Source organism: Ranitomeya variabilis, chromosome 1 (genome assembly GCF_051348905.1).
Source record: "Ranitomeya variabilis isolate aRanVar5 chromosome 1, aRanVar5.hap1, whole genome shotgun sequence".
Classification (NCBI taxonomy): domain Eukaryota; kingdom Metazoa; phylum Chordata; class Amphibia; order Anura; family Dendrobatidae; genus Ranitomeya; species Ranitomeya variabilis.
This window is the reverse complement of record NC_135232.1, coordinates 727,121,681-727,193,769: the sequence shown is the minus strand read 5'-3', so window position 1 is coordinate 727,193,769 and position 72,089 is coordinate 727,121,681. Positions and strand designations below refer to the sequence as shown.

The window sequence follows — 72,089 nt, the reverse complement described above, 5'->3', positions numbered from 1 at the left end:
GTGGTGGACAGATTACAGCAGATTTGGACTCATGTGGTGGACAATTTGACGTTGTCTCAGGAAAAGGCTCAACGTTTTGCTAACCGTCGTCGGTGTGTTGGTCCCCGGCTTCGTGTTGGGGATTTAGTCTGGTTATCTTCTCGTCATGTTCCTATGAAGGTTTCTTCCCCTAAGTTCAAGCCTCCCTTTATTGGTCCTTATAAGATTTCGGAAATTATCAATCCGGTATCTTTTTGTTTGGCCCTTCCAGCTTCTTTTTCCATCCATAATGTTTTCCATAGATCTTTGTTGCAGAGATATGTGGTGCCCATGGTTCCCTCTGTTGATCCTCCTGCTCCGGTGTTGGTTGAGGGGGAGTTGGAATATGTGGTGGAGAAGATTCTGGATTCTCGTTTTTCGAGGCGGAAGCTTCAGTATCTGGTCAAGTGGAAGGGTTATGGCCAGGAGGATAATTCTTGGGTTGTTGCCTCCGATGTCCATGCTGCCGATTTGGTTCGTGCTTCTCACTTGGCTCGTCCTGGGGGCTCTGGTGAGGGTTCGGTGACCCCTCCTCAAGGGGGGGTACTGTTATGAATTCCGTTCTTGGGCTCCCTCTGGTGGTTGTGAATGGCACTTTTGTAAATTCTTCCCTTGGACTCCCTCCGGTGGTTTTAAGTGGAACTGCTGCTCCTTGGGTTTAGCATTACCAGCTGCTTCCACTGATCGTCTCACCTGGCTCTGCTATTTAACCTGGCTCTGGTCTTCAGTCCTTGCCAGCTGTCAATGTTTCTGGGTTGGATTCAGATCTCTCCTTGGATTTCGCTGATGGCCTGTCCATTTCAGCAAAAGATAAGTTCTTGCTAGTTCTTTTGGTTGTCCATTTGCTGTGGACTTAATTGCTCAGCTCATGTTTGGTTTTTTTTGTCCAGCTTGTCAGTATGATATATTCAGTCTAGCTGGTAGCTCTGGGGAAGCAGATTTGCCCTCCACACCGTGAGTCGGTGTGGAGACTGTTTTTGTAAACTCTGCGTGGACTTTTAGTTTTTAATACTGACCGCACAGTATACTTTCCTATTCTGTCTATCTAGATTAGTAGTGGCCTCCTTTGCTAAAATCTGTTTTCATTTCTGTGTATGTCATTTCCCTCTCCATTCACAGTCAATATTTGTGGGGGGCTATCTTTCCTTTTGGGGAATTTCTCTGAGGCAAGATAGCTTTCTGTTTCCATCTTCAGGGGTAGTTAGTTCTCAGGCTGTGACGAGGTGTCTAGGGAGTGACAGGAACATCCCATGGCTACTTCTATTGTTGGTGTTAGGATTAGGAACTGCGGTCTGTACAGATACCACCTCCTCAGAGCTCGTCCCATGTTGCTCCTTAACCACCAGCAAACTCAGCCAAAGGAAGGAACGTCGACCACTCCTCCTGGTTATCAGAAACAAAGCAGCGTAAGTACTGCTCCAAATTTTGGTTCATACGCTTGGTCTGACCATTCGACTGAGGATGAAACGCCGAAGAATGAGACAACTTGATCCCCAGCCGTGAGCAAAACGCTTTCCAAAACTTTGCCACAAACTGAGCACCTCTATCGGAAACGATGTCAGACGGAACCCCATGAAGTCTGACCACCTCCTGCACAAATACCTAAGCCAGAGTCTTAGCATTAGGCAATGAAGGCAAAGACACAAAGTGCGACATTTTTGAGAACCGATCAACAATCACCAAAATGACCGTGTTCCCAGCTGAGGAGGGCAAGTCAGTGATAAAATCCATGGAGATCTCCGTCCATGGCTTACTAGGTACCTCGAGAGGAAGTAGTGTGCCAACAGGACGGGAACGGGGCACCTTAGCCCTAGCGCACGTGGTGCAAGCTGACACGTATGAGACCACGTCCTGTCGGATTTTGGGCCACCAAATCCAACGTGACACCAACTCCAAAGTACCCCTGACCCCTGGGTGGCCAGCCAGGACAGCATCATGATGCTCCGCCAAAAACTTTAAGTGGAGATGAAGCGGTACAAACGATTTGTTGATGGGAAGCTCAGATGGTACCTCCTCCTGAGCCTCGGCAATCTCAGCCTCAACCTCGGTTGTGAGAGCCGAAACCACAACACCCTTTTGGAGGATGGGTACCGGATCTTCCCGAGGTTCTCCCCCCAGAAAACACCTGGACAGAGCATCCGCCTTAGTATTTTTAGACCCAGGTCTGTAAGTAACAACAAAGTTGAACCGAGCCTGCCTGGGAGATAGACGCTTGGCAGACTCCGAATAAAGCAAATTCTTATGGTCGGTAATTACAGTAACCTGATGAACCGACCCCTCCAAGAAGTGTCGTCATTCCTCAAAGGCCAACTTGATTGCCAACAACTACCTGTTGCCGATATCGTAGTTATGTTCGGCAGAAGACAGTTTCTTGGAGAAATAGGTGCAAGAATGCAAATTGCTCAAGGATGAGCCTTGTGACAACACTGCCCCCACACCAACCTCAGACGCATCGACTTCCACAAACAAAAGGTTTCGATACGTCTGGCTGCACAAGAATAGGGGCCGAAACAAAACTGTTCTTAAGAAATTCAAATGCGCTCACAGCGGCCTCAGGCCAAATGGAGAAATTGGTACCCTTTTTAGTCATGTCTGTTAGTGGTTTAGCAATGATAGAAAAATCTTTGATAAACTTCCTATAGTAGTTAGAAAACCCAAGGAACCGCTGAAGTGCTTTTAGGTTATCAGGCCGTTCCCTTCGCTTGCACCTTAGCGGTGTCCATTTTAAACCCAGAAGCAGACACAATATAACCCAAGAAAGGCAACTCCTGAACCGAAAATACACATTTCTCAAGTTTTGCATAGAGTTTATTCTCTCTGAGAAGCTGTAACACCTGCCTGACATGATCTAAATGAGTATCACGGTCGCTAGAATATATGAGAATGTCATCTAGGTACACAATAACGAATTTCCCCAAAACATGCGAGAACACATCATTTATGAAATGTTGGAACACTGCAGGTGCGTTTGTCAACCCAAATGGCATCACCAAATTTTCAAAATGACACTCAGGGGTATTAAAAGCCGTCTTCCACTCATCACCTTGACGGACTCTTATGAGGTTATACACCCCCCTGAGGTCAAGCTTGGTAAACCTGCCACCTGGTTGAACAAATCTGGTATCAGTGGCATAGGGTATGGATCCCGAACTGTAATCTGGTTTAACTCCCTGAAATCCAGACACGGGCGTGGTCCGCCATCTTTCTTCTTTACGAAGAAGAAACCCGCTGCCACAGGCGAGGATGAAGGCCTGATGTGCCCTTTGCTCAAACTTTTGGCAATGTAATCCTTTAACGCTTGTCTCTCCAGACTGGAGATGTTAAACATCCTTGCTTTAGGCAATTTGGCCCCTGGTTTAAACCTGATAGTACAGTCATAGGAGCGATGTGGTCGCAACTCTGAACAACCCTTCTCAGAGAACACATCCGCAAAATCCAGAAGTGACTCAGGAACGCTTGAAGTCACAGCAGACACACATGTGGCCAGACAATTCTCCTGGCAGAATTCGCTCCACTGAATTATGTCCTGAGTTTTCCAGTCAATAACCGGGTTGTGCATAGACAACCATGGGAAACCCAAAACCACCTGTGCAGGAAGATTCCTGTGCACCTTACATGTAACCTGCTCGAAATGTAGAACCCCAATGTGGAGTTTCACCTCAGCCACAAACTCAGTAATCTCCCCCTGTGTGAGAGGAGCTGCATTGATGGTGACCACGTGGATAGGATGAGGCAGTTTTTCGATCCTAAAACCTGCTGTGCGCACAAACTCCTCATCAATTAGATTTTTGGCAGAACCACTATCCACAAAAACAGTGATTGGCAGCTCTCTGCCAGTGATAATAACTTTAGCAGGGAGCATGCATTGAGAAACCACCATGGAGGATATGCATAAGCTCAGATTGGTCTCCTCTGCACCCTCTGAGCTTAGAAGTTTTCCGCCGTTGCATTTTTCTTAGACAGCAGAGGGCAAATGTTAACAAAATGACCAGTTTTACCACAGTAAAAACAGGCTCCCTGCTTCTTGAGCACAGGGGCTTGATGCTTAACATGTGACACCCCTGCGATTTGCATAGGCTCCGTGGGCTCACCTGCAGCAACCTCACGTGAACCTACACCTTCTCCCATAGGTGGCGTCTCATGCTCCCCCTGAGGCAAACGGCTATCAATGCGGACAACAAGACTCATAGCGGAATCTAGAGAAGCAGGAGTCTCGTACATCAGGAGGGCTTTTTTTTAACTCTTCCAGAAACCCCATGAATAAAATGACTCCGCAGTGCGGGATCATTCCACTGTGTGTCGACCGCCCAGCGGCGAAATTCAGAACAGTAATCCTCTGCAACACGCTCCCCCTGTCGAATAGCGCGTATCCTAGATTCTGCTAGAGCCATTCTGTCAGGATCATCGTAAATGTGTCCAAGAGCAGAAAAAAACTCTCCACTGAGTTAAATGCAGCAGAATCAGAAGGCAAAGAAAATGCCCATGCTTGAGGATCCCCGTTTAGCAATGACAACACCAGGCCCACACGCTGAGCCTCATTACCTGAGGAGATCAGGCGCATACGAAAATAAAGTTTGCAAGCTTCACGAAAAGTAACAAATTTACTGCGTTCCCCAGCAAACCCTTCAGGCAACGGAAACTTATGCTCAGCAACTCTACCTGCTGCTCCAGTTTGCACATTAGATACTGCTAGTCCCTGTTGCTGCACTGCCCCCCTCAACTCAGTGACCTGTAGGGACAGCGCCTCCAACTGGCGGGTTACAGAAGTCATGGGATCCATGGAATTCAAATAATGTTGGCCGATTATAATGTCACGGGAAGCCTAGGTAGGCAAGAGCTAGTAACCGGGGCCCCTGATATTTCCCTCAACTCTGGGAAACCCTGACTGACCCTCTCCCAGAGTTTACACTGATGGTGTGCATGTCTGGGCCTCCACCCTCACCCTGTCTCCTGTTTCAACCCCTGGCTGAAACCACAACCCACCACCCAGTGAAGAGACCACTAACCAATACCCACAGTTAGCACAGACAAGGATAACGGAAAATATACACCACGCCGCAGTCACACAGGAATACACTAAAAGTGCACAGGGCAAAAGAAATACAAATATAGGAAGGAGGAAAATATGACAAAGGGAAATATACACCACCAGATACGATACTCCTTCTCCTAGACCACCACTCCAGACCGAGATAACCAAGCACAAGACAGAAGCTATAATCGGCGACGCCCAATGTTCAGAAGAACAATTTAAAGGCAATGGGCGTGACCCAGCTTCCAATCCGAGCACCAGCTAAATTAACCCCGGACCAGCTAGATAAAATCTAGCCGACGCCACTGAGCGCATAGTGGACAAAAGCGGAATTACCGCTGTCTGTCGAACGCCCTAGTATGAACAGCATCCGACATGACAGTATTATAGTAGTTATATTCTTGTACATAGGAACAGTATTATAGTAGTTATAGTCTTGTACATAGGGGCAGTATTATAGTAGTTATAGTCTTGTACATAGGGGACAGCATTATAGTAGTTCTATTCTTGTGCATAGTAGCAGTATTAAAGTAGCTATATTCTTGTACATCGGAGCAGTGTTATAGTAGTAATATTCTTGCACAAAGGGGAGAGTATTATAGTAGTTATATTCTTGTACAAAGGAGGCAGTATTATGGTAGTTATATTCCTGTACATATGGGCAGTACTATAGCAGTTATATTCTTTTACATAAGGAGCATTATTATAGTAGTTACTAGATGGTGTCCAGATTCTAACGCATTGGGTATTCTAGAATATGCATGTCCACGTAGTATATTGCACAGCCCACATAGTATATTGCCCAGCCACGTAGTATATTGCCCAGTTACGTAGTATATTGCCCAGTGACGTAGTATATTGCCCAGCCACGTAGTATATTGCCCAGTTACGTAGTATCTTGCCCAGTGACTTAGTATATTGCCCAGCCACATAGTATATTGTGCAGTTACGTAGTATATTGCCCAGTGACATAGTATACAGCACAGAGCCATGTAGTATATTGCACAGCGACGTAGTATACAGCACAGAGCCACGTAGTATATTGACCAGCCACGTAGTATATTGGCCAGTCACGTAGTACATTGGCCAGTCACGTAGTATATTGACCAGCTACGTAGTATATTGCCCAGCCACGTATGTCACAGGTTAAAAAATTAAAAATAAACATATACTCACCTTCCGAGGGCCCCTTGTAGTTGTTTCGGCTGTGTGCGGTGTACGGGGCAGCTTTCGGTCCCAGGGTGTGATGACGTCGCGGTCACATGTCTGTTGTGAATTCTGTTCTTGGGCTCCCTCCGGTGGTTGTAAATGGCACTTTTGTGAATTCTGCCCTTGGGCTCCCTCCGGTGGTTTTAAGTGGAACTGCTGCTCCTTGGGTTTAGCATTAGCAGCTGCTTCCACTGATCGTCTCTCCTGGCTCTGCTATTTAGCCTGGCTCTAGTCTTCAGCCAGTGCCAGCTGTCAATGTTTCTTGGTTGGATTCAGATCTCTCCTTGGATTTCTCTGATAGCCTGTCCATTTCTGCAAAAGATAAGTCCTTGCTTGTTCTTTTGGTTGTTCACTTGCTGTGGACTTAATCGTTCAGCTCATGTTATGTTTTTTCTTGTCCAGCTTGTCAGTATGATACACTCAGCTTAGCTGGAAGCTCTGGGGAAGCAGATTTGCCCTCCACAGCGTGAGTCGGTGTGGAGATTTTTTGTAAACTCTGTGTGGATTTTTTTTAGCTTTTAATACTGACCGCACAGTATTCTTTCCTGTTCTGTCTATCTAGATAGAAGTGGCCTCCTTTGCTAAATCCTGTTTTCATTCTGTGTATGTCATTTCCCTCTCCACTCACAGTCAATATCTGTGGGGGGCTATCTTTCCTTTGGGGATTTTCTCTGAGGCAAGATAGCTTTCTGTTTCCATCTTTAGGGGTAGTAGTTAGTTCTCAGGCTGTGACGAGGTGTCTAGGGAGTGACAGGAACAACCCACGGCTACTTCTAGTGTTGGTGTTAGGATCAGGAACTGCGGTCAGTACAGATACCACCTCCTCAGAGCTCGTCCCATGTTGCTCTTTAACCACCAGGTCATAACACATGTCCGTGACATCATTGAAGGTCCTTCCCGCGCAGGCGTGCAGGACCTGTGATGACGTTGCGGTCACATGACCGTGACGTCATGGCAGGTCCTTCTCGCACACATCCTTGCCACCGGAACCTGCCACTTGCATGGAGCGGTCACGGGAGCGTCGCAAGGAGTGGGAAAGGCAGCATAAGGTGAGTATATAATGGTTTTTTTTAACATTAGATGTTTTTACTATTGACGCTGCATAGGCAGCATCAATAGTAAATTCTTGGTCACACAGGGATAATGGCGGCGGTAACGGAGTGAATGTCAGGACTCTGAACATTTTTTATTACCTTTTGTGCATTACTGCCCTTTTCTAAGATGGCGTCTTTGGTCTCATGTGCACTGTGTCTTCCTGCTATAAAACTCCACCCCAGCCTTCAGTTTGTGCTAGAGTATTCTGCCTTGCATCCAGCTCCTGATCCTGGTGACTCCCTGGCTATATACCTGCTCCTGTGAACCTGTGTGGTGATCCTGCTACTCTGCTCTGAGTTCCTGCTGCATACACCAGTTTCCAGTAATCCTCCTGCATCTGCTACTCGTGTTTACTTCAATCTGCATTTGCTGGACATGTAAGCTGTTGCTGCTCTGCAAAGACCTGAGACTATTACCCAGGCCTCCCTGGTTGAGCTAAGATATTATTTGAACTGGCTTATAAGCATATCTATCTGTGTTTGGACTGAAACAAGGACTTATTCGTGTCAAGTATCCTCAAGAATAATTGTGCTTCATAGACTTTCTGCATGATTGCATTTTCCTCTGAAGTTCCCTATAGACTGCTAAGCTGCGTTTAATATTTACACCAAGTGTTGTGGACTTGAGTTTCTCTCTGCACCTGTTTGAATCACTGTGTGATAATATAGACTTTACCACTTATAAAACTGTGTCCTGTAGTTGTCTTGTTCCATGCAAAGAGCCTCCAGAGTTATCCCCTATAATTACCGTATATACTCGAGTATAAGCCGACCCGAGTATAAGCCGACCCCCCTAATTTTGCCACAAAAAACTGGGAAAACTTATTGACTCGAGTATAAGCCTAGGGTGGAAAATGCAGCAGGTACCGGTGAATTTCAAAATTAAAAATAGATGCTCCATACCGTTCATTATGGCCCCATAGATGCTCCACATAAAGCTGTGCCACATACAATGCTCTGCACCATTGCCCCATAGATACTCCACATAAAGCTGTGCCATATATACAATGCTCTGCACCGTTGCCCCATAGCTGTGCCAAATATATAGTGCTCTGCACCGTTGCCCCATAGCTGTGCCATATAGTGCTCTGCACCATTATTGCCCCATAGCTGTGCCATATAGTGCTCTGCACCATTGCCCCATAGCTGTGCCATATAGTGCTCTGCACCATTGCCCCATAGCTCTGCCATATAGTGCTCTGCACCATTGCCCCATAGCTGTGCCATATAGTGCTCTGCACCGTTGCCCCATAGCTCTGCCATATAGTGCTCTGCACCATTGCCCCATAGCTGTGCCATATAGTGCTCTGCACCGTTGCCCCATAGCTGTGCCATATAGTGCTCTGCACCGTTGCCCCATAGCTGTGCCATATAGTGCTCTGCACCGTTGCCCCATAGCTGTGCCATATAGTGCTCTGCACCGTTGCCCCATAGCTGTGCCATATATATAGTGCTCTGCACCGTTGCCCCATAGCTCTGCCATATAGTGCTCTGCACCATTGCCCCATAGCTGTGCCATATAGTGCTCTGCACCGTTGCCCCATAGCTGTGCCATATAGTGCTCTGCACCGTTGCCCCATAGCTGTGCCATATAGTGCTCTGCACCGTTGCCCCATAGCTGTGCCATATAGTGCTCTGCACCGTTGCCCCATAGCTGTGCCATATAGTGCTCTGCACCGTTGCCCCATAGCTGTGCCATATAGTGCTCTGCACCGTCCATTATTGCCCCATAGCTGTTGCTGCTGCTGCAATAAAAAAAAAAAAAAAACATACTCACCTGTCTTGCTTGCAGCTCCTCGGCGCCATCTTCCCGGCGTCTCTCTGCACTGACTGATCAGGCAGAGGGCGGCGCGCACACTATATGCGTCATCGCGCCCTCTGCCTGAACAGTCAGAGCGGAGAGTGTTGTGAAATTGGATTTCGGGCTCCCCCGGTGGCCACTGGTGGAATTGAACTTGTGTGCATCATCCCTTCTGTTCACCTGTTCCCATCAGGATGTGGGAGTCGCTATTTAACCTTGCTCCTCTGTCACTTCCATGCCGGTCAACATTGTAATCAGAAGCCTTTCTGTGCATGTTCCTGCTACCAGACAACTTCCAGCTAAGTCGGACTTTTGTCCTTGTTTGTTTTTTGCATTTTGTTCCAGTTCACAGCTGCAGTTTCGTTTCTGTGTCTGGAAAGCTCTTGTGATCTGAAATTGCCACTCTGATGTTATGAGTTAATACTAGAGTCTTAAAGTAATTTCAGGATGGTGTATTGATAGGGTTTTCAGCTGACCATGAAAGTACCCTTTCTGTCTTCCTGCTATCTAGTAAGCGGACCTCGATTTTGCTAAACCTATTTTCATACTACGTTTGTCATTTTCATCTTAAATCACCGCCAATATTTGTGGGGGCCTCTGTCTGCCTTTCGGGGAAATTTCTCTAGAGGTGAGCCAGGACTATATTTTCCTCTGCCAGGATTAGTTAGTCCTCCGGCCGGCGCTGGGCGTCTAGGGATAAAACGCAGGCTACGCTACCCGGCTACTGTTAGTTGTGCGGCAGGTTTAGTTCATGGTCAGTTTAAGTTTCCATCCTTCCAAGAGCTAGTTCCTATGTATGCTGGGCTATGTTCTCTTGCCATTGAGAACCATAACAGTTTGACCGGCCCACAAAGGGTTAAATTAATTGGCAGAGAAAGGAGAGAAAAAAGAAGTCTGCTGAAGATTTTTTTTTTTTTTTTTTCCTTCAGTTCTGAGTGTGCTTTCAATTGAATCACTTGCAAGTCTGCCTATATTGCAGCCTTCCTCTCTCTCTCTCCTTCTAATCCTGGAATGGCTCTGTGTTCACCTGTTTAAAATGGATATTCAGAGTTTAGCTGCAGGTTTGAATAATCTCACCACGAAAGTTCAAAATTTACAAGATTTTGTTGTTCATGTTCCTATATCTGAACCTAGAATTCCTTTGCCTGAATTTTTCTCGGGGAATAGATCTTGCTTTCAAAATTTCAAAAATAATTGCAAGTTGTTTTTGTCCCTGAAATCTCGCTCTGCTGGAGATCCTGCTCAGCAGGTCAGGATTGTGATTTCCTTGCTCCGGGGCGACCCTCAAGATTGGGCTTTTGCATTGGCTCCAGGGGATCCTGCGTTGCTCAATGTGGATGCGTTTTTTCTGGCCTTGGGGTTGCTTTATGAGGAACCTCATTTAGAGCTTCAGGTGGAAAAAGCCTTGATGTCCCTATCTCAGGGGCAAGATGAAGTTGAAATATACTGCCAAAAATTCCGTAAATGGTCTGTGCTTACTCAGTGGAATGAGTGCGCCCTGGCGGCGAATTTCAGAGAGGGTCTCTCTGATGCCGTTAAGGATGTTATGGTGGGGTTCCCTGTGCCTGCGGGTCTGAATGAGTCCATGACAATGGCTATCCAGATCGATAGACGTCTGCGGGAGCGCAAACCTGTGCACCATTTGGCGGTGTCTACCGAGAAGACGCCAGAGAATATGCAATGTGATAGAATTCTGTCCAGAAGCGAACGGCAGAATTTTAGACGAAAAAATGGGTTGTGCTTTTATTGTGGTGATTCAACTCATGTTATATCAGCATGCTCTAAGCGTACTAAGAAGCTTGATAAGTCAGTTTCAATTGGCACTTTTCAGTCTAAGTTTATTCTATCTGTGACCCTGATTTGTTCTTTATCATCTATTACCGCGGATGCCTATGTCGACTCTGGCGCCGCTTTGAGTCTTATGGATTGGTCCTTTGCCAAACGCTGTGGGTATGATTTAGAGCCTCTTGAAACTCCTATACCTCTGAAGGGGATTGACTCCACCCCATTGGCTAGTAATAAACCACAATACTGGACACAAGTAACTATGCGAATTAATCCGGATCATCAGGAGATTATTCGCTTTCTTGTGCTGTATAATCTACATGATGTGTTGGTGCTTGGATTGCCATGGCTGCAATCTCATAACCCAGTCCTCGACTGGAACGCTATGTCTGTGTTAAGCTGGGGATGTAAGGGGATGCATGGGGACGTACCTTTGGTTTCCATTTCGTCATCTATTCCCTCTGAGATTCCTGAATTCTTGTCTGACTATCGTGACGTTTTTGAAGAACCTAAGCTTGGTTCATTACCTCCGCACCGGGAGTGCGATTGTGCCATAGATTTGATTCCGGGTAGTAAATACCCTAAGGGTCGTTTATTTAATCTGTCTGTGCCTGAACATGCTGCTATGCGAGAATATATAAAGGAGTCCTTGGAAAAGGGACATATTCGTCCTTCGTCATCTCCCTTAGGAGCCGGTTTTTTCTTTGTGTCTAAGAAAGATGTCTCTTTGAGGCCGTGTATTGATTATCGGCTTTTGAATAAAATCACGGTTAAATATCAATATCCGTTGCCACTGCTGACTGATTTGTTTGCTCGCATAAAGGGGGCCAAGTGGTTCTCTAAGATAGATCTCCGTGGGGCGTATAATTTGGTGCGAATTAAGCAGGGGGATGAGTGGAAAACCGCATTTAATACGCCCGAGGGCCACTTTGAGTATTTGGTGATGCCTTTTGGCCTTTCAAATGCCCCTTCAGTCTTTCAGTCCTTTATGCATGACATTTTCCGTGATTATTTGGATAAATTTATGATCGTGTATTTGGATGATATTCTGATTTTTTTCGGATGACTGGGACTCTCATGTCCAGCAGGTCAGGAGGGTTTTTCAGGTTTTGCGGTCTAATTCCTTGTGTGTGAAGGGTTCTAAGTGCGTTTTTGGGGTTCAAAAGATTTCCTTCTTGGGATACATTTTTTCCCCCTCTTCCATCGAGATGGATCCTGTCAAGGTTCGGGCTATTTGTGATTGGACGCAACCCTCTTCTCTTAAGAGTCTTCAGAAATTTTTGGGCTTTGCTAACTTTTATCGTCGATTTATTGCTGGTTTTTCTGATGTTGTTAAACCATTGACTGATTTGACTAAGAAGGGTGCTGATGTTGCTGATTGGTCCCCTGCTGCTGTGGAGGCCTTTCGGGAGCTTAAGCGCCGCTTTTCTTCCGCCCCTGTGTTGCGTCAGCCTGATGTTGCTCTTCCTTTTCAGGTTGAGGTCGACGCTTCTGAAATCGGAGCTGGGGCGGTTTTGTCGCAAAGAAGTTCCGACTGCTCCGTGATGAAACCTTGTGCTTTTTTTTCTCGTAAATTTTCGCCCGCCGAGCGGAATTATGATATTGGGAATCGGGAGCTTTTGGCCATGAAGTGGGCTTTTGAGGAGTGGCGTCATTGGCTTGAGGGGGCTAGACATCAGGTGGTGGTATTGACCGACCACAAAAATTTAATTTATCTTGAGTCCGCCAGACGCCTGAATCCTAGACAGGCGCGCTGGTCGTTGTTTTTCTCTCGGTTTAATTTTGTGGTGTCATACCTACCGGGTTCTAAGAATGTTAAGGCGGATGCCCTTTCTAGGAGTTTTGAGCCTGACTCCCCTGGTAATTCTGAACCTACAGGTATCCTTCAGGATGGAGTGATATTGTCTGCCGTTTCTCCAGACCTGCGGCGGGCCTTGCAGGATTTTCAGGCGGATAGACCTGATCGTTGCCCACCTGGTAGACTGTTTGTTCCTGATGATTGGACCAGTAAAGTCATTTCTGAGGTTCATTCTTCTGCGTTGGCAGGTCATCCTGGAATCTTTGGTACCAGGGATTTGGTGGCAAGGTCCTTCTGGTGGCCTTCCCTGTCACGAGATGTACGAGGCTTTGTGCAGTCTTGTGACGTTTGTGCTCGGGCCAAGCCTTGTTGTTCTCGGGCTAGTGGATTGTTGTTGCCCTTGCCTATCCCGAAGAGGCCTTGGACGCACATCTCGATGGATTTTATTTCGGATCTTCCTGTTTCTCAGAAGATGTCTGTCATCTGGGTGGTGTGTGACCGTTTCTCTAAGATGGTCCATTTGGTTCCCCTGCCTAAGTTGCCTTCTTCTTCCGAGTTGGTTCCTCTGTTTTTTCAAAATGTGGTTCGTTTGCATGGTATTCCGGAGAATATCGTTTCTGACAGAGGAACCCAATTCGTGTCTAGATTTTGGCGGGCATTCTGTGCTAGGATGGGCATAGATTTGTCTTTCTCGTCTGCTTTCCATCCTCAGACTAATGGCCAGACCGAGCGGACGAATCAGACTTTGGAGACATATTTGAGGTGTTTTGTGTCTGCAGATCAGGATGATTGGGTTGCTTTTTTGCCTTTAGCGGAGTTTGCCCTCAATAATCGGGCCAGCTCTGCCACCTTGGTGTCTCCTTTTTTCTGTAATTCGGGGTTTCATCCTCGATTTTCCTCCGGTCAGGTGGAATCTTCGGATTGTCCTGGAGTGGATGCTGTGGTGGAGAGGTTGCATCAGATTTGGGGGCAGGTGGTGGACAATTTGAAGTTGTCCCAGGAGAAGACTCAGCTTTTTGCCAACCGCCGGCGTCGGGTTGGTCCTCGGCTTTGTGTCGGGGACTTGGTGTGGTTGTCTTCTCGTTTTGTCCCTATGAGGGTTTCTTCTCCTAAGTTTAAGCCTCGGTTCATCGGCCCGTACAAGATATTGGAGATTCTTAACCCTGTGTCCTTCCGTTTGGACCTCCCTGCATCTTTTTCTATTCATAATGTTTTTCATCGGTCATTGTTGCGCAGGTATGAGGTACCGGTTGTGCCTTCCGTTGAGCCTCCTGCTCCGGTGTTGGTTGAGGGCGAGTTGGAGTACGTTGTGGAAAAAATCTTGGACTCCCGTGTTTCCAGACGGAAACTCCAGTATCTGGTCAAATGGAAGGGATACGGTCAGGAGGATAATTCTTGGGTGACTGCCTCTGATGTTCATGCCTCCGATCTGGTCCGTGCCTTTCATAGGGCTCATCCTGATCGCCCTGGTGGTTCTGGTGAGGGTTCGGTGCCCCCTCCTTGAGGGGGGGGTACTGTTGTGAAATTGGATTTTGGGCTCCCCCGGTGGCCACTGGTGGAATTGAACTTGTGTGCATCATCCCTTCTGTTCACCTGTTCCCATCAGGATGTGGGAGTCGCTATTTAACCTTGCTCCTCTGTCACTTCCATGCCGGTCAACATTGTAATCAGAAGCCTTTCTGTGCATGTTCCTGCTACCAGACAACTTCCAGCTAAGTCGGACTTTTGTCCTTGTTTGTTTTTTGCATTTTGTTCCAGTTCACAGCTGCAGTTTCGTTTCTGTGTCTGGAAAGCTCTTGTGATCTGAAATTGCCACTCTGATGTTATGAGTTAATACTAGAGTCTTAAAGTAATTTCAGGATGGTGTATTGATAGGGTTTTCAGCTGACCATGAAAGTACCCTTTCTGTCTTCCTGCTATCTAGTAAGCGGACCTCGATTTTGCTAAACCTATTTTCATACTACGTTTGTCATTTTCATCTTAAATCACCGCCAATATTTGTGGGGGCCTCTGTCTGCCTTTCGGGGAAATTTCTCTAGAGGTGAGCCAGGACTATATTTTCCTCTGCCAGGATTAGTTAGTCCTCCGGCCGGCGCTGGGCGTCTAGGGATAAAACGCAGGCTACGCTACCCGGCTACTGTTAGTTGTGCGGCAGGTTTAGTTCATGGTCAGTTTAAGTTTCCATCCTTCCAAGAGCTAGTTCCTATGTATGCTGGGCTATGTTCTCTTGCCATTGAGAACCATAACAGGAGAGACGCCGGGAAGATGGAGACAGCGCCCGGCGTGTGGAACGAGGACAGGTGAATATGTCATACTTACCTGCTGCCGGCATCCCGCTCATTCCCCCGGACAGCTGGTCTCCGGGTGCCGCAGCCTCTTCCTCTATCAGCGGTCACCGGCACCGCTTCATTAGAGAAATGAATAGGCGGCTCCGCCCCTATGGGAGGTGGAGCAGCCTATTCATTTCTCTAATGAGCGGTCCCACGTGACCGCTCAGGGGAAGAGGCTGCGGCACCGAAGACAGTGTGACAGGCAGGGGGAGCGCCAGGAACGCCGGAACTAGGTAAGTATATGACCGTGCTCACCCGCCGACCCCACCACCGATCATGACTCGAGTATAAGCCGAGGGGGCACTTTCAGCCCAAACATTTGGGCTGAAAATCTCGGCTTATACTCGAGTATATACGGTATTACAGGATACTCTACCCACAAAAGAGGAGACTGCTGGAGCAATGACTGCAGAGAGCAGATTAGAGCAGGTGTTTTCCATAATTGGATCACAGCAAAAAGATGTGGAAGGTCTGCAAAAAAAGTTTGGAACACAATCAATAAGTGTTTTGACAGACTTTGCAGGACTTAAGCACCCACATGGCAGCCCAGGAAAACAAACTTGCTGGCATAGAGTCCCAGAATTGGACGGGCTTTTCAGGACATAAGCACGCAAATAGCTGTACAAGCGACTTTTCCCTCTGGGCAACCGCCACCAGCTAGCCCACCTAAGTTGCCCCCATTCAGATTTAATGGTGATCGCGACAAATTTTGTGGCTTTGTGAATCAATGTATGCTATATTTTGATGTGCATGCTGACCGTTTTCCTAATGATATATCCAAAGTATTCTGTGTAATAATGCTGCTGACCGCACGAGCGCTCACCTGGGCGAATCCGATGATTGAGTCTTGTGACCCACAGTTAAATAACTTGGATGATTTCTTGGCCGCTATGGCATTAATGTTTGATGACCCTAATCGCGGTGCAACTGCTGAATCTGCTTTATTGTCTTTATGCCAGGCAAAACGTTCTGTTATTGGGTATGCTACTGAATTCAGGAGATTAGCGGTAGATACCAATTGGGACAGTTATGCACAATTGCCTATTTTTAAAAGGGGTCTGTCTAGTATTGTAAAAGATGAATTAGCTCACTCTGAGTCACCACAAGAGCAAGAGACATTTATACAGCATTGTGTGCGCATAGACATTCGCCTTACTGAGCGTAGGCAGGAGGAGTTTGAGGCATATAACCGTATTTCTAACTTTTCCCTTCCTCCCAAAGAGCCTGCAGGTAAAACATCTAGGGAGGTGGAGGAGGTGCCCATGTAAATTGATTCCGTTTAGAGGCGCGAGATCAATGAGCGCCGGGAGCATCGCCTTCGTGAAAGTCTATGTTTCTACTGCAGCCAGTCTGACCACTTCTTGATCAATTGTCCTAAGTGTCCTAGATGGCCTAACAAGGTGCAATGTTATGACCTGGTGATTACGGAGTAGCACTGAGATGACCTGGTGGGTAAAACCAATCATGGACACGCTCAGAGGAGGTGGCAGCTCCATCGACAGCAATCACTGTTATGACCTGGTGATTACGGAGCAGCACTGAAATGACCTGGTGGGTAAAACAAATAATGTGCAAGCTCTGAGGAGGTGGTAGCTTTACTGACCGCAATCCCTACTCCTAACACCAACACTAGAATTAGCCGTGGGACGTTCCTATCTCTGCCTAGACGCCTCGTCACAGCCTAAGAACTAACTACCCCTGAAGATGGAAACGGAAAACTATCTCGCCTCAGAGAAACCCCCAAAAGGAAAGATAGCCCCCCACAAATATTGACGGTGAGTGGAGAGGGAAATGACAAACTCAGAAATGAAACTAGATTTTAGCAAAGGAGGCCAATACTATCTAAATAGACAGAGATAGAAAAGGCTACTGTGCGGACAGTATAAAAAACTAAATATCCACGCAGAGTTTGCAAAAATAACCTCCACCCTGACTCACGTTGTGGAGGAGCAAATCTGCAACCCCAGAGCTTCCAACTAGCCGGAATATTTCATAATGACAAGCTGGACAAAAGAGACATAACTTAAACTTGAACAGAAGGTCAAAAGCAGGGAAACACCCAAGAACTAGCCGAACTTATCTTAAGCGGAAATGGACTGGCCAACAGAGTACTTCCAGGAGAGGACTGAATCCAACAGGAAAACATTGACAGCTGGCATCGACTACAGACTAGAACCCAGTTAAATAACAAGGCCAGGGAACCGATTAGTGAAAGCAGCTGCTAAGTTCCATTCGAAACCACCAGAGGGAGCCCAAGAGCAGAACTGCTAAAAATACCATTCGTAACCACAGGATGGAGCCCAAGAACGGAATTCACAACAGTACCCCAGTACCCCCCCTTGAGGAGGGGTCACCGAACCCTCACCAGAGCCCCCAGGCCAATCGGGACGAGCCAAATGAAAAGCACGTACCAAATCGGCAGCATGGACATCGGAGGCAAAAACCCAAGAATTATCCTCCTGGCCATAACCCTTCCACTTGACCAGATACTGAAGTTTCCGCCTCAAAAGACGAGAATCCAAAATCTTCTCCACCACATATTCCAACTCCCCCTCAACCAACACCGGAGCAGGAGGGTCAACAGAGGGGACCATGGGCACCACATATCTCCGCAACAAAGATCTATGGAACACATTATGAATGGAAAAAGAAGCTGGAAGGGCCAAACGAAAAGACACCGGATTGATAATTTCCGAAATCCTATAAGGACCAATAAAAAGAGGCTTGAACTTAGGGGAAGAGACCTTCATAGGAACATGACGAGAAGACAACCAGACCAAATCCCCAACCCGAAGCCGGGGACTAACGCACCAACGGCGGTTAGCAAAACATTGAGCCTTTTCCTGAGACAATGTTAAATTGTCCACCACATGAGTCCAAATCCGCTGCAACCTATCCACCACAGAATCTACCCCAGGACAGTCCGAAGGCTCAACCTGCCCTGAAGAAAAACGAGGATGAAAACCGAAGTTACAAAAAAAAGGCGAAACCAAAGTAGCCGAACTAGCCTGATTATTAAGGGCAAACTCGGCCAACGGCAAGAAGGTAACCCAATCATCCTGATCAGCAGACACAAAGCATCTTAAATAGGTTTCCAGGGTCTGATTGGTTCGCTCCGTCTCTCCATTTGTCTGAGGGTGAAATCCCGAAGAAAAAGACAAATTAATGCCTATTCTAACACAAAAGGACCGCCAAAACCTAGAAACAAACTGGGTACCTCTGTCAGACACAATATTCTCCGGAATACCATGCAAACGAACCACATGCTGAAAAAATAAAGGAACCAAATCAGAGGAGGAAGGCAACTTAGGCAAAGGTACCAAGTGGACCATTTTAGAAAACCGGTCACAAACCACCCAGATGACAGACATCTTCTGAGAAACAGGAAGATCAGAAATAAAATCCATGGAAATATGCGTCCAGGGCCTCTCAGGGATAGTCAAAGGCAAAAGCAACCCACTAGCACGACAACAGCAGGGCTTAGCCCGGGCACAGGACCCACAGGACTGCACGAAGGAACGCACATCCCGTGACAAAGAAGGCCACCAAAAGGACCTGGCAACCAAATCTCTGGTACCAAAGATCCCAGGATGACCAGCCAATACCGAACAATGAATCTCAGAAATCACCTTACTAGTCCATCTATCAGGAACAAACAATTTCCCTACAGGACAGAGGTCGGGTCTATCAGCCTGAAACTCCTGAAGCACCCGCCGCAAATCAGGGGAGATAGCAGAAAGAATCACCCCCTCCATGAGAATACCAGCCGGCTCACGGACTCCCGGAGAATAAGGCAAAAAACTCCTAGACAGGGCATCAGCCTTCACATTCTTAGATCCCGGAAGATACGAGACCACAAAATCAAAACGGGAGAAAAACAAAGACCACCGAGCCTGTCTAGGATTCAACTGCTTGGCAGACTCAAGGTAAATCAGATTCTTATGATCGGTCAAGACCACAACACGATACTTAGCTCCCTCATGCCAATGTCGCCACTCCTCAAATGCCCACTTCATAGCTAACAACTCCCGATTGCCGACATCATAATTACGCTCAGCAGGCGAAAACTTTCTGGAGAAGAAAGCACACGGTTTCAATACAGAGCCATCAGAACTTCTCTGAGACAGAACAGCTCCTGCCCCAATCTCAGAAGCGTCAACCTCAACCTGAAAAGGGAGAGAAACATCTGGCTGACGCAACACAGGGGCAGAAGCAAAATGACGCTCAAGCTCCTGAAAGGCCTCCACAGCCGCAGAGGACCAATTCACCACATCAGCACCTTTCTTGGTCAAATCGGTCAGAGGTTTAACCACAGTAGAAAAATTAGCAATGAAGCGGCGATAAAAATTAGCAAAGCCCAAAAATTTCTGAAGGCTCTTCACAGATGTGGGTTGAGTCCAATCATAAATAGCCTGGACCTTAACAGGGTCCATTTCAATAGCCGAGGGAGAAAAAATGAACCCCAGAAAAGAAACCTTCTGAACTCCAAAAAGGCACTTAGACCCCTTCACAAACAGTGCATTAGCACGAAGAATCTGAAATACCATCCTGACCTGCTTCACGTGAGACACCCAATCATCGGAAAAAAACAAAATATCATCCAAATATACAATCATGAACTTATCCAGATACTCCCGGAAAATATCATGCATAAAGGACTGAAACACAGATGGAGCATTAGAGAGCCCGAAAGGCATCACAAGATATTCAAAATGGCCTTCGGGCGTATTAAATTCTGTTTTCCATTCATCACCCTGTTTGATGCGAACAAGATTATACGCCCCTCGAAGGTCAATCTTGGTAAACCAGCTAGCCCCTTTAATCCAAGCAAACAAATCAGAGAGCAAAGGCAAAGGGTACTGGAATTTGACCGTGATCTTATTGAGAAGGCGATAATCTATACAGGGCCTCAAGGAGCCATCCTTCTTGGCAACAAAAAAGAACCCCGCTCCCAACGGTGACGAAGACGGGCGAATATGCCCCTTCTCCAAGGACTCCTTTACATAACTCCGCATAGCGGCATGCTCTGGCACAGACAGATTGAAAAGTCGACCCTTAGGGAACTTACAGCCAGGAATCAAATTAGTAGCGCAGTCACAGTCCCTATGAGGAGGCAGGGGACTGGATTTGGGCTCCTCAAATATATCCTGGAAATCCGACAAAAACTCAGGAACTTCAGAAGAAGGGGACGAGGAAATTGACATCAGAGGAATGTCACTATGTATCCCCTGACAACCCCAACTAGTCACAGACATAGATTTCCAATCCAGCACTGGATTATGTACCTGTAACCATGGAAATCCCAGCACAACCACATCATGCAAATTATGCAACACCAAAAAGCGAATATTTTCCTGATGTGCTGGAGCCATGTTCATGGTTAACTGTGTCCAGTACTGAGGTTTATTCTTGGCCAATGGCGTAGCATCAATCCCCCTCAAGGGAATAGGGCTCTGCAAAGGCTCCAAGGAAAAACCACAGCGCTTGGCAAATTCTAGGTCCATTAAGTTCAGGGCAGCGCCAGAATCCACAAATGCCATTACAGAAAAGGACGACAATGAGCAAATCAGGGTAATAGACAAGAGAAATTTAGGCTGTACAGTACTGATGGTAACCGACCTAGCAACCCTCTTAGTACGCTTCGGACAGTCAGAGATAGCATGAGTAGCGTCACCACAGTAAAAACACAGCCCATTCTGACGTCTGAACTCCTGCCGTTCTGCTCTCGTCAAAATCCTATCACATTGCATAGGCTGAGAACTCTGCCCAGAGGACACCGCCATATGGTGCACCACCTTACGTTCACGTAGGCGCCGATCAATCTGAATGGCCAGAGGCATTGATTCGATTAAACCAGCAGGCGTGGGAAACCCCACCATAACATCTTTAAGGGCTTCAGAAAGACCCTTTCTGAAAATAGCTGCCAGGGCATCCTCATTCCATTTTGTAAGCACAGACCACTTTCTAAATTTCTGACAATATATTTCTGCTGCTTCCTGACTCTGACACAGAGCCAGCAAGTTTTTTTCTGCCTGATCCACAGAATTAGGTTTGTCATAAAGCAGTCCAAGTGCTTGAAAAAATGAATCTACATTGAGCAATGCAAGATTCTTTGGCTCAAGGGAGAATGCCCAGTCCTGCGAGTCGCCACGCAGCAGAGAAATGACAATCCTCACCTGCTGAATGGGGTCACCAGAGGAACGGGGTCTCAGAGCAAAAAACAATCTGCAATTATTTTTAAAGTTCAAAAACTTAGATCTATCCCCAGAAAACAAATCAGGGATAGGAATTCTAGGCTCAGAAACAGGAGTTTGAATAACATAATCTTGGATACTCTGTACCCTTGCAGCGAGATGATCAACCCGCGCTGACAGACCCTGAACCTCCATATCAGCACCAAGCTCCTGAACCATCCAAAGATCAAGGGGAAAAAAGAAAGACAAAACAGGCAACAAGAAAAAAAAAACAGTGACTCAGAACTTTCTTTTCCCTCTTTTTAGATGCATTTAACACATTGTGGGCCAGCTGTACTGTAATGACCTGGTGATTACGGAGTAGCACTGAGATGACCTGGTGGGTAAAACCAATCATGGACACGCTCAGAGGAGGTGGCAGCTCCACCGACAGCAATCACTGTTATGACCTGGTGATTACGGAGCAGCACTGAAATGACCTGGTGGGTAAAACAAATAATGTACAAGCTCTGAGGAGGTGGTAGCTTTACTGACCGCAATCCCTACTCCTAACACCAACACTAGAATTAGCCGTGGGACGTTCCTATCTCTGCCTAGACGCCTCGTCACAGCCTAAGAACTAACTACCCCTGAAGATGGAAACGGAAAACTATCTCGCCTCAGAGAAACCCCCAAAAGGAAAGATAGCCCCCCACAAATATTGACGGTGAGTGGAGAGGGAAATGACAAACTCAGAAATGAAACTAGATTTTAGCAAAGGAGGCCAATACTATCTAAATAGACAGAGATAGAAAAGGCTACTGTGCGGACAGTATAAAAAACTAAATATCCACGCAGAGTTTACAAAAATAACCTCCACCCTGACTCACGTTGTGGAGGAGCAAATCTGCAACCCCAGAGCTTCCAACTAGCCGGAATATTTCATAATGACAAGCTGGACAAAAGAGACATAACTTAAACTTGAACAGAAGGTCAAAAGCAGGGAAACACCCAAGAACTAGCCGAACTTATCTTAAGATGAAATGGACTGGCCAACAGAGTACTTCCAGGAGAGGACTGAATCCAACAGGAAAACATTGACAGCTGGCATCGACTACAGACTAGAACCCAGTTAAATAACAAGGCCAGGGAACCGATTAGTGAAAGCAGCTGCTAAGTTCCACTCAAAACCACCAGAGGGAGCCCAAGAGCAGAACTGCTAAAAATACCATTCGTAACCACAGGATGGAGCCCAAGAACGGAATTCACAACAGTGCAAGCAGCAGTAGGGGAGTATGACAACTGTGATGATGAATCTGACATCTCTGAATGTAGCCTGCCTTTAAACGCTGTATTCCATTCACTTTCTATGACTTCACCCCCCAAGGAGCTTAAGGAAAAGAACTCTCACTGTTCTCTCCCTATTAAGATCCTGTGTTCAGGACAGTGGATTTCCAGTGCAGCTATGATGGACTCTGGTGCAGGTGGCAATTTCATGGATATCGCATTTGCCAAGGAACATAGTATTGAAATTCTGCAAAGAGCCTCTCCAATTACCATGGAAACAGTGGATGGGTCACCTTTAATCTCTGGGCCTGTGGATCAGGAGACCGTACCCCTTGAAATTTTGTTGGAGCCTAATCATCAGGAGCAACTTTCTTTCTTGCTAATTTCTTCTCATTTTCCTGTGATTTTAGGCATTCCTTGGTTGTGTTCTCAGAACCCAATTATCAACTGGGAGACCAAGGAGATTATCTTTCCAACAAGGAGCAACTCATCGTTAACAGAAGCTGTCCCTGAGTCCACGGCTACGGAACCACATGTACAGGTATTTCCTTTACCTCCAGCATATAAAGAGTTCTCTGACATCTGTGACAAGAAGAATGCAGATCAGCTTCCTCCACACAGGCATTAAGACTTTCCCATTGAGCTGCTTCCTGGGGCAGCTATTCCTTTTGGAAACGTATACCCTTTGGCGGCACCTGAGCTTCAAGCCTTAAAGGAGTATATTGATGAAAATCTGGCCAAAAGCTTCATACGTTCTTCTTCCTCACCAGCAGGGGCACCTATATTTTTTGTAAAAAAGAAGGATTGGACCCTGAGACCCTGTGTTGACTATCGGGAACTCAATAAGGTAACCGTACGAAATCGTTACCCTTTGCCTGATTCCCAAATTACTGGAAAGAGTCCGCCATGCTAAGGTGTTCTCTAAACTGGATATTTGTGGGGCTTATAATTTGGTGCGTATTCATCCAGGGGATGAGTGGAAGACAGCATTCAGATGCCGGTATGGACACTTAGAATATCTTGTGATGCCCTTCGGGCTTTGTAATGCCCCTACAGCGTTTCAACACCTTGCTAATGACATTTTCAGAGATTTGTTGGACCAGTTTGTGGTGATCTATTTGGACGATGTACTAATCTTTTCTGACTCTTTACAGGAACATGAAGAACATGTCAAAACTGTTTTAAGACGTCTGAAAGAGAACCATCTGTATATTAAGCCAGAGAAATGCGAGTTCCATCGTTCTGAGATACAGTTCTTAGGTTATATCATCTCTCCCCAGGGGCTGAACATGGAATCTAGTAAGATTCAGGCTATCCTTGACTGGCCGGTACCCAAGAATGTTAAGGAGGTCCAACGTTTTATTGGTTTTGCAAATTTCTACAGACGCTTCATTCGAAATTTTTCTGATATTGTCCATCCCATTACTTCCTTGACAAAGAAGGAAAAGCCCTTAAAGTGGTCATCACAGGCTCGAGAAGCTTTTGATCGGCTTAAGATCTGTTTCACATCAGCACCGCTGTTGATACATCCAGATCCAACACTTTCTTTCATTGTGGAGGTGGACGCTTCTGATAATGCTTTGGGGGCTATTCTCTCCCAAAGAACTGGAGAGAAGGGTCTGCTAAATCCTTGTGCTTTCTTTTGCCGTAGACTAACCTCAGCAAAGAAGAATTACGACGTGGGAGACAAGGAATTGCTGGCTATTATAGCAGCTTTCAAAGAATATAGGCATCATCTGCAAGGAGCTGCACAACAGATCATTGTGCTAATTGACCATCGCAATTTGGAGTTCCTTAGATCCGCTAGATGTCTTTCTCCTCGCCGGGCTCGTTGGAACTTATTTTTAAATCAATTTAACTTTGTTATCTCGTTGTCACGGGGAGACTAGGAGCTAATAACCCGGGCCCCTGCAATTTCCCTCAGACTAGGGAAATCCTGACTGACCCTCTACCTAGAGTTTACACTGATGGTGTGCATGTCTAGGCCTCGACCCTCGCCCTGTCTCCTGTTTCAACCCTAGGCTGAAACCACCGCCCACCACCCAGTGAAAAGATCATACACCAATACCCACAGTTAGCACAGACAAGGATAACGGAAAATATACACCACGCCGCAGTCACTCAGGAATACACTATAAATGCGCAGGGCAAAATAAATACAAATATAGGAAGGAGTAAATAATACAAAGGGAAATACACCACCAGCAACGATACCACTAGCTCACCACCCCAGACCGAGATAACAACGCACAAGACAGAAGCTATAATCGGCGACGTCCAATGTTCAGGAGAACTATTTAAAGGCAATGGGCATGGCCCAGCTTCCAATCTGAGCATCAGGTAAATTAACCCCGGCCGACGCCAACGAGCACATAGTGGTCAAAAGCGGAATTACCGCTGTCTGTCGAACGACCTGGTCTGAACAGCATCCAACATGATACTCGTACCGTCCAGGTTCTCGTAATGGGAAGGCTGATGCTTTATCCCGAATCCATGCTGCGGATTCCATACCTGGAGCCCCGTCCAAGACCATTCTATCTGATGCCAATCTCATCGGAGTTATCCACGATCAGGACTTGTGGAGGGAGTGCAGGGAGGCCTATGACGGTGATGTATTTCTGGCCAACCCACCTGTGGATATTAATCTTGTCTTTAAGGGTGGCATGTGGTTCAGAGATCGACATATCTACGTCCCTGAGGTCGTCCATATGCAGATCCTCAAGTTGCTACATGACTCCAAGTTGGCTGGTCACAGGGGGGTACAGAAGACCCAAGAGTTCCTGAGCCGATTTTTCTGGTGGCCAACTTGCCTGAAGGATACCAAGGACTATGTTCTCTCTTGCGAGGTATGTGCTTGTTACAAGACTCCTCATGTGGCACCTACGGGTCTTCTACAACCATTACCTGTTCCGTCCCGCCCTTGGGGGTCTATATCAATGGACTTTATTGTGGAGCTGCCTACGTCGGGGGCATGAATACAATCATGGTGGTAGTTGATCGCCTGACTAAAGCTGCTCATTTTGTTCCGTGCACCCGGCCTCCCCTCAGCTAAAGATACAGTGAACTTGGTTATACAGAATGTCTTTCGGTTACATGGGGTTCCGGATGAGATCATCTCTGACCGTGGAGTACAGTTCACTTCAAGATTCTGGAAGGGGTTTTGCTCTGCACTCAATATTAATTTCTGTCTCTCTTCCGCTTACCATCCCCAGACAAATGGTCAGACTGAGCGTACCAACGAGACACTGGAACAATATCTAGGATGCTATGTCAGCCATCTCCAGGATGATTGGTTTGTAGTTGCTGCCGTTAGCCGAATTTTCATATAACAATTCTCGGAGCGCCTCCACTAAATTTACACCTTTCTTTGCCAATCTGGGTTATCATCCGTGTATCTTACCTAGGTCTCCAATTAATTCTCCGGTTTCGGCAGTGGAGGAAAGGCTAACTGCGATGAGGCAAAATCTGGAGGTTCTGAAGGAATCCCTGCTCCTGTGAACCTGTGTGGTGATCCTGCTACTCTGCTCTGAGTTCCTGCTGCGTACGCCAGTTTCCAGTAATCCTCCTTCATCTGCTGCTCCTGTTTACTTCCATCTGCATTTGCTGGACATGTAAGCTGTTGCTGCTCTGCAAAGACCTGAGACTATTACCCAGGCCTCCCTGGTTGAGCTAAGATATTATTTGAACTGATTTGATAAGCATATCTATCTGTGTTTGGACTAAAACAAAGACTTATTTGTGTCAAGTATCCTCAAGAATAATTGTGCTTCATAGACTTTCTGCGTGATTGCATTTTCCTCTGAAGTACCCTATAGACTGCTAAGCTGCATTTAACCCCTTAATCCCATATGACGTACTATCCCGTCAAGGTGACCTGGGACTTAATTCCCAGTGACAGGATAGTACGTCATACACGATCGGCCGTGCTCACGGGGGGAGCGCGGCCGATCGCGGCCGGGTGTCAGCTGCCTATCGCAGCTGACATCCGGCACTATGTGCCAGGAGCGGTCTCGGACCGCCCCCAGCACATTAACCCCCGGCACACCGCGATCAAACATGATCGCAGTGTACCGGCGGTACAGGGAAGCCCGCAGGGAGGGGGCTCCCTGCGGGCTTCCCTGAGACGATCGGTACAAGGGAATGTACTCACCTTGTACCGAACGTCTTCTCCCTGCAGTCCCCGGATCCAAAATGGCCGCGGGGCTGCATCCGGGTCCTGCAGGGAGAACTTCCAGGTCAGGAGCAGGCTGCAGCTGTAGCGCTGTAAGCCTGCAGCAATGAATGAGATAGCCGATCTCACAGAGTGCTATGCAAACTGTGAGATCGGCGATCAGTGATGTCCCCCCCTGGGACAAAGTAAAAAAGTAGAAAAAAAAATTTCCACATGTGTAAAAAAAAATTAAAAAAAATTCCTAAATAAAGAAAAAAATATATATATTATTCCCATAAATACATTTCTTTATCAAAAAAACAAAAAACAAAAAACAATAAAAGTAGACATATTTAGTATCGCCGCGTCCGTAACGACCCAACCTATAAAACTGTCCTACTAGTTAACCCCTTCAGTGAACACCGTAAGAAAAAAAAAAAAAAAACGAGCCAAAAAACAACGCTTTATTATCTTACTGCTGAACAAAAAGTGGAATAACACGCGATCAAAAAGACGGATATAAATAACCATGGTACCGCTGAAAACGTCATCTTGTCCCGCAAAAAATGAGCTGCCACACGGCGTCATCAGCAAAAAAATAAAAAAGTTATAGTCCTCAGAATAAAGCGATGCAAAAATAATTATTTTTTCTATAAAATAACTTTTATCGTATAAAAGCGCCAAAACATAAAAAAATGATATAAATGAGATATCACTGTAATCGTACTGACCCATAGAATAAAACTGCTTTATCAATTTTACCAAACGTGGAACGGTATAAACGCCTCCCCCAAAAGAAATTCATGAATAGCTGGTTTTTGGTCATTCTGCCTCACAAAAATCGGAATAAAAAGCGATCAAAAAATGTCATGTGTCCGAAAATGTTACCAATAAAAACGTCAACTCGTCCCGCAAAAAACAAGACCTCACGTGACTCTGTGGACCAAAATATGGAAAAATTATAGGTCTCAAAATGTGGAGACGCAAAACTTTTTTGCTATAAAAAAGCGTCTTTTAGTGTGTGACAGCTGCCAATCATAAAAATCCGATATAAAAAACAATATAAAAGTAAATCAAACCCCCTTCATCACCTCCTTAGATAGGGAAAAATAATAAAATTAAAAAAATGTATTTCTTTCCATTTTCCCATTAGGGCTAGGGTTAGGGCTAGGGTTAGGGTTAGGGTTAGGGCTGGGGCTAGGGTTAGGGCTAGGGTTAGGGTTGGGGCTAGGGTTAGGGTTGGGGCTAGGGTTAGGGCTAGGGTTAGGGTTGGGGCTAGGGTTGGAGCTAAAGTTAGGGTTTGGGGCTAAAGTTAGGGTTAGGGTTGGGGCTAAGGTTAGGGTTGGGGCTAAAGTTAGGGTTTGGATTACATTTATGGTTGGGATTAGGGTTGGGATTAGAATTAGGGGTGTGTCAGGGTCAGGGGTGTGGTTAGGGTTACCGTTGGGATTAGGGTTAGGGGTGTTGTTGGATTAGGGTTTCAGGTAGAATTGGGGAGTTTCCACTGTTCAGGCACATCAGGGGCTCTCCAAACGTGACATGGCGTCCGATCTCAATTCCAGCTAATTCTGCGTTGAAAAAGTAAAACAGTGCTCTTTCCCTTCCGAGCTCTCCCGTGCGCCCAAACAGGGATTTACCCAAACATATGGGGTATCAGCGTACTCGGGACAAATTGGACAACAACTTTTGGGGTCCAAGTTCTCTTTCTATCCTTGGAAAAATAAAAATTTGGGGGGCTAAAAATCATTTTTGTGGGAAAAATAAGATTTTTTTATTTTCACAGCTCTGCGTTATAAACTGTAGTGAAACACTTGGGGGTTCAAAGTTCTCAAAACACATCTAGATAAGTTCCTTGGGAGGTCTAGTTTCCAATATGGGGTCACTTGTGGGGGTTTCTACTGTTTGGGTACATCAGGGGCTCTGCAAATGCAATGTGACGCCTGCAGACCAATCCATCTAAGTCTGCTTTCCAAATGGCGCTCCTTCCCTTCCAAGCTCTGCCATGCGCCCAAACAGTGATTCCCCCCCACATATGGGGAATCAGCGTACTCAGCACAAATTGGACAACAACTTTTGGGGTCCAATTTATCCTGTTACCCTTGTGAAATTACAAAACTGGGGGCTAAAAAATCATTTTTGTGAAAAAAAAGAATTTTTATTTTCACAGCTCTGCGTTATAAACTGTAGTGAAACACTTGGGGGTTCAAAGTTCTCACAACACATATAGATAAGTTCCTTGGGAGGTCTAGTTTCCAATATGGGGTCACTTGTGGGGGGTTTGTACTGTTTGGGTACATCAGGGGCTCTGCAAATGCAACGTGATGCCTGCAGACCAATCCATCTAAGTCTGTATTCCAAATGGCGCTCCTTCCCTTCCGTGCTCTCCCATGCGCCTAAACAGTGGTTCCCTCCCACATATGGGGCATCAGCGTACTCAGGACAAATTGACAACAACTTTTGGGGTCCAATTTGTCCTGTTACCCTTGTGAAATTACAAAACTGGGGGCTAAAAAATCATTTTTTTGAAAAAAATAAAGAATTTTTATTTTGATGGTTCTGCGTTATAAACTGTAGTGAAACACTTGGGGGTTCAAAGCTCTCAAAACACATCTAGATAAGTTCCTTAGGGGGTCTACTTTCCAAAATGGTGTCACTTGTGGGGGGTTTAATGTTTAGGCACATCAGGGGCTCTCGAAACGCAACATGGCGTCCCATCTCAATTCCAGTCAATTTTGCATTGAAAAGTCAAATGGCGCTCCCTCCCTTCCGAGCTCTGCCATGCGCCCAAACAATGGTTTACACCCACATATGGGGTATCAGCGTACTCAGGACAAATTGCACAACAACTTTTGTGGTCTAATTTCTTCTCTTACCCTTGGGAAAATAAAAAATTGGGGGCGAAAAGATAATTTTTGTGAAAAAATATGATTTTTTATTTTTACGGCTCTGCACTATAAACTTCTGTGAAGCACTTGTTGGGTCAAAGTGCTCACCACACATCTAGATAAGTTCCTTATGGGGTTTACTTTCCAAAATGGTGTCACTTGTGGGGGGTTTCAATGTTTAGGCACATCAGGGGCTTTCCAAACGCAACATGGCGTCCCATCTCAATTCCAGTCAATTTTGCATTGAAAAGTCAAATGGCGCTCCTTCCCTTCCGAGCTCTGCTATGCGCCCAAACAGTGGTTTACCTCCACATATGGGGTACCGGTGTACTCAGGAAAAATTGCACAACAAAATTTGTGGTTAAATTTCTGTTTTTACACTTGTGAAAATTTAAAAAAATGAGAAATTTCTGGTCAACTTTTAACCCTTATAACTCCCTAACAAAAAAAAATTTTGGTTCCAAAATTGTGCTGATGTAAAGTAGACATGTGGGAAATGTTACTTATTAAGTATTTTGCGTGACATATCTCTGTGATTTAAGGGCATAAAAATTCAAAGTTGGAAAATTGCGAAATTTTCAAAATTTTTGCCAAATTTCCGTTTTTTTCACAAATAAACGCACGTTATATCGAATAAATTTTATAAAGTACAATATGTCATGAGAAAACAATGTCAGAATCGCCAAGATCCGTTAAAGCGTTCCAGAGTTATAACCTCATAAAGGGACAGTGGTCAGAATTGTAAAACTTAGCCCGGTCATTAACGTGCAAACAACCCTCGGGGCTTAAGGGGTTAATATTTACACCAAGTGTTGAGGACTTGAGTTTGTCTCTGCACCTGTTTGAATCACCGTGTGATAATATAGACTTTACCACTTATAAGACTGTGTCCTGTAGTTGTCTTGTTCCATGCAAAGAGTCTCCTGAGTTATCCCCTATAATTATTACAGTGAGTTACCCGTGGCATAACACGGTCCGTTACCGCTGGCATTAACCCTGTGTGAGCGGTGACTGCGGGGAGTATGGAGCGGGCGCCAGGCACTGACTGCAGGGGAGTAGGGAGGGACTAATCAGACTGTGGCCGTCGCTGATTGGTCACGGCAGCCATGACAGGCAGCTGGCTAGACCAATCAGCGACTTGGATTCCATGACAGAAAGAGGCCGCGACCAATGAATATCCATGACAGACAGACAGACAGAAAGACAGACAGACGGAAGTGACCCTTAGACAATTATATAGTAGATATGCTTGTACAAAGGAGGCAATATTAAAGTAGTTATATTCTTGAAAATATTGTCAGTATTATAGTAGCTATATTCTTGTACATGGGGCAGTATTATAGCAGTTATATTCCTGTACAAAAGTAGCAGTATTACAGTAGTTATATTCTTGTATGTAGGAGCAGTATTATATTAGTTATATTCTTATATATATTATAGTATATATTATAGTAGTTATATTCTTGTACATAGGGGCAGTATTATAGTAGTTTTATTCTTGTATATAGGAGCAGTATTATAGTAGTTATATTCTTGTACATAGGGGGCAGTATTATAGTAGTTATATTCTTGGATATAGGGACCAGTATTCTAGTAGTTATATTCTTGTACATAGGGGCAGTATTATAGCAGTTATATTCTTGAACAAAAGGAGCAGTATTTCAGTAGTTATATTCTTGTACATAGGAGCAGTATTATATTAGTTATATTCCTGTACATATGGGGCAGTATTATAGTGGTTATAGTCTTGTACATAAGGAGCAGTATTATAGTGGTCATATTCTTCTACAAATATATGGAGGATTGCTTCTCTGTGCTGCACAGACTTGCTTTAGATCTCTGTTACAGGAGGCATACATTGCCCAAGGGTTAAAAAAAAACCACACCAAGTCCAGTGCTGCATGTGGAGTGATAATGGGCACAGCATCGGGGAGGGAAGGCAGGGGCGGATTATAATAGGGTCAATCTGGGCGGTAGCCCAGGGCCCAGTGGTGTGGGGGGCCCTGGGCTACCGCTCAGATTGCCCGCCGCCATTGACCGGGCGTATGGGCCCGGTGTGTAGAGGGGGCCCGCATCGGGCCCTGTCTCATCTGCTCACCGGGCCCCTTCCAGTGCTGCTGCACGCTATTGACTTGCGGGCACGCGCCCGCACGTCAATAGTTAACAGCCACCAGCCAATCGGAGGCTGGCAGCTGACATCAGCTGCAGCGTGCACGTCACCGGCGTCTGATGTCATTGTCAGTCGCCAGCGAGTGCGCGCTGCTGGCGGGAGCTTCGCCGCTCGATCACGGACAGGTGAGAAGAACTCGGTTTTTTTTGTTGTTTTTTTTTATGCGAACGACAATCCGGGGGGCCCGGGGCAGAGATGCTGGACACACTGGGGGCATTATGCTGGACACACTGGGGCAGAATGCTGGACACACTGGGGGCAATATGCTGGAGACACTGGGGCAGATTGCTGGACACACTGGGGGGCAATATGCTGGACACACTGGGGCAGGATGCTGGACACACTGGGGCAGAATGCTGGACACACTGGGGGCAATATGCTGGACACACTGGGGGCAATATGCTGGACACACTGGGCACAGAATACTGGGCAGAATGCTGGACACACTGGGGCAGATTGCTGGACACACTGGGGGTAATATGCTGGACACACTGGGGCAGAATGCTGGACACACTGGGGGCAGATTGCTGGACACACTGGGGGCAGGCTGCTGGACACACTGGGGGTAATATGCTGGACACACTGGGGGCAGATTGCTGGACACACTGGGGGCAGGCTGCTGGACACACTGGGGCAGATTGCTGGACACACTGGGGGCAAAATGCTGGACACACTGGGGCAGAATGCTGGACACACTAGGGGCAATATGCTGGACACACTAGGGGCAATATGCTGGACACACTGGGGCAATATGCTGGACACACTGGGGGCAGGATGCTGGACACATTGGGGCAGAATGCTGGACACACTGGGGCAGAATGCTGGACACACTGGGGCAGAATGCTGGAGACACTGGGGCAGATTGCTGGACACACTGGGGGCAATATGCTGGACACACTGGGGGCAATATGCTGGACACACTGGGGGCAATATGCTGTACACACTGGGGCAGAATGCTGGACACACTGGGGCAGAATGCTGGACATACTGGGGCAGATTGCTGGACACACTGGGGGCAATATGCTGGAGACACTGGGGCAGATTGCTGGACACACTGGGGGCAATATGCTGGACACACTGGGGGCAATATGCTGGACACACTGGGGGCAATATGCTGGACACACTCAGGGCAGGATGCTGGATACTGGGGCAGGATTCTCGACACACTGGGGCAGAGTGCTAGACACACTGGGGGCAATATGCTGGACACACATGGGGCAATATGCTGGACATACTGGGTCAGAATGCTGAACATACAGGGGCAGATTGCTGGACACACTGGGGGCAATATGCTGGAAAAACTGGGGCAGATTGCTGGACACACTGGGGGCAATATGCTTGGACACACTGGGGGCAATATGGTGGACACACTGGGGGCAGGATGCTGGACACATTGGGGGCAGGATGCTGGACACATTGGGGCAGAATGCTGGACACACTGGGGCAGAATGCTGGAGACACTGGGGCAGATTGCTGGACACACTGGGGCAATATGCTGGAGACACTGGGACAGAATGCTGGACACACTGGGGGCAACATGCTGGACACACTGGGGGCAGGATGCTGCCCTGGCTACCCTTAATCCACCCCTGAGGGGGGGTTCTATATTGGAGCATATGATTAGAGATCTGCCACTAAAGTGTGTCCTGGGGACAGCGTCCTGAAAAGTTCTATTAGGTTAATCTTCAGTCCTAGTTAATATTATTCATCTTTCAGCCTTATTCAAACATCTGACCCAATTGCCTGCACCTTAGAGCCAATATTAGGGCCTGAATCTTTGGCTTTGATGTTTACAGAACTTTCCTGATATTGACCTCATAAAATGAGTGAAATTGCAACAATTCCTATATCTACTGTCCTTTTACACCTCTCACCCACTTATTTTCACAAAATCTCTGCACTGCTTTGACTAAGGCTTCTTTCACACATCCGTCGGTACGGGGCCGTCGCAAACCGTCGGCCTGACGTACCGACAGACGTTGTGCTAAATTTAGCATAACGTGGGCAGCGGATGCAGTCTTACGATGCATCCGCTGCCCAGTGTGATGAGTGGTGAGGAGGGGGTGGAGTTCCAGCCGCGCATGCGCAGTCGGAAAAAGCGGAAGCGACACACAAAAAAAGTTACATGGAACGTTTTTTGTGCCAACGGTCCGCCAAAACACGATGCATCCGTCGCACAACGGATGCGACGTGTAGCAATCCGTCGCAATGCGTTGCTAATGCAAGTCTATGGAGAAAAAACGCATCCTGCGGGCAACTTTGCAGGATGCGGTTTTTCTCCAATACGACGCATTGCGACGTATGCCAGAAGACGCAAGTGTGAAAGTAGCCTAAGGCTTTTCACAATTGGTGTCTGTTCTGTTCTTAATGTAGGCACAACCAATACTGTGATATATTGGGCCTAAAACCCACAGCCGACATTAAGAAAGTCCAAAAAGATTATTAGTAACGTCAATGCTAAATATTCAGTGGAAAATGTCTTAAGATACACTAAAAGCAACACCGACAACTACTTGCTGTTTCCAGTAACTAGTAGAAGTAGATGAAAGTCTTTACAATGCAGTTGTTTGATAACTGATGCTCAGTTTTCTCATCCCACCGACTGATAAATCCAATGGGGAAAGCAGTTCTACATCCATGTGCATGTGCCCTGGGCGCAGCCGACAGGGGGACGCCAGCAGGCCGTCCAAGGAGGAAGCTCCTCGTCGGCGGAATTTTGCCGCCCCCACACTGAGATTCTTCCGTTCTCTGAGCCGGCTGTCAAATTGACAGCCGGCTCAGAGACAGTGCTGCGACAGTGGTGCTCAGAGACAGTGCTGCGCGTCGGTTCCAAAGGATGTACTAGCGTCTTCAGACGCCGCTGACCCTTCCGCATCAGTGAAGTGCCAGCAGCGTGATCAGGTCAAATGATCACGCTGCTGATGTCACTCGCCAGCTCTTCACAGGCAGCCTTGCGGTTTGTGGTAAGTGCTCCAACTCCAGACAGCTGGGTAATGGAGGCTGGAGCTGAAGACACCGAACTGCCAGAAGGAGAGATGCAGGCTGTCCTGTATACTACTGTGTGGGCGGTGCTCTATACTACTATGTGGGCTGTGCTGTGCTATACACTACTATGTGGGCTGTGCTTTATACTACTATGCGGGCTGTGCTGTATACTACTGTGTGGGCTGTGCTGTATACTACTGTGTGGGCTGTGCTGTATACTACTGTGTGGGCTGTGCTGTATACTACTATGTGGGCTGTGCTGTATACTACTATGTGGGCTGTGCTTTATACTACTATGTGGGCAGTGCTGTATACTACTGTGTGGGCTGTGCTGTATACTACTATGTGGGCTGTGCTGTATACTATGTGGGCAGTGCTGTATACTACTGTGTTGGCTGTGCTATATACTACTGTGTGGGCTGTGCTATAAACTACTATGTGGGCAGAGGTGAGGGTACAGACCAGGACTCATTAGGAATAGCAGAAATGGGGGTACGGACCAGGAATCATCAAGAATAGCAGGAAACATCAGGAATAGCAGAGGTGATGGTACGAACCAGGAATAATCATGAATAGCAGGAAGCATCAAGAATAGGAGAAACGAGGGAACCGACCAGGAATCATCATGAATAGCAGGAAGCATCAGGAATAGCAGAGGTGAGGGTACGGACCAGGAATAATCATGAATAGCAGGAAGCATCAAGAATAGCAGAAACGAGGGTACCAACCAGGAATCATCATGAATAGCAGGAAGCATCAGGAATAGCAGAGGTGATGGTACGAAACAGGAATAATTATGAATAGCAGGAAGCATCAAGAATAGCAGAAACAAGGGAACCGACCAGGAATCATCATGAATAGCAGGAAGCATCAGGAATAGCAGAGGTGAGGGTACGGACCAGGATCATCAGGAATAGCAGGAAGCATAAGGAATAGCAGAGGTGAGGGCACGGACCAGGCATCATCAGGAATAGCAGGAAGCATCAGGAATAGCAGAGGTGAGGGTACAGACCAGGATCATCAGGAATGGCAGGAAGCATCAGGAATAGCAGAGGTGAGAGTACAGACCAGGAATCATCAGCAGAGACAAGCAGAAGTGACACTAGACCCACAGAGTGCACAACTACCTGAATACTGATCCGGCCTCAGTGACACCGGACAGACATGCCATGCTACTGAAGCACCTTGCGAGGACTAGCACAAAATGAGCCATCCATAGGGGAATGAGGCAGAACCCAGCACTGGACCTAGGGCAAAGGACTAGCAATATTGATGCTTAACTGGGTCTTTTAAGATGTCCGTTGGATCAGATTTGGTGACCATATTGAGAACAATAGAAGTGGAAATCAATTGTACAGAGAAAGATAAGAAACTGTAACATATCTTGTCAGAGTAATATACTTATTTTTCCAAATATGAGCACTCATTTTCTTCCCACTCCCGTTTTCCTAAGTGTAGGAAGATTGGATTCACAGCTACACTGCTAGGTACTGCTGTATAATGTCCTCCATGCTGCTGCTGCTTCTGAGCACATGCTACATAGTGGCAGAACAGCAGGAATCCCTCAAGTCTGAGTGAACAATACATGAGAGACATTATGGCACCTAGTCTGCTCCTACTAACTCAACGACAGATGGAAATTTGGGTTAGTGCCTGGGAAACGTGTTGAAAGTGCTGGACACAAGTGATTTAATGACCAGTGGTAGCGATATTCCGTATTCACACATAACAGCTTATTCTGAACAGTCTCCTAAAGCAGAGGATACTGTTTAAGGATTTTTTAATTTTTCCACACCACTTTTGGGCTGAGTTGGCATGCAGCTTTACCTGAGCATCTTGCATCACTGTTTAATCAGTAGAATCAAGGTACAGGACAAAGATTGCTGCACTCTGAATTGAAGAAAATAAACGTTGCATAAGTGCGAAAGTAAATATACACACACATTATATATATATATATATCTATATATATATATATATATATATGCGGTAATATATATATATATACAGGGTGAGAGGACTTCACATCTCCACTCATCCCGAAGCTGCTGGTGAGTATTACAGGTCAAATTTCTACTTAGTCTTCTGTCCGTACTGTAATTCAAATTATCTCTCTTGGTGCCGACTTCTTGTATTTTATTAAAACAAGCAAAGCTTAAGTGTAAAGTATGGGAGAGGTAGATGATAGCACCTGAGCCTCTGATAAAACAGAAGGCATATGTGAGACTAATGGCTCTTGGAGACCATGGGATAATCTTACTGATGCTCATTCCCAATTATTGGCCCATGTAATACACATATCTACGATCACCTGACAATCATTTTGATCAGATGTTTTATGCCGGCATGAAAATAGCAGTTATTGGCAGAACATCGCACTCCTTCACTTTCTCCCGTTGATTTCCAACCTACTAATCTTCTTTAATATTTCTACTTCATATTCTCTCTCTTTCCTTTATTCTTCTTTGTGTGTAATTCATCTCCTATTCCTGAATTTCCTCTTCTCTTTCTGTCATTCTTCTTGTTTTTATTACTTTTCATCTACTATTTTTCCTTTTTTATTTTTTCTTGCCCTCCTTTATGTTCATTTTCTCTATTACTTGTTTAATTTTCCCTTTTTTGTCCATTTTTTCTCTTTTACTTCTGCCTACGTTTACTTGTCCTTTTCATTTCCTGCTTCTTCTCATTGCTTTTCTCCGCTTCATATTTTTGATTTTTATCTTTTTGTCTTATTTTCTTCCGTGTTTTCTTTCTTTCCTTTCTTCACCTCCTTTTCTAGTTCTTCTTCATTCTCTTCTTATTTTTGATTCTTCTACCAATTATTCTTCTCTTTCTTTATTTCCATTTATTCTTCTTTTTTTTCTTCTATTTTTAATTTCCATCTCTTCGTATAGTCTTGCTTGTCCTCCTTCTTATTTTCTCTTCCTTTCTCCTTTTCCATTTCATCTTCCCTTTCCTCCCCTTGCTCTATTTTTCATTTTCTCTTCTTCTCTCCTTATTTTCTTTTCGTCTTTCATCTTCCTAATCCTCATTATTCTTCTTTGCTGTATGCTCTTTCCTTTATTTACTTTCATTACCTCCTTCTACTTTTCTGCTTTCCTTTCTTCTACTTCTCATTCATCTCATTGCTTTTATTCTTCCTTACCTCCCCTTCTTCTCCTCCATCCATCTTTCTATTCCTTTACTCTGCAATCCCTAATTCTCTCTGTTCTAATTATTGACTTTGTCTACCATTTCTAATTTTCTTTTCTATTTATCTTCCTCCTTATTGTCTATCATTTTAATCTCTTTCTCCTTTTCTTCCATTTTTTCTCACTAATCTCTCTAGTTTGAGAAGTTGCTGTTGTCTCTTATCTTCTCTTTGTATTGTTTCTTCTTGGACGCTACCTTACTTTTGTTCTCCTGGTTTTAGCTGATCTTCTTACAGACTTTTTCTCCTCTGTATTTCTTATCCACACTGGTATTTTTTAATATATTCTTTATTATATCTTGTAAGTGAAAAATAAACAGAGAACTGAACAATCACTATGTAGTAGTATTGTATATATAACAGCGTATTGGAATAAAATGTCAATTTCAATGTATAAAATTAAAAGAAAAAACAAAAAACAAACATGCAAAAATTATCTAAAGTGCAATGTGCTAGAAAACACAAAGACAACACAGTGGAGCATACAACAGGGTTGATACAATAGTATAAAAGGACTTATTGGGACCCTAAGTCCTTTTGGCTACACCCTGGGTATGGCAATCATTGGTGTTCTCTATAACCAATATCGCACACTGACTGTACACAATATCATCAGGCGACAGATACAGGTACTCAACCAGGCCACGTGTAAACCCCACAATTATGCATCTGTAAGAGACCACAAGATGGCAGGTTCTGTGGACCACCTCATGTAGGACATTCCCTGAGTCCCACAGAAATCAATGCCATGGTCCTAAAACGTTTGCATGTAGATTAAACAAAAATTAGCAGGTGCTGTACACAGTGGACTTGCCACCCAGATCAACCAGCTTGCCACTAACCAGACATTATTATTATTTATTTATATAGCCCCATTGATTCCATGGTGCTGTACATGAGACATTGAGACCTTATGTTATAACATGTCCCATAGCTCATCAGTGGACTCTCATAATTCTCATTACTTTTCTTAGGTCCTAATACATGACAAATGGACTATAAGGAGGTGTCGCCAATATTATGTAATGTTATGCTCTGCACACATATTCTGTACTATTGCACAGTGGGAAGCAACCCTCCTAACTCTGGTCCTTCATGACATCCATAAGGTAAAACAAATGTGACCTGTAAACAAAATACAAAATGAAGTGGGAGGAGATGCCAAGGGGCCAGACTGACAAAGGGGTGGTGCTTCAGACCGCCCGCTGTACACTGAGCACCTATTTTGCATATTATTAATCTACTATATAATTGTCTAAGGGTCACTTCCGTCTGTCTGTCTGTCACGGATATTCATTGGTCGCGGCCTCTGTCTGTCATGGAAATGCAAGTCGCTGATTGGTTGTGGCATAACGCCTACAACCATTGCCACGACCAATCAGCGACAGACACAGTCCGGCGGCAAAATTGCCGCTCTTTCCTCCCCGCAGTCAGTGCCCGCTCCATACTCCCCTCCAGTCAGCCCTCACACAGGGTTAATGCCAGCGTTACCGGAGCACGGTGTAACGCACTCCGGTTACGCAGCTATTAACCCTGTGTGACCAACTTTTTACTATTGATGCTGCATATGCAGCATCAATAGTAGAAAAGATCTAATGTTACAAATAATAATACTAAAAAAAAAGGTTATTCTCACCCTCCGACTTCGCCCGCTGTCCTCGGCAGTGCATGCGGCAGGTTCCAGTGCCAAGGATGCTATGCGAGAAGGACCTGCCATGACTTCACGGTCATGTGACCGCGATGTCATCACAGGTCCTGCGCGCATACCAACCCTGGGACCGGAAGCTGCCACGTGCACCGCACACAGGCGCCAGGACTTCAAGGAGCCTTGGGAAGGTGAGTATATGTTTAATTTTTATTTTAACTCTTTTTTAACCATGCATATAGTGCCCACATTGCTATATACTACGTGGCCTGTGTTACATACTGCGTGGGCTCTGTTATATACTACATCTCTGTGCTATATACTAACGTGGCTATGTTATATACTGCGTGGCTGCTATATACTGGGTGGGCTGTTATATATTACGTGGCCAGTGTTATATACTGCGGGGGCTGTGCTGTATACTGCGTGGCTGCTATGTACTGCGTGGGCTGTGCGTGGGCTGTGTTATATATTATGTGGCCAGTGTTATATACTGCGGGGGCTGTGCTATATACTGCGTGGCTGCTATGTACTGCGTGGGCTGTGCTATATATTACATGGCCAGTGTTATATACTGCGGGGGCTGTGCTATATACTGCATGGCTGCTATAAACTGCGTGGGCTGTGCTATATATTACGTGGCCAGTGTTATATACTATGTCGCCTGTGTTATATACTGTGTGGCTGCTATATACTGCGTGGCCACTGTTATATACTGCGTGGCCACTGTTATATACTGCGTGGCCTGTATTAACGCGGCGAGTATTCTACAATATGTATGTATGTATGTATATAGCGGCCACATAGTATATAGCACAGGCCACATAGTATTTTTCTGCTATATACTACATGGCTCCTATATACTACGTGGCCTGTGCTATATACTATGTGGCTGCTATATACATACATACATACATATTGTAGAATACCCGATGCGTTAGAATCGGGCCACCATCTAGTTCAAACATAATTCTCTTTAAAAGTGGGTTGAAATGGTGAAAAAATGAAAAGGTCAAAAGGAAGCAGGTTCTTGTCATGCATAATTCCCGCTGAGTATTGCATTTTTTGTTTTTTCTAAAATCCGACATGTTTCCAAAGATATGTGTATTTTTATTTGGTGCTGATTTTTATGGTCTTTATCAAGAGGGCAGTGCTCAATCACATGGAAATTATGCAGAGTGGCCCAAGACACATATATGCCGTACAGACATGTTTTTTCTTAAATAGGGGTTGACCCACACTGCACCACTGTGGGGATTTAGCTGTTGCAGGCATGTTTGCCACTTTCTGCTTCCACTCATCATTATTGGCTCCTGGGATTGGTGTTAATCAGGGCTTCCCAGGGACAGACATTGTGGAGCAGGGGCACCATATCCGCTGACAAGTAGGATGCCAACCTCCACTGTATAGGCAGGTCTTCAGCTCAGCTACAGCTCAGAGGGGTCACTTATCACATTCTTTATCATATATTAACTATCATAACTATACATGGTGAGTCACCTTCCCATTGACCTTTTAAACACCTGCTTTCCCATTCATCTTCCCTTTTTTCTCCGGCTGTTCCACTACAGTACTGTCTACCCAACCTTGATGGTATTAGTGTATATTAGCCATCACTTATCTATAGGGCACTTCAGAGCAGATAGGGCCAGTCGCTGACGAGCGGGGGCGCCATTCTCGTACTGTTTCATCTAGGGTGCCAACCTCCGCAGGTAGGCAGGTGTACAGGTCAGGGACTACCCAGGGGGTGAATGCAGTGTGCACTTTATAGTATGATGTTTGTTTCTGTATTTGTTGTTTGTCCTTTTTAACTGCATTTTGTTATATTTTAATATCAACATTTTTTCGGTGTTCCTCCATGATAGCCTTTTTCAAACTAAACCTCCCCTATTTATTTGCTCTTGTAAATATCATGTTTTCATTACTTTTTACTACATTATTTTGGGGTATCAGCGGCGACCATAATACAGTAGGAGCTTTGTTCACTAAGCTGTACATCAAGCCCTGAACATACTGTAATTAGTGAGAAATATAGTGGCTCACATACTTATGATGAATTCTTGTCTTTTTCAGAGAAAATGAAGCTTTTCATTTTCCTGTGTTTCAGCCAAGCTCTGCTTTGTGCATTTGTGTGTGGACACCATGGTGGACCACATGATGATGACCATGACCACGATGGCCACCAACACAACAATGAACCAGAAGCTTTGCTCAAGGTATCCACAGCAATCCTCAATTTCTACTACAAGATCTACTACCATCTCGCTGCTGCTCACCCTCATGACAACTTGCTCTTATCTCCATTGAGTATTGCAAAAGCATTTGCTTTACTCTCACTTGGTGCCAAGTCCAAGACCCTCAGTCAGATCCATGAAGGAATTGGTTTTAACAAATCCTCAGTATCAGATGAAATGATCCACAAAGGCTTCCAGAAGGTTCAAAACATCTTCAAGCATCTGAAAAGCGGACTTGAGTTGGACAGCACCATCGTGTTGTTCATCGATTCCAAGCTGAATCTTCTAAAGAAGTTCTTAGACGACTCCCAAAAGTACTACCAATCGGACGTCGTGCCCATCAACTTTGAAAAACCAGAAGCCTTAGAACAAATCAATAGTTATGTGGAAAAGAAAACCGATGGGAAAATTAAAGCTCCTTTGGACAATATTGATCCGATGACAGATCTGGTTATCACCAACACAATATTCTTCAAAGGTAAGGAAGAAAACGATCATCAATTGATTTTAGGAAATTAATATATCATGAAAGGCTGGTATGGGGTCAAGAGAGAGGGAAGCCCCTATTTCCCCTAAAAATCATAGCAAGGCTCCATAGGCAGCAAAAGAAGACAAGGGATCGTAGCATTTTTTAAAATTTTCTATTGGGCTCCTCCTCATTAAAGAAGTTTTAGTAATTTATGGAGGTTGAATTCCCTTCACCTTCATCAGCTGAATGAAAAAGGCCAAGTTGCTCCGTTGAGTGCTGCGTTCTCTTTGTTTACCAGGCATTGTCCTGTATATTTGGTAGTGACCATTCCTGGTTCTGTAGATCAGTCCCAATCAAGTGATTGAACTGTTGGATTGGGCACTACTAAATGAAAAGGACCGTGCCTGGTAAACAAATACTCCGGCTGAGTGCTGCAATCTCAATTAGGGAGGTGGGAGTGAGACCGTTGGAGACCAGATTTAATGATCTATTATAAAAGAAAAGTATCAATTTTATAGCATCTGAAAATTTGGATAAAGAAATGTAAGAGCGGCGTCACTTATCTGTAAGGAAGCACACCAAATTTCACATCACCATGACACAAATAGAGAAAGAATGAAAACTTTGGAAGGTCAAAAAGTTCAAAAACTGTAGAAATGTAACAAATGTTAAATAAGGTAGAAGTTAAATACTGATGGGATTTCTTGTAGGATCCTGGGAACACACTTTCAATGTAGATCATACCAGAGAAGAAGACTTCCATGTGGATGAGAACACAGTAGTGAAGGTTCAGATGATGAGCAGAAAAGGAGAGTATCTCACGGGTTATATACCTGAGATTGGATGCACATTGGTCGAAGTCCCCTACAAAGGAAACACCTCAGCAGTTTTTGCCTTACCAGAGATGGGGAAGCTGAATGATGCTGAAAAAGCTCTTCAGAATATGCCAGAAGAGGTATACAACAAAGCAATGAAACCAAGGTAACAATATCTATAGGATTTCTTTGTACACACTCACAATGTACAGAACTGACTTCATATTATACTCCAGAGCTGCACTCCTAATGTGTACACACTGTACATTACATTACTGATCCTGTACTGATACTGAGTTACATTTTGTATTATACTCCAGAGCTGTATTCACTATTCTGCTGGTGCAGTCACTGTGTACATACATTACCTTACTGATCCTGTACTGATCCTGAGTTACATTCTGAAGTATACTCCAGAGCTGCACTCACTGTTCTGCTGGTGCAGTCACTGTGTACATACATTACTGATCCTGTACTGATCCTGAGTTACATTTTGTATTATACTCCAGAGCTGCACTCACTATTCTGCTAGTGCAGTCACTGTATACATACATTACTGATGATGTACTGATCCTGAGTTACATTGTGTATTATACTACAGAGCTGCACTCACTATTCTGCTGGCGCAGTCACTGTGTACGTACATTACTGTTGTGAATTCCGCTCTTGGGCTCCCTCCGGTGGTTGTAAGTAGCACTTTTGTGAATTCTGCTCTTGGGCTCCCTCCTGTGGTTTTAAGTGGTATAGCTGCTTCTTGGATTTAGCATCAGCAGTTGCTTCCACTTATCGTCTTTCTGGCTCGGCTATTTTAGTCTGGCCTTATTCCTCAATCAATGCCAGTTGTCAATTGTTCCTGCTTGGAGCCACTGCTCTTTTGGATTTCCCTGACATTCTGTCCAGTTCAGCAAAGATAAGTCCTTGCTTGTCCTTTTGCAGTCCACTTGTTGTGGACTTATTTGTTCAGCATATTCTATGTTTTGCTCATTTGTCCAGCTTATCAGTATGGATCTATTCAGCTAAGCTGGAAGCTCTGGGCTGCAGATTTTGCCCTCCACACCTTTAGTCAGGTGTGGAGATTTTTGCATATCTCTGCGGTGGACTTTTTCTAGTTTTTATTACTAACCGCACAGTGTTCTTTCCTGTACTATCTATCTAGCTAGAAGTGGCCTCCTTTGCTAAATCTTGTTTCATACTACGTATGTAATTTCCTTCTCCTCTCACAGTCAATATTTGTGGGGGGTTGTCCTATCCTTTGGGAATCTTCTCTGAGGCAAGATAGCTTTCCTATTCCTACCTTTAGGGGTAGCTAGTTCTCCGGCTGTGACGAGGTGTCCAGGGAGTGACAGGAACATCCCACGGCTACTGCTAGTGTTGTGTTAAGGTCAGGAACTGCGGTCTGTATAGTTACCACCTGCTCAGAGCTAGTCGCATGTCGCTCCTAAATTACCAGTCCATAACAGTACAACTGGCCAAAAATGAGTTGAATGCATCTCAAAAGAAGGAAAAGAAAAAGAGTTCTGAGCCATTTTTTTTTCTTTAGTCTGTTTTGTCTTTTTCCTTCCTCTTAATCTCTGGGTGGATTTGGGCGCGGACATGGATGTTCAGGGTTTGTTTTCTCGTGTGGATCAGCTTGCTGCAAGAGTTCAGAGTATCCAAGATTATTTTGTTCAGACTCCAGCCTTAGAGCCTAGAATTCCTACTCCAGATTTGTTTTACGGGGATGGAGCTAAGTTTTTGAACTTTAAAAATAACTGCAAATTGTTTTTTGCTCTGAAACCCCGTTCCTCTGGTGACCCCACTCAGCAAGTTAAAATAGTTATTTCTCTGCTGCGTGGTGACCCTCAGGACTGGGCATTCTCCCTTGAGTCAGGGGATCCGGCATTGCTTAATGTAGATGCATTTTTTCAATCGCTCGGATTATTGTACGACGAACCTAACTCTGTGGATCATGCGGAAAAAACCTTGTTGGCCCTGTGCCAGGGTCAGGAAGCGGCAGAATTATACTGCCAGAAATTTAGAAAATGGTCTGTGCTCACTAAATGGAATGAGGACGCTCTGGCAGCAATTTTCAGAAACGGTCTTTCTCAAGCCCTTAAAGATGTTATGGTGGGGTTCCCCATGCCTGTTGGTCTGAGCGAATCTATGTCTCTAGCCATTCAGATTGATCGGCGCCTGCGCGAGCGCAAAGTGGTGCACCATATGGCAGCATCCTCTGAACAGAGTCCTGAGCCTATGCAATGTGATATGATTCTGACAGAGAGGAACAGAGGGGATACAGACGTTAGAATGGGCTGTGTTTTTACTGTGGTGATTCAGCTCATACTATCTCTGATTGCCCTAAGCGTATTAAGAGGGTCGCTAGATCTGTTACCATTAGTACTGTACAGCCTAAGTTTCTCCTGTCTGTGACCCTGATTTGCTCATTGCCATCTTTCTCTGTCATGGCATTTGTGGATTCAGGCACTGCCCTGAACTTAATGGACTTAGAATTCGCCAGGCGCTGTGGTTTTTCTTTGCAGCCTTTGCAGAGCCCTATTCCTTTGAGGTGTATTGATGCTACACCGTTGGCCAAGAATAAACCTCAGTATTGGACTCGGCTGACTATGTGCATGGCTCCAGCACATCAGGAAGATTGTCGTTTTCTGGTGTTGCATAATTTACATGATGTTGTTGTACTGGGTTTTCCATGGTTACAAGTACACAATCCAGTGTTGGATTGGAAATCGATGTCTGTGACTAGTTGGGGTTGTCAATGGGTACATAGTGACGTTCCTTTAATGTCAATTTCCTCTTCCCCCTCTTCTGATGTTCCTGAATTTTTGTCAGATTTCCAGGATGTATTCGATGAGCCCAAGTCCAGTTCCCTTTCTATACATAAGGACTGTGATTGTGCTATTGACTTGATTCCAGGCTCTAAGTTCCCTAAGGGCCGACTTTTCAACCTGTCTGTGCCAGAACATACTGCTATGCGGAGCTATGTTAAGGAGTCCTTGGAGAAGGGGCATATTCGACCGTCTTCGTCACCATTGGGAGCGGGATTCTTTTTTGTTGCCAAGAAGGATGGCTCCTTGAGACCCTGTATTGATTATCGCCTTCTTAATAAGATCACGGTCAAATTCCAATACCCTTTACCTTTGCTCTCTGATTTGTTTGCTCGGATTAAGGGGGCTTGTTGGTTTACCAAGATTGACCTTCGAGGGGCATATAATCTTGTTCGTATTAAACAGGGTGACGAATGGAAAACTGCATTTAATACGCCCGAAGGCCATTTTGAATACCTGGTGATGCCTTTCGGGCTTTCTAATGCTCCTTCTGTATGTCAGTCCTTCATGCATGACATTTTTCGCAATTTTCTTGATAAATTCTTGATTGTGTATTTGGATGATATTTTGATTTTTTCCAATGATTGGAAGTCTCATGTGAAGCAGGTCAGGATGGTATTCCAGATCCTTCGTGATAATGCTCTATTTGTGAAGGGGTCTAAGTGCCTATTTGGAGTTCAGAAGGTCTCTTTTTTGGGGTTTATTTTTTCTCCTTCGTCTATAGAAATGGATCCTGTTAAGGTCCAAGCCATTCATGACTGGATTCAACCCACATCTGTGAAGAGCCTTCAGAAATTTTTGGGCTTTGCTAATTTTTATCGCCGTTTCATTGCCAACTTCTCTAGTGTGGTTAAGCCCCTGACCGATTTGACGAAGAAAGGCGCTGATGTGACAAATTGGTCCTCTGAGGCTGTTGAGGCCTTTCAGGAGCTTAAGCGCCGATTTACTTCTGCCCCTGTCTTGCGTCAGCCGGATGTGTCTCTTCCTTTTCAGGTTGAGGTTGACGCGTCTGAGATTGGGGCAGGGGCCGTTTTGTCACAGAGGAATTCTGATGGTTCCTTGATGAAACCATGTGCCTTCTTTTCCTGAAAGTTTTCACCTGCGGAACGCAATTATGATGTCGGCAATCGGGAGTTGTTGGCTATGAAGTGGGCATTTGAGGAGTGGCGACATTGGCTTGAGGGAGCCAAGCACCGCGTTGTGGTCTTGACCGATCATAAGAATTTGATTTACCTCAAGTCGGCCAAGCGGCTGAACCCTAGACAGGCTCGATGGTCCCTGTTTTTCTCCCGTTTCGATTTTGTGGTTTCATATCTTCCGGGATCTAAGAATGTTAAAGCGGATGCCCTCTCTAGGAGTTTTTTGCCTGATTCTCCTGGAGTTCTTGAGCCGGTTGGCATTCTTAGGGAAGGGGTGGTTCTTTCTGCCATCTCCCCTGATTTACGGCGGGTGCTTCAGGAATTTCAGGCTGATAAACCTGACCGCTGTCCTGTGGGGAAGCTGTTTGTTCCTGATAGATGGACAAGTAAGGTAATTTCTGAGGTCCATTGTTCGGTGTTGGCCGGTCATCCTGGGATTTTTGGTACCAGAAATTTGGTGGCTAGGTCCTTTTGGTGGCCTTCCTTGTCGCGGGATGTGCGTTCTTTTGTGCAGTCCTGTGGGACTTGTGCCTGGGCTAAGCCTTGCTGTTCCCACGCTAGTGGGTTGCTTTTGCCTTTGCCTGTCCCTGAGAGGCCCTGGACGCATATTTCCATGGATTTTATTTCGGATCTTCCTGTGTCCCAGAGGATGTCTGTTATCTGGGTGGTTTGTGACCGGTTCTCTAAAATGGTCCATTTGGTACCTTTGCCTAAATTGCCTTCCTCCTCTGATTTGGTTCCATTGTTTTTTCAGCATGTGGTTCGTTTGCATAGCATTCCGGAAAATATTGTGTCTGACAGAGGTTCCCAGTTTGTTTCCAGGTTTTGGCGGGCCTTTTGTGCTAGGATGGGCATTAATTTGTCTTTTTCTTCGGCGTTCCATCCTCAGACAAATGGCCAAACTGAGCAAACTAATCAAACCTTGGAAACCTATTTGAGATGCTTTGTGTCTGCTGATCAGGATGATTGGGTGGCTTTCTTGCCGTCGGCCGAGTTTGCCCTTAATAATCGGGCCAGTTCGGCTACTTTGGTTTCGCCTTTTTTTTGTAATTTTGGTTTCCATCCTCGTTTTTCTTCAGGGCAGGTTGAGCCTTCTGATTGTCCTGGTGTAGATTCTGTGATGGACAGGTTACAGCAGATTTGGACTCATGTGGTAGACAATTTGACGTTGTCTCAGGAAAAGGCTCAGCGTTTTGCTAACCGCCGTCGGTGTGTTGGTCCTCGGCTTCGTGTGGGGGATTTAGTCTGGTTATCTTCTCGTCATGTTCTTATGAAGGTTTCTTCCCCTAAGTTCAAGCCTCGGTTTATTGGTCCTTATAAGATTTCTGAGATTATCAATCCAGTGTCTTTTCGTTTGGCCCTTCCAGCCTCTTTTGCCATCCACAATGTTTTCCATAGATCTTTGTTGCGGAGATATGTGGTACCCGTTGTTCCCTCTGTTGATCCTCCTGCCCCGGTGTTGGTTGAGGGGGAGTTGGAATATGTTGTTGAGAAAATTTTGGATTCTCGTCTTTCGAGGCGGAGGCTTCAGTATCTTGTTAAGTGGAAGGGTTATGGCCAGGAGGATAATTCTTGGGTGGTTGCCTCCGATGTCCATGCTGCCGATTTGGTTCGTGCTTTTCACTTGGCTCGTCCTGATCGGCCTGGGGGCTCTGGTGAGGGTTCGGTGACCCCTCCTCAAGGAGGGGTACTGTTGTGAATTCCGCTCTTGGGCTCCCTCCGGTGGTTGTAAGTAGCACTTTTGTGAATTCTGCTCTTGGGCTCCCTCCTGTGGTTTTGAGTGGTATAGCTGCTTCTTGGATTTAGCATCAGCAGCTGCTTCCACTGATCGTCTTTCTGGCTCGGCTATTTTAGTCTGGCCTTATTCCTCAATCAATGCCAGTTGTCAATTGTTCCTGCTTGGAGCCACTGAAAAGCCACTCTTTTGGATTTCCCTGACACTCTGTCCAGTTCAGCAAAGATAAGTCCTTGCTTGTCCTTTTGCAGTCCACTTGTTGTGGACTTATTTGTTCAGCACATTCTATGTTTTGCTCATTTGTCCAGCTTATCAGTATGGATCTATTCTGCTAAGCTGGAAGCTCTGGGCTGCAGATTTTGACCTCCACACCTTTAGTAAGGTGTGGAGATTTTTGCATATCTCTGCGGTGGAATTTTTCTAGTTTTTATTACTGACCGCACAGTGTTCTTTCCTGTACTATCTATCTAGCTAGAAGTGGCCTCCTTTGCTAAATCTTGTTTCATACTACGTATGTAATTTCCTTCTCCTCTCACAGTCAATATTTGTGGGGGGCTGTCCTATCCTTTGGGAATCTTCTCTGAGGCAAGATAGCTTTCCTATTCCTACCTTTAGGGGTAGCTAGTTCTCCGGCTGTGACGAGGTGTCTAGGGAGTGACAGGAACATCCCACGGCTACTGCTAGTGTTGTGTTAAGGTCAGGAACTGCGGTCTGTATAGTTACCACATGCTCAGAGCTAGTCGCATGTCGCTCCTAAATTACCAGTCCATAACACATTACATTACATATACTGTACTGATCCTGAGTTATATCCTGCATTATACTCCTCAGCTGCACTCATTATAGTGCTGGTGCAGTCACTGTATACATACATTACATTACTGATCCTGGGTTACATCCTATGTTATATTCCAGAGCTGCACTCACTAGTCTGCTGGTGCAGTTAATGTGTACATACTGTATATTACATTACTGATCCTGAGCTACATTTTGTATTATACTCCAGAGCTGTATTTACTATTCTGCAGGTGCAGTCACTGTGTACTGTACATACATTACATTACTGATCCTGTACTGATCCTGAGTTACATTCTGAAGTATACTCCAGAGCTGCACTCACTATTCTGCTGGTGCAGTCACTGTGTACATACATTACTTTACTTATCCTGCACTGATCCTAAGTTACATTTTGTATTATACTCCAGAGCTGCATGCGCTATTCTGCTGGTGCAGTCACTGTGTACATACGTTACATTACTGATCCTGTACTGATCCTGAGTTACATTTTGTATTATACTATAGAGCTGCACTCACTATTCTGCTGGTGCAGTCACTGTGTACATACATTACATTACTGATCCTGTACTGATCCTGAGTTACATTCTGAAGTATACTCCAGAGCTGCACTCACTATTCTGCTGGTGCAGTCACTGTGTACATACATTACATTACTTATCCTGCACTGATCCTAAGTTACATTTTGTATTATACTCCAGAGCTGCACTCGCTATTCTGCTGGTGCAGTCACTGTGTACATACATTACTTTACTTATCCTGCACTGATCCTAAGTTACATTTTGTATTATACTCCAGAGCTGCATGCGCTATTCTGCTGGTGCAGTCACTGTGTACATACATTACATTACTTATCCTTCACTGATCCTGAGTTACATTTTGTATTATACTCCAGAGCTGCACTCACTAGGGTTGAGCGACTTTCATTTTTTTAAGATCGAGTCTGGTTTTGTGAAACCCGATTTAGTCCAGAGTCGAGTCGAGTGAAGTCGGCCGATTATCGCTAAAAGTCGGGGATCGACCGAAACACGAAACCCAATGCAAGTCAATGGGGAAGCATAGCCGGCAGTGAGTGGAGGCCAGGAAAACACCTACAGTGCACATTTTACTGCCAAAAACATCCATTCTTGTTTTCTGAAGCTTGTCAATCTTAATTAACTTTATAATAATAGTTGGGCACTGGAAATTGGGGGTCATTTGGCAAAAGTTGTGGGGGTAGGGCTGGTTCAAGGTTTTAGTGGGCCCAGGAAACATGGACTACGTCATGGCGGTGGAGCAGGGAGAGGTAAGTATTTCAACGTTGCAAGTGCTGTGATCCTGAGCAAGCAGGGGGGGCCCACTCGTTCGCATTGGCACTGGCACAGGGCCCCTCAAAGTACGGCGGTGTGTTTGCATGGCGGGGGCGCCTCCCACCAGCAGCGACACTTTTGCGTACTCTGAGTGGCCCTGTGCCAGTGACGTCGCCAACGAGTATGCCCCCCCACCTGATGAAGGAACCTGCACTTTCATCTGCACCTTCCTCTTTGTCCCTGTGTAAGGTGGTATAATATGCGGGAAGGGGAACCTTACTTTCAGCAGGGTCAGATTCTGGCTGTGTAGAGTACAAGGGGAATGTAGTGGTCTAGGTCAATGTACCAGCAGACTCATCTAGCAGTGGCTGGGCAATGGGCAGGATGATGAGGAAACAGATATAGGGCCAAAGAATAAAGTAGGCTAAATGCAGATCAAAATTGGTACCAGGACTAAACAGGCGGCATTGCTTTGTTCAGTGGAGTAGCAAACCCAAGAGCAGCAGACACTGTTTCAAGGGCCTAACCACACTAGTAGGCCAAATGCAGTTTAATATCTGATAGTATAGGCCGAAAGCCAGAATGTGGAAGCTCAGCTTTGTTCAGTTGAGGACAACACCAGGGAGGGGCAGACACCGTTAGTAGGCCCTAACCACCATTTTGTTTTTTAAAAAACACTTAATGAGAGCCAGAAGGTTGAAGCTCAGCTTTATTCAGTTGAGGGCAACACCAGGGAGGGGCAGACACCGTTAGTAGGCCCTAAACACCATTTTGTTTTTTAAAAAACACTTAATGAGAGCCAGAAGGTTGAAGCTCAGCTTTATTCAGTTGAGGGCAACACCAGGCAGGGGCAGACACCGTTAGTAGGCCGGAACCACCATTTTGTTTTTTAAAAAACACTTAATGAGAGCCAGAAGGTTGAAGCTCAGCTTTATTCAGTTGAGGGCAACACCAGGCAGGGGCAGACACCGTTAGTAGGCCGGAACCAGCAATGTGTTTAAAAACAGCAGTTAATCAGAGCCGGAAGGTAGAAGCTCAGCTTTATTCAGTTGAGGGCAACACCAGGGAGGGGCAGAAGCCGTTAGTAGGCCCTAACCACCATTTTGTTTTTTAAAAAACACTTAATGAGAGCCAGAAGGTTGAAGCTCAGCTTTATTCAGTTGAGGGCAACGCCAGGGAGGGGCAGACACCGTTAGTAGGCCCTAACCACCATTTTGTTTTTTAAAAAACACTTAATGAGAGCCAGAAGGTTGAAGCTCAGCTTTATTCAGTTGAGGGCAACACCAGGGAGGGGCAGACACCGTTAGTAGGCCCTAAACACCATTTTGTTTTTTAAAAAACACTTAATGAGAGCCAGAAGGTTGAAGCTCAGCTTTATTCAGTTGAGGGCAACACCAGGCAGGGGCAGACACCGTTAGTAGGCCGGAACCACCATTTTGTTTTTTAAAAAACACTTAATGAGAGCCAGAAGGTTGAAGCTCAGCTTTATTCAGTTGAGGGCAACACCAGGCAGGGGCAGACACCGTTAGTAGGCCGGAACCAGCAATGTGTTTAAAAACAGCAGTTAATCAGAGCCGGAAGGTAGAAGCTCAGCTTTATTCAGTTGAGGGCAACACCAGGGAGGGGCAGAAGCCGTTAGTAGGCCCAAACCACCATTTTGTTTTTTAAAAAACACTTAATGAGAGCCAGAAGGTTGAAGCTCAGCTTTATTCAGTTGAGGGCAACACCAGGCAGGGGCAGACACCGTTAGTAGGCCGGAACCACCATTTTGTTTTTTAAAAAACACTTAATGAGAGCCAGAAGGTTGAAGCTCAGCTTTATTCAGTTGAGGGCAACACCAGGCAGGGGCAGACACCGTTAGTAGGCCGGAACCAGCAATGTGTTTAAAAACAGCAGTTAATCAGAGCCGGAAGGTAGAAGCTCAGCTTTATTCAGTTGAGGGCAACACCAGGCAGGGGCAGACACCGTTAGTAGGCCGGAACCAGCAATGTGTTTAAAAACAGCAGTTAATCAGAGCCGGAAGGTAGAAGCTCAGCTTTATTCAGTTGAGGGCAACACCAGGCAGGGGCAGACACCGTTAGTAGGCCGGAACCAGCAATGTGTTTAAAAACAGCAGTTAATCAGAGCCGGAAGGTAGAAGCTCAGCTTTATTCAGTTGAGGGCAACACCAGGGAGGGGCAGAAGCCGTTAGTAGGCCCTAACCACCATTTTGTTTTTTAAAAAACACTTAATGAGAGCCAGAAGGTTGAAGCTCAGCTTTATTCAGTTGAGGGCAACACCAGGCAGGGGCAGACACCGTTAGTAGGCCGGAACCACCATTTTGTTTTTTAAAAAACACTTAATGAGAGCCAGAAGGTTGAAGCTCAGCTTTATTCAGTTGAGGGCAACACCAGGCAGGGGCAGACACCGTTAGTAGGCCGGAACCAGCAATGTGTTTAAAAACAGCAGTTAATCAGAGCCGGAAGGTAGAAGCTCAGCTTTATTCAGTTGAGGGCAACACCAGGGAGGGGCAGAAGCCGTTAGTAGGCCCTAACCACCATTTTGTTTTTTAAAAAACACTTAATGAGAGCCAGAAGGTTGAAGCTCAGCTTTATTCAGTTGAGGACAACACCAGGCAGGGGCAGACACCGTTAGTAGGCCGGAACCAGCAATGTGTTTAAAAACAGCAGTTAATCAGAGCCGGAAGGTAGAAGCTCAGCTTTATTCAGTTGAGGGCAACACCAGGCAGGAGCAGACACCGTTAGTAGGCCGGAACCACCATTTTGTTTTTTAAAAAACACTTAATGAGAGCCAGAAGGTTGAAGCTCAGCTTTATTCAGTTGAGGGCAACACCAGGCAGGGGCAGACACCGTTAGTAGGCCGGAACCAGCAATGTGTTTAAAAACAGCAGTTAATCAGAGCCGGAAGGTAGAAGCTCAGCTTTATTCAGTTGAGGGCAACACCAGGCAGGGGCAGACACCGTTAGTAGGCCGGAACCAGCAATGTGTTTAAAAACAGCAGTTAATCAGAGCCGGAAGGTAGAAGCTCAGCTTTATTCAGTTGAGGACAACACCAGGGAGGGGCAGAAGCCGTTAGTAGGCCGGAACCAGCATTTTGTTTTTTAAAAAACACTTAATGAGAGCCAGAAGGTTGAAGCTCAGCTTTATTCAGTTGAGGGCAACACCAGGCAGGGGCAGACACCGTTAGTAGGCCGGAACCACCATTTTGTTTTTTAAAAAACACTTAATGAGAGCCAGAAGGTAGAAGCTCAGCTTTATTCAGTTGAGGACAACTTGAATTAGGGACTGCATACAGACTTAGCAGGCTGTCCCCTGTGTGGACCATGCATCCAATACATTAACCCATTGAGCCACAAAGGACACGTAACCTTCCGTGGCCATGCCTACAGGTCCATGTGTCTGTTGTCAGGTGTACCTTTGTCAGTGTAGGCCTATTGGAAGGAGGGACCGCAGACAGGCTTCGAAGGCCTAACACGATAAAATGGGCTGGCTGTAGGCACTTTAAAATTGGTTCCAGGGGTACACGGGCAGCAGTGGTCTGGTCAGTGGAGGCCTAGTGGAAGGAGGGACCGCAGACAGGCTTCGAAGGCCTAACACAATAAAATGGGCTGGCTGTAGGCACTTTAAAATTGGTTCCAGGGGTACACGGGCAGCAGTGGTCTGGTCAGTGGAGGCCTAGTGGAAGGAGGGACCGCAGACAGGCTTCGAAGGCCTAAAATAACAAACAATAGGCTCATGGCAGTTTTACAGCGGTTACATGGATACACGGGCAGGCAGCTTGGTGGTGAGTGGAGGAGTATTTAAAGTAGGGACCGCAGACAGGCTATCAAAGGCCTAAAATAACAAACAATAGGCTCATGGCAGTTTTACAGCGGTTACATGGATACACGGGCAGGCAGCTTGGTGGTGAGTGGAAGAGTATTTAAAGTAGGGACCGCAGACAGGCTATCAAAGGCCTAAAATAACAAACAATAGGCTCATGGCAGTTTTACAGCGGTTACATGGATACACAGGCAGCTTGGTGGTGAGTGGAGGAGTATTTAAAGTAGGGACCGCAGACAGGCTATCAAAGGCCTAAAATAACAAACAATAGGCTCATGGCAGTTTTACAGCGGTTACATGGATACACGGGCAGGCAGCTGGTGATGAGTGGAGGAGTATTTAAAGTAGGGACCGTAGACAGGCTATCAAAGGCCTAAAATAACAAACAATAGGCTCATGGCAGTTTTACAGCGGTTACATGGATACACGGGCAGGCAGCTGGTGATGAGTGGAGGAGTATTTAAAGTAGGGACCGCAGACAGGCTATCAAAGGCCTAAAATAACAAACAATAGGCTCATGGCAGTTTTACAGCGGTTACATGAATACACGGGCAGGCAGCTGGTGATGAGTGGAGGAGTATTTAAAGTAGGGACCGCAGACAGGCTATCAAAGGCCTAAAATAACGAACAATAGGCTCATGGCAGTTTTACAGCGGTTACATGGATACACGGGCAGGCAGCTTGGTGGTGAGTGGAGGAGTATTTAAAGTAGGGACCGCAGACAGGCTATCAAAGGCCTAAAATAACAAACAATAGGCTCATGGCAGTTTTACAGCGGTTACATGGATACACGGGCAGGCAGCTGGTGATGAGTGGAGGAGTATTTAAAGTAGGGACCGCAGACAGGCTATCAAAGGCCTAAAATAACAAACAATAGGCTCATGGCAGTTTTACAGCGGTTACATGGATACACGGGCAGGCAGCTGGTGATGAGTGGAGGAGTATTTAAAGTAGGGACCGCAGACAGGCTATCAAAGGCCTAAAATAACAAACAATAGGCTCATGGTAGTTTTACAGCGGTTACATGGATACACGGGCAGGCAGCTGGTGATGAGTGGAGGAGTATTTAAAGTAGGGACCGCAGACAGGCTATCAAAGGCCTAAAATAACAAACAATAGGCTCATGGCAGTTTTACAGCGGTTACATGGATACACGGGCAGGCAGCTGGTGATGAGTGGAGGAGTATTTAAAGTAGGGACCGCAGACAGGCTATCAAAGGCCTAAAATAACAAACAATAGGCTCATGGCAGTTTTACAGCGGTTACATGGATACACGGGCAGGCAGCTGGTGATGAGTGGAGGAGTATTTAAAGTAGGGACCGCAGACAGGCTATCAAAGGCCTAAAATAACAAACAATAGGCTCATGGCAGTTTTACAGCAGTTACATGGATACACGGGCAGGCAGCTGGTGATGAGTGGAGGAGTATTTAAAGTAGGGACCGCAGACAGGCTATCAAAGGCCTAAAATAACAAACAATAGGCTCATGGCAGTTTTACAGCGGTTACATGGATACACAGGCAGCTTGGTGGTGAGTGGAGGAGTAGTGCAAGGAGTGTCTGTCCCAGTACTCCCAAAATATAAATAGATGTTAATGTCTCGCAAAACAACCAAAACAAAAAAAAAGGTGGCATACTTAGGTACAGGGGTGGGCTCATCTACTGAGTTTCTGACATAGTAATTTGGCAGTAACTATTTAATGGTGTCAATATAGGACACAGACACAGACTACTTTAAGTTGCATCATAGATGTCTACAAATTTGTATTGTCAGTGCCAGACATTGAATGATGTCAGCGAATAGACTAAAGATTGGTGGAGCTGTGCGACATAATTTTGCACGTGGTAGAGCACATTTTGAGCTGGGGTAGGGGGGAACTCTCTTGAGGCCGGCGGGACCGCCCCAGGGCCCCTCATGTTACAACGGTGTGTCTGACGTTGGGTGCGCACCGCCACCGCCAGAGACACTACATTGTACTATGAAGGACCCAGTAGCAATGCCGTCAACCAAAAGCGAGCACACCCACCTCTTCAGACAAACAGCAGTCTCACGGGTGCTTGCGCCAAGTCGCGATACCACGGCCCCGTGTGGGGAGTTTTGCCATTTAGGGAGGTGTAAACATGTCGTATGCTGTACAATCAGCTGCAGCAAATTAGACATTAGAAAAGTAATTCACAGGCAAGAGCTTTTCATAGGAAAGCTAGGTGTCGGCCGGGCAAGGTGGGGCAAAAGATTTTGAAATCCAGTTGTGGTTCATTTTAATGAATGTTAGATCGTCAACATTTTGGGTAGCCAGACGAGTCCTTTTTTCGGTTAATATTGAACCTGCAGCACTGAATACTCTTTCTGATAGGACACTTGCTGCCGGGCAAGCAAGCTCCTGCAATGCATATTCTGCCAATTCTGGCCAGGTGTCTAATTTGGAGGCCCAGTAAACAAATGGGAATGACGGTTGAGGGAGAACATCGATAAGGGATGAAAAATAGTTAGTAACCATACTGGACAAATGTTGTCTCCTGTCACTTTCAATTGATGCAGCAGTACCTGTCCTGTCTGCGGTCATAGCAAAATCACTCCACAACCTGGTCAGAAAACCCCTCTGTCCAACGCCACTTCTGATGTGTGCACCCCTAACACTCCTAGTCTGCTGCCCCCTGGAGCTCGTGTGAGAACGATCACGTGCGCTGTGTGCTGGGAATGCCTGAAGCAAACGGTCAACAAGAGTTGATTGTTTGGTTGCTAATATTAGTTCCAAGTTCTCATGTGGCATAATATTTTGCAATTTGCCTTTATAGCGTGGATCAAGGAGGCAGGCCAACCAGTAATCGTCATCGTTCATCATTTTCGGAATGCGTGTGTCCCTTTTTAGGATACGTAAGGCATAATCCGCCATGTGGGCCAAAGTTCCAGTTGTCAAATCTCCGGTTGTGATTGGTTGAGGGGCAGTTGCAGGCAAATCTACGTCACTTGTGTCCCTCAAAAAACCAGAACCCGGCCGTGACACGCAACCAATTTCCTGTGCCCCCGGGAAAGGTTCGGCATTAAAAATATACTCATCCCCATCATCCTCCTCGTCCTCCACCTCCTCTTCGCCCGCTACCTCGTCCTGTACACTGCCCTGACCAGACAATGGCTGACTGTCATCAAGGCTTTCCTCTTCCTCTGGTGCAGACGCCTGCTCCTTTATGTGCGTCAAACTTTGCATCAGCAGACGCATTAGGGGGATGCTCATGCTTATTACGGCGTTGTCTGCACTAACCAGCCGTGTGCATTCCTCAAAACACTGAAGGACTTGACACATGTCTTGTATCTTAGACCACTGCACACCTGACAACTCCATGTCTGCCATCCTACTGCCTGCCCGTGTATCCTCCCACAAATAAATAACAGCACGCCTCTGTTCGCACAGTCTCTGAAGCATGTGCAGTGTTGAGTTCCACCTTGTTGCAACGTCTATGATGAGGCGATGCTGGGGAAGGTTCAAAGACCGCTGATAGGTCTGCATACGGCTGGCGTGTACAGGCGAACGTCGGATATGTGAGCAAAGTGCACGCACTTTGAGGAGCAGGTCGGAGAACCCAGGATAAGTTTTCAATAAGCACTGCACCACCAGGTTTAAGGTGTGAGCCAGGCAAGGAATGTGTTTCAGTTGGGAAAGGGAGATGGCAGCCATGAAATTCCTTCCGTTATCACTCACTACCTTGCCTGCCTCAAGATCTACTGTGCCCAGCCACGACTGCGTTTCTTGTTGCAAGAACTCGGACAGAACTTCCGCGGTGTGTCTGTTGTCGCCCAAACACTTCATAGCCAATACAGCCTGCTGACGCTTGGCAGTAGCTGGCCCATAATGGGACAACTGGTGTGCAACAGTGTCATCTGCCGATGGAGTGGTTGGCAGACTGCGTTCTGTGGAAGAGCTGTAGCTTCTGCAGAAGGACGAGGAGGAGGAGGAGGAGGGGGTGCGAACGCCTACAGCCAACTGTTTCCTAGACCGTGGGCTAGGCACAACTGTCCCTAAATTGATGTCGCCTGTGGACCCTGCATCCACCACATTCACCCAGTGTGCCGTGATGGACACATAACGTCCCTGGCCATGCCTACTGGTCCATGCATCTGTAGTCAGGTGCACCTTTGTACTCACAGATTGCCTGAGTGCATGGACGATGCGCTGTTTAACATGCTGGTGCAGGGCTGGGATGGCTTTTCTGGAAAAAAAGTGTCGACTGGGTAGCTCGTATCGTGGTTCAGCGTACTCCATCAGGGCTTTGAAAGCTTCGCTTTCAACTAACCGGTAGGGCATCATCTCTAACGAGATTAGTCTAGCTATGTGGGCGTTAAAACCCTGTGTACGCGGATGCGAGGATAAGTACTTCCTTTTTCTAACCAGAGTCTCATGTAGGGTGAGCTGGACTGGAGAGCTGGAGATCGTGGAACTTTCGGGTGTGCCGGTGTACATGGCAGACTGATAGACGGTTGGAGACGGTATTGTTTCCGCTGGTGCCCTAGATGCAATATTTCCTCCTACAAAACTGGTGGTTCCCTGACCCTGACTGCTTTTGGCTGGCAAAGAAACCTGCACAGATACTGCCGGTGGTGCGGAAAATGGTGGCCTTACAGTGACGGAAGGGATGTTGCGTTGCTGACTAGCTTCATTGGCCGAGGGTGCTACAACCTTAAGGGACGTTTGGTAGTTAGTCCAGGCTTGAAAATGCATGGTGGTTAAGTGTCTATGCATGCAACTAGTATTTAGACTTTTCAGATTCTGACCTCTGCTTAAGCTAGTTGAACATTTTTGACAGATGACTTTGCGCTGATCAGTTGGATGTTGTTTAAAAAAATGCCAGACTGCACTCTTCCTAGACTCGGATCCCTTTTCAGGGATTGCAGACTGAGCTTTAACCGGATGGCCACGCTGTCCTCCAACAGGTTTTGGCTTTGACACGCGTTTTGGGCCAGATACGGGCCCGGCAGATGGAACCTGTTGCGATGTTGATGCCTGCTGCGGCCCCTCCTCCACCTCCGCTTCTGAACTACTGCCGCCTGCACCCTGTTCCCCCAATGGCTGCCAATCGGGGTCAATAACTGGGTCATCTATTACCTCCTCTTCGAGCTCGTGTGCAACTTCGTCTGTGTCACTGTGTCGGTCGGTGGTATAGCGTTCGTGGCGGGGCAACATAGTCTCATCAGGGTCTGATTGTGGATCTGTACCCTGAGAGGGCAATGTGGTGGTCTGAGTCAAAGGAGCAGCATAGTACTCTGGCTGTGGCTGTGCATCAGTGCACTCCATGTCAGAATCTACTTGTAATGGGCATGGCCTGTTAAATGTTTCACTTTCTAAGCCAGGGACGGTATGTGTAAAGAGCTCCATGGAGTGACCCGTTGTGTCGCCTGCTGCATCCTTCTCTCTTGTTGTAGTTTTTGCTGAGGAGGACAAGGAAGCGACTTGTCCCTGACCGTGAACATCCACAAGCGACGCGCTGCTTTTACATTTACCAGTTTCGCAAGAGGAGGCAAAAGAGCTAGAGGCTGAGTCTGCAATGTAAGCCAAAACTTGCTGTTGCTGCTCCGCCTTTAAAAGCGGTTTTCCTACTCCCAGAAAAGAGAGCGTTCGAGGCCTTGTGTAGCCTGACGACGAAACTGGCTCCACAGCTCCAGACTTAGGTGGAATATTTTTATCCCCACGACCACCTGATGCTCCACTACCACTACCATCATTACCAGCTGACAATGAACGCCCACGACGACCTCTTGCACCAGACTTCCTCATTGTTTTAAAATCTTAACCAAAGTAACTTTATTTGTTGCTGTCAAACAACTTACACGGTGAGCTATAACTTCAGTATGATTTCAATATCCCTTAACAGGTTGGTGAGACCACAAGGAAAATCAGGCACAATGTTACACACTCTGTTTTCTGTGGCACAAAATCACAGAGATGACACACACGCAGGACTGTCACTCAAGCACTAATGTCAATATTAATCTCCCACCTAATTTATTTTTTTTTTTTCTCAGGGAGACTTTAGAAACCAAATAATATTAAAAAAACCAAAAAAAAAAATAGCCTTTCTATGGCCCACTGAATGAGAGAGAGAGGTGGCACACCCAGGAGTCAAGACTGGCACACAAGCTGAAAGGGCAATATTACTCTCCCACTGTTTTTTTATGTATTTTTTGTTTTTTAAGGGAGACTTTAGAAACCCAATAATATTTAAAAAAAAAAAAAAAAAAGGCTTTCTATGGCCCACAATTAGAGAGAGAGAGGTGGCACACCCAGGAGTCAAGGCTGGCGCACAAGCTGAAAGGGCAATATTACTCTCCCACTGTTTTTTTAAGTTTTTTTTTATTTTCAGGGAGACTTTAGAAACCAAATAATATTAAAAAAACCAAAAAAATAAATAGCTTTTCTATGGCCCACTGAATGAGAGAGAGAGGTGGCACACCCAGGAGTCAAGACTGGCACACAAGCTGAAAGGGCAATATTACTCTCCCACTGTTTTTTTATGTATTTTTTGTTTTTTAAGGGAGACTTTAGAAACCAAATAATATTTAAAAAAAAACAAAAAAAAAAAGGCTTTCTATGGCCCACAATTAGAGAGAGAGAGGTGGCACACCCAGGAGTCAAGACTGGCGCACAAGCTGAAAGGGCAATATTACTCTCCCACTGTTTTTTTAAGTTTTTTTTTTTTTTCAGGGAGACTTTAGAAACCAAATAATATTAAAAAAAACAAAAAAATAAATAGCCTTTCTATGGCCCACAATTAGAGAGAGAGAGGTGGCACACCCAGGAGTCAAGACTGGCACACAAGCTGAAAGGGCAATATTACTCTCCCACTGTTTTTTTATGTATTTTTTGTTTTTTAAGGGAGACTTTAGAAACCCAATAATATTAAAAAAAAAAAAAAAAAAAGGCTTTCTATGGCCCACAATTAGAGAGAGAGAGGTGGCACACCCAGGAGTCAAGACTGGCGCACAAGCTGAAAGGGCAATATTATTCTCCCACTGTTTTTTTAAGTTTTTTTTTTTTTTCAGGGAGACTTTAGAAACCAAATAATATTAAAAAAACCCAAAAAATAAATAGCCTTTCTATGGCCCACAATTAGAGAGAGAGAGGTAGCACACCCAGGAGTCAAGACTGGCACATAAGCTGAAAGGGCAATATTACTCTCCCACTGTTTTTTTATGTATTTTTTGTTTTTTAAGGGAGACTTTAGAAACCAAATAATATTAAAAAAAAAACAAAAAAAAAAAGGCTTTCTATGGCCCACAATTAGAGAGAGAGAGGTGGCACACCCAGGAGTCAAGACTGGCGCACAAGCTGAAAGGGCAATATTACTCTCCCACTGTTTTTTTAAGTTTTTTTTTTTTTATTTTCAGGGAGACTTTAGAAACCAAATAATATTAAGAAAACCAAAAAAATAAATAGCCTTTCTATGGCCCACTGAATGAGAGAGAGAGGTGGCACACCCAGGAGTCAAGACTGGCACACAAGCTGAAAGGGCAATATTACTCTCCCACTGTTTTTTTATGTATTTTTTGTTTTTTAAGGGAGACTTTAGAAACCAAATAATATTAAAAAAAAAACAAAAAAAAAAAGGCTTTCTATGGCCCACAATTAGAGAGAGAGAGGTGGCACACCCAGGAGTCAAGACTGGCGCACAAGCTGAAAGGGCAATATTACTCTCCCACTGTTTTTTTAAGTTTTTTTTTTTTTTCAGGGAGACTTTAGAAACCAAATAATATTAAAAAAAACAAAAAAATAAATAGCCTTTCTATGGCCCACAATTAGAGAGAGAGAGGTGGCACACCCAGGAGTCAAGACTGGCACATAAGCTGAAAGGGCAATATTACTCTCCCACTGTTTTTTTATGTATTTTTTGTTTTTTAAGGGAGACTTTAGAAACCCAATAATATTTAAAAAAAAAAAAAAAAAAAGGCTTTCTATGGCCCACAATTAGAGAGAGAGAGGTGGCACACCCAGGAGTCAAGACTGGCGCACAAGCTGAAAGGGCAATATTACTCTCCCACTGTTTTTTTAAGTTTTTTTTTTTTTATTTTCAGGGAGACTTTAGAAACCAAATAATATTAAAAAAACAAAAAAAATAAATAGCCTTTCTATGGCCCACTGAATGAGAGAGAGAGGTGGCACACCCAGGAGTCAAGACTGGCACACAAGCTGAAAGGGCAATATTACTCTCCCACTGTTTTTTTATGTATTTTTTGTTTTTTAAGGGAGACTTTAGAAACCAAATAATATTAAAAAAAAAACAAAAAAAAAAAGGCTTTCTATGGCCCACAATTAGAGAGAGAGAGGTGGCACACCCAGGAGTCAAGACTGGCGCACAAGCTGAAAGGGCAATATTACTCTCCCACTGTTTTTTTAAGTTTTTATTTTATTTTCAGGGAGACTTTAGAAACCAAATAATAAGAAAAAAAATAAATAAATAAATAGGCTTTCTATAGCCCACTGAATAAGAGATAGCACACACAGCAGTGGCACACAAGCCCTGACTGAGGCCAATATTTTTCTACCACTGATTGATGTAGTGTTTTTGTGTTGAGGTAGAATTTAGAACACAAATCACGGAAAAAATAAATAGGCTTTCTATGGCCCACTCAGTGAGAGATGGCACACACAGGGATGGCACTGTAGCAGAAATGCCAATCTTAATCTCCCACAAAAAAAAAACAAAAAAAAAAAACAGGGACTGTCCTACAATTACTATCTCCCTGCAGTAATCTAAGCCAGGTATGGCAGGCAGCAATAGGAGTGGACTGAGGCACAAATTAAATAAAAAGTGTGGACAAACAAAAAAGATAGCTGTGCAGAAAGGAACAAGAGGATATGTGCTTTGAAAAAAGCAGTTGGTTTCCACAGTGGCGTACACACAGCAATACAGCTATCACGGAGCCTTCTAGGGCAGCCCAATGAGCTACAGCGCTGAGGAAAAAAAAAAAAAAATAGCTTCCACTGTTCCTGCACACCGAAGGTGGTGTTGGACAGTGGAAATCGCTACAGCACAAGCGGTTTGGTGGTTAGTGGACCCTGCCTAACGCTCTCCCTGCTTCTGACGAAGCGGCAGCAACCTCTCCCTAAGCTCAGATCAGCAGCAGTAAGATGGCGGTCGGCGGGAACGCCCCTTTATAGCCCCTGTGACGCCGCAGACAGCAAGCCAATCACTGCAATGCCCTTCTCTAAGATGGTGGGGACCAGGATCTATGTCATCACGCTGCCCACACTCTGCGTTCACCTTCATTGGCTGAGAAATGGCGCTTTTCGCGTCATTGAAACGCGACTTTGGCGCGAAAGTCGCGTACCGCATGGCCGACAAGCACAGGGGTCGGATCGGGTTTCATGAGACGCCGACTTAGCCAAAAGTCGGCGACTTTTGAAAATGATCGACCCGTTTCGCTCAACCCTAGCACTCACTATTCTGCTGGTGCAGTCACTGTATACATACATTACATTACTGATCCCATACTGATCCTGAGTTTCATTCTGAAGTATACTCCAGAGCTGCACTCACTATTTTGCTGGCGCAGTCCCTGTGTACATACATTACATTACGTATCCTGTACTGAGCCTGAGTTATATCCTGCATTATACTCCATAGCTGCACTCATTATTCTGCTGGTGCAGTCACTGTTTACATACATTACATTTCTGATCCTGAGTTACACCCTGTATTATACCACAGAGCTGCACTCACTATTCTGCTGGTGCAGTTACTGTGTGCATAAATTACTTTACTGATCCTGAGTTACATGCTGTATTATACTCCAGAGCTGCACTCACTATTCTGCTGGTGCAGTCACTGTGTACATACATTACATTACTGATCCTGAGTTACCTCCTGTATTATACCCCAAAGCTGCACTCACTATTCTGCTGGTGCAGTCACTGTGTGCATAAATTACTTTACTGATCCTGAGTTACATGCTGTATTATACTCCAGAGCTGCACTCACTATTCTGCTGGTGAACTCACTGTGTACATACAGTACATTACATTACTGATCCTGAGTTAGATTCCCTATTATTCTCCAGAGCTGCACTCACTATTCTGCTGGTGCAGTCACTGTGTACGTACATTACATTACGGATTCTGTACTGATCCTGAGTTATATCCTGCATTATACTCCACAGCTGCACTCATTATTCTGCTGGTGCAGTCACTGTATACATACATTACATTACTAATCCTGTACTGATCCTGAGTTACATCCTGTATTATACTCCAGAGCTGCACTCACTATTCTTCTGGTGAAATCCCTGTGTACATACATTACATTAATGATCCTGAGTTACATTCTGTTTTATACTCCAGAGCTGCAATCGCTATTCTGCTGGTGCAGTCACTGTGTGCATACATTACATTACTGATCCCGTACTGATCCTGAGTTACATCGTGTATTATACTACAGAGCTGCACTCACTATTCTGCTGGTGCACTCACTGTGTACATACATAACATTACTGATCCTGTACTGATCCTGAGTTACATCATGTATTATACTACAGAGCTGCACTCACTATTCTGCTGGTGCAGTCCCTGTGTACATACATTACATTACTGATGATGTACTGATCCTGAGTTACATCGTGTATTATACTACAGAGCTGCACTCACTATTCTGCTGGTGCAGTCACTGTGTACATACATTACATTACTGATCCTGTACTGATCCTGAGTTACATTCTGTATTATACTCCAGAGCTGCACGCACTATTCTGCTGGTGCAGTCACTGTGTACATACATTACTGATCCTGAGTTACATCCTGTATGATACTCCAGAGCTGCACTCACTATTCTGCTGGTGTAGTCACTGTGTACATACATTACATTAGTGATCTTGAGTTACATCCTGTATTATACCCCAGAGCTGCACTCACTATTCTGCTGGTGCAGTCACTGTGTACATACATTACATTACTGATGGTGAGTTAGATCCTATATTATACCTCAGAGCTGCACTCACACTTCTGCTATTTACAGGCTTTGAATGGTATGCTATCCATCCTGGGTGCAGGTTAGTTGCTCAGTATGGTTTTGCTGATGAAAATTAGCTTGTTATTATTGCAACGGTACAATTAAGTTATGATTGCAGTGTGAACATGGACTTTTTAGTGGGACATTTCTATGATATAAAATGAGACTTCTTCCCTTTGCACAGAGAGATTATTCTATCAATTCCAAAATTTTCCATGTCCGGAGAACTTGATCTTAAGAATGTACTAGAACATTTGGGTATCACAGAGGTATTTTCTGATGACGCCAACCTATCCGGGATTACGGGAGACTCCAGGCTAAAATTGTCAAAGGTAAAATTAATTTTGGGTTTGAGCAAAGAATCATTTTCAGGGGCTGAATCTCCCTAATGAGACCGACTGGAATCACATTGGTAGTGCCCCATGGGAAGAATTCTGCAAATTAGTTCACCCCTCCCAACATATTTTAGTCAAAAAAGACATTTTTATTAAAATAAATTGTCCAAAGATTTACGCATCATTTCTCGAAGGAAAGGTCAGTTGCCTTCTCTGGTCATTGCAGCTGATTCTTAGGGGACTTGTGGGTGGGAATGTTCCTAATTTGACCACTCCCTTAACGACTCAATAAGAGAGCAGGTGACCTATGTTTTATGACTTTTCTGCTCTCAACTACTGTAGGCTGTCCATAAAGCCGTGCTGAAAATGGATGAGGAGGGAACAGAAGACGCTGCCGAAACGGCCATTGGGATATCCAAGCTCAGTCCTTCAACACATGTCACACTTGACCGACCGTTCATATTCTCCATCTACAACAAAGATATTTCCAACGATATTTTGACTGGAAGAATGATGAACCCAACAAAATAGAATGAGTTCCAACACGTTTGTCACACAATAAAGCACTGTGCCTACTCTCTGTCTGTGCCGTTCTTACTCTAGTCTTGTATTATCAGTGTTATGGCAGCTGCACTGATAACATGATGTACATCCCTCCATGACTGTTGCCATCAATTACTGTCTTTAGCTGTCATTCATTATACATGTGAGTCCAATGATTACTGCAGTGGTCAAAGGAATATTTGGTAAGTGGCAGCTGCAGGAAGTATGTAGACACCAGTGGAGGGGCACTGGCCAGCAGAGTAGTCAACTGGTTATGTACAGGATTTTTTTGTTGTATCTCACCTATTGTCAAGTCGGACGCTATTCACACTAGGGCGTCCGACAGACAGCGGTAATTCCACATTCATCCACTATATCCTCAGTGGCGCCGGCTAGATCTTTATCCAGGTTGCCCAGGGTTAATCTAGCTGGTACTCGGGTTGGAGGCTGGGTCACGCCCACGGCCTTTAAATAGTAGTGCTGGACTTTGGGCATCGCCGATTATAGCTTGTGCCTCGTGCCTTGTGATTTCGGTCTGGAGTGGTGGTCATGGAGAAGTAATATCGTATCTGGTGGTGTATTATCCTTTGTTATATTTCTCCTTCCTATATTTGTATTTGTTTTGCCCTGGGCACATTATTGTGTTTTCCTGTGTCTGTGGCAAGGTGCGTTTTTTAGTTTTCCCTGTCTGTGCTTTCTGTGGTGGTTGGTGTGAGGTCTATTCACTGGGTGGCAGGTGGTGGTTTCAGCATAGGGCTGAAACAGGAGTCAGGGCCAGGCCTGGTGGCCCAGACAAGCACACCATTAGTGTAAATTCTGGGAGAGGTACAGACAGGATTTTCCCTAGTCTGAGGGATATCGCAGGGGCCCTGGTAACCAGCATTAGCTTACCTAGTCTCCCCGTGACACTTATACCTTGTTAGCAGGGCTGGTTTTACACCAAGTGGGGCCCTGGGCAAAAAGCATAATGGGGCCCTAAATGCTCACATATTACACCATCACACGCAAACATTTAGGTTGCATTTACATGCAATGAGTTGAGACCACTAAACGAGCATGATTGACAATATTGAAGTCGTTTGGTGCTAGTTTATCGGCCTCTTTACACGATGACAAATTTTTGGCAGAGAACGATCACCAGTAGATCAATCTGTCCCCATAAAGTATCATATTATCAGCAGCACATCTGCAGTTTGCACTGAGCGATGTGCTGATGAGAGCAGTGGGTTTTGTTCCACCAAAAACAATCCGCTGGCCCACTGAATAAGCAGTTTTGCTAATTTGCTGTTTGTTTTCTGTCATGTTTACAACTGTAAACGCTTGCCTGTGCATTTGGGATTTACAGTATAAGTGGATGCTACATACACAGTATGTGATACACACATTGTATTTTACATACACATATGTATACACACATAGCACACACGCAAGTATACACCGATCACATACATGCACACACATATGTAAACACAGAACACATACAAATATGTATAAACAAAGCAAATACATACAGACACATGCATGTACAGAGCACTTACATACATACAGACATGGTTATACACAGAGCACAGAAACATATATATCTACAAAGAATCCATAAACTCTGATGTATTCACTAACATATACAACCAGGAGCCCATACACTCTGACATCATCACTAATATATACCACCAGGAGCCCATACTATTCTGATATCCTCACTAATATATATCACCAAGAGCCCAAACATTCTGATGTCCTCACTAATATATACCACCAGGAGCCCATGCATTCTGATGTCCTCACTAATAAATACCACCAGGAGCCCATACATTCCGATATCCTCATCAATACCACCAGGAGCCCATACATTCCGATGTCCTCACTAATAAATACTACCAGGAGCCCATATATTCCAATATCCTCACTAATAAATACCCCCAGGAGCCCATACATTCCGATGTCCTCACTAATAAATACTACCAGGAGCCCATGATATTCCAATATCCTCACTAATAAATACACCCAGGAGCCCATACATTCCAATTTGCTCACTAATATATACCACCAGGAGTATACACATTCTGATGTCCTCACTAATATATACCACCAGGAGCCCATACATTCTGATGTCCTCACTAATATATACCTAATAGGAGCCCATACATTCTGATGTCCTCACTAATAAATACAACCAGGAGCCCATACATTCTGATGTCCTCACTAATATATACCTAATAGGAGCCCATACATTCTGATGTCCTCACTAGTCTATACCAACAAGAGCCCATATATTCTGATGTCCTCACTATTATATACCATCAGGAGCCTATACATTCTGATGACCTCAGTAATGTATACCTAACAGGAGTCCATACATTCTGATATCCTCACTTACACCTATATATATATATATATATATATATATACCACCTGGAGCCCATACATTCTGATGCCCTCACTAATATATACCACCTGGAGCAATACATTTTGATGACCTCACTAATATATAACCTCAGGATCCCATGCATTCTGATGCCCTCACTGATGTATACCACCTGGAGACCATAAATTTTGAAGTCCTCACTTATATATACCACCAGGAGCCCGTACATTCTGATATCCTCACTTATACACTACCGTTCAAAAGTTTAGGGTCACTTAGAAAGTCATAGTTACTCACCGGTTAATGGTATTTTTCGGAGTCCATGAAAGCACCACCTGAGAGAGGGGATCCACCCCTCAGGAGCAGAAAACCTACAGATACAAAATGGCGGCAGCTCTCCCACACATCAGTTGGTTTACAGAGCAAAAGAGGACCACCAAGGTTAATGACATGATTTATGTACAATAATATTACTACTAACTATTTACCACTGTGATATAAATACCAGATAACCACATCGTAACAGCACCATGCGCAAAACAAAACCTCAAAAAAGAGAGATTAACCAACTCCATATAATAATGAAAAAATTAGAGAAAAAAGGGAGTAATTAGGTTAAAAGAGAATATTTTATTAACATATCATAATAGTACTAAATACAACACACAAAGTAATAAATGGTGAAAAAGGATGATGTATAGGATCACCAGTGCCACATGTCCCATAAAAGGGAAGTATAAAAATGGGAAGAGTTCTCTCACTAAAGTGCAAGCATATTATGACCAAATGGTCTTCAAGTAAATATATAGAGGAACGCTTACCAGCAGATAGTAGATGGGGTAAATGGCACCAGAATAGATCCAGCAGAGCCCCCAATGTACGTTTTGCTTCTTAATTTGTTGCTTTCTCAAGGGGATAACTCTTGATCCAGGCAAGGACCTTTATATCTCACTAGCTGAAGAGCCCGTCGTTGCCTGGGCATAGTAAATATCTGTGGTTAGTTATAGCACCTCACTTCTCTTATTTTCCAATCACGCCTCTCATTTTCCCCCTCACATCTCTCATTTTCTCCCTTACACCTCTCATTTTCCCCCTCACTCCTCTTATTTTCCCCCTCACTCCTCTCATTCCCCCTCACTCCTCTCATTCCCCCCTAACACTTGTCATTTCGACCTCACATCTGTCATTTTCCAATCACTCCACTATTTTCCCTCACTCCTCTCAGTTTGCACTCACACCTTTTCATTTTCACCTCACACCCCTCATTTTCACCTCACACCTCTCATTTTCGCCTCAGTATATACATATTTGTCATTTCCCTTATATATGGTATACACCTGTATGTCATCTCCTGTATATAGTATATACCTGTATGTCATCTCCCCTGTAAATAGTATATACCTGCTGTATGTCATCTCCTCCTGTATATTGTATATACCTATGTGTCATCTCCTCCTGTATATAGTATATACCTGTATGTCATCTCTTCTCTATATACTATATACCTGTATGTCATCTGCTCCTATATATAGTATATACCTGTATGTCATCTCCTGTATATAGTATATACCTGTATGTCATCTACCCTGTATATAGTATATACCTGCTGTATGTCATCTCCTCCTCTATATACCTATGTGTCATCTCCTCTTTTATATAGTATATACCTGTATGTCATCTCCTTCTGTATATAGTATATACGTGTGTCATCTCCTCCTGTATATAGTATATACCTGTAAGTCATCTCCTCCTGTATATAGTATATACCTGTGTGTCATCTGCTCCTGTATATAGTATATACCTGTGTGTCATCTCCTCCTGTATATAGTATATATCTGTGTGTCATCTCCCCTGTATATAGTATGCACCTGTATGTCATATCCTCCTGTATATAGTATGTACCTGTATGTAATCTCCTCCTGTATATAGTATATACCTGTGTGTCATCTCCTCCTGTATATAGTATATACCTATGTGTCATCTCCCCTGTATATAGTATATACCTGTGTGTCATCTCCCCTGTATATAGTATATACCTGTGTTTCATCTCCTCTGTATATGGTATGTACTTGTATGTCATCTCCCCTGTATATAGTATGTACCAGTGTGTCATCTCCTCCTGTATATAGTATATACCAGTGTGTCATCTCCCCTGTATATAGTATATATGTGTGTGTGTCATCTCCTCCTGTATATAGTATATACCTGTATGTGATCTTCTGTATGTAGTATATACCTGTGTGTCATCTCCCCTTTATATAGTATATACAGTATGTGTGTGTCATCTCCCCTGTATATAGTATATACCTGTGTGTCATCTCCTCCTGTATATAGTATATATCTGTGTGTCATCTCCTCCTGCATTAGACCTCATTCACACATTATTTGCTCAGTATTTTTACCTCAGTATTTGTAAGCTAAATTGGCAGCCTGATAAATCCCCAGCCAACAGGAAGCCCTCCCCCCTGGCAGTATATATTAGCTCACACATACACATAATAGACAGGTCATGTGACTGACAGCTGCCGTATTTCCTATATGGTACAATTGTTGCTCTTGTAGTTTGTCTAATCTACAGATCAGATTTTTATTTTTGAAGGATAATACCAGACTTGTGTGTGTTTTAGGGTGAGTTTCATGTGTCAAGTTGTGTGTGTTGAGTTGCGTGTGGCGACATGCATGTAGCGACTTTTGTGAGATGAGTTTTGTGTGGCGACATGCGTGTAGCAACTTTTTGTGTGTCGAGTTGCATGTGACAGGTTAGTGTAGCAAGTTGTGTGCAGCAAGTTTTGTGCATGGCGAGTTTTGTGCGTGGCGAGTTTTATGTGTGGTACGTTTTGAGTATGTGCAAGTTTTGTGTGAGGCAACTTTTGCATGTGTTGCAATTTTTGTGCATGTGGCAATTTTTCCGCGTGTGCACGTTTTGCATGAGGTGAGTTTTGCACGTGTGGCGAGTTTTGCGTGAGCCTAGTTTTGCATGTGGCGAGTTGTGCTCTTGGCGAGTTTTGAGCTGCAACTTTTGTGTTTCACAAAGAAAGCCCTGACGAAGAAGGTCCGGAGACCTTCGAAACGCGTAGGCAATTGTGGTCCCGTGCGGCACCCGTCCTCTGCTCCTTGTTCCTCTGTTTTGGTGACATCACCCAAACCACGCCTGTTGTGAACTCTGTTTTCAGGCTCCCTCTTG

General features: G+C 45.1%; 1 protein-coding gene across 1 annotated transcript; it reads left to right on the top strand.

Moving 5' to 3' along the window:
• The first annotated feature begins 36,728 nt into the window (after positions 1–36,728).
• On the top strand, positions 36,729–66,577 carry LOC143781729 (alpha-1-antitrypsin-like). Its single transcript, XM_077268478.1, has 5 exons — positions 36,729–36,768; positions 41,626–42,264; positions 42,966–43,236; positions 65,847–65,994; positions 66,340–66,577. The coding sequence occupies exons 2-5, from the start codon at positions 41,631–41,633 to the stop codon at positions 66,526–66,528; spliced, it is 1,242 nt and encodes a 413-aa protein (XP_077124593.1). The 5' UTR covers positions 36,729–36,768; positions 41,626–41,630; the 3' UTR covers positions 66,529–66,577.
• The last annotated feature ends 5,512 nt before the right edge of the window (positions 66,578–72,089 follow it).

Coding starts and splice junctions, on each gene's coding strand:
- LOC143781729 (XM_077268478.1), top strand. CDS start 41,631: ATGAAGCTTTTCATTTTCCTGTGTTTCAGCCAAGCTCTGCTTTGTGCA. Junction 42,265..42,965: donor CAACACAATATTCTTCAAAG/GTAAGGAAGAAA, acceptor GATTTCTTGTAG/GATCCTGGGAACACACTTTC. Junction 43,237..65,846: donor AACAAAGCAATGAAACCAAG/GTAACAATATCT, acceptor CCCTTTGCACAG/AGAGATTATTCTATCAATTC.